This window comes from Papaver somniferum, chromosome 3 (assembly GCF_003573695.1).
Source record: "Papaver somniferum cultivar HN1 chromosome 3, ASM357369v1, whole genome shotgun sequence".
NCBI classification, from domain to species: Eukaryota; Viridiplantae; Streptophyta; class Magnoliopsida; order Ranunculales; family Papaveraceae; genus Papaver; species Papaver somniferum.
In genome coordinates this window covers 21,032,055-21,104,143 of record NC_039360.1, presented here as the reverse complement: position 1 = coordinate 21,104,143, position 72,089 = coordinate 21,032,055, and the positions used below count along the sequence as shown (strand labels likewise).

Sequence of the window (72,089 nt, the reverse complement as noted above, 5' to 3'; positions counted from 1 at the left end):
GAATCTGGAGTTATGAACTTTGGATTCAAAACCCTAATTTTGATCAATTGCTGAATTGATGATTTATTGAACACCGTTCATGATATGAAGGAGGGACCGGCTACATGGGATGATGAATCGACCATGTAGCTCCCAGATGCTCAAGTGAGCAAAATACCAAAGTCTCCTGAAGACCAGTTGGTGAAAAGATGATTAAATGCTGGTTTAATCATTTTTTTAAAATAATGCTCGTGTGAGCGTTAGGTAATAAAACCTAATTACGGAGAGATGAGGGACTGACCAAGAGGGCAGGAGACCGGCCCTTGGTGGTTGTGGGACCAGCTGATGGTCATCTGATAGGATTCTGGGAAACCCTACATCTAATAACCGCAATCGCACGGTGTCCAACTAGTAGACAAGGGAAAGTACGGGTCGTTTCCACAAGGAGCGGTGAAAATATCAATAATCAGTATCCTAATTAACTAACCAGCAAAAATGTTTTTGGATTTTTGAAAGAATAATAACTGAAAAATAAACTTAAGTAACAAAATGAAATCAATGGGAGAGTCGGTAACCAGGATTTCATGGTATCCACTACTATCTCTATTTAATTACTAAAATGAAACATAATTTCGAATATATATTTATTGTTCGTTCTATCGACACCACCTATTATATGTATTAAAGTCGCAAATATCACTAGGACACCCTAAGAATGGCACATCAAAGGATTAAACCAAAGCAAGCACCATCAAATTGCGTTGGCGAGAAAGTTATACGAAACTAAATTCAAACTCACAAATATTATTTGGCTTTCCTAAGTATAACCCATCAAACAAATTAATCAAGCATTAATCATCAAATAGTAAGACAAACATATTTTATGAGCCTAACAATTACACACAAAGGTTATTACTAAACCGGTAGAACAACAACTCATTTTTCGATAAATCAATAAATAATATTCTAAAATTAATCAATTCAACTCATAATGGTCTATTGCTTCATAATTCAATTCGATTAAAAATATCCTAATACGCAAAGTAGTTTCAATCCATAAAAACCCTAGCTACAAAGAAAATCTAGCAAAACATGATTATGAGTTTCTTAAAACCCATCAAAAATGATAACAAAAGAGAAATAATCAAACCAAAGTCGTCTTTGTCGTCTTTTTCTCTTATGCTCCAGAAGTACCTCCACGGCCGCCTCTCCTTTTATGCTTCTGTTCGTTGGATCTGGAGCCTCCAAAACAGGTCTCCCTTTTCTTCTTGTTCGCTTTCTCTTCATATACAATGCTGCGAAGGTATCCTGTTATGACCTAATGAAGTGGTAAGGCCCAGTCCAAGTCCAAGTCCAAGCTCCTCCAAAATCCGACCAACAACAATTCCTATTCTCGGACTAACTGAGTCTCGTCGTTGTACAGGCTCAGGCAAGTACTTCGAAGGATCAGACCCACCGGGTCAAAGTAAAATCTTCCAACACCAAAGCTCTTTCCTTGTCCACCTGAACACCGGCCACAGCTTACGCAACTGACCACATCACAAACTCTGCCAGTTCAACCACCACCATTCCAGCTTAGCACGAGACGGTCACAACACACTTTCTCCACTGTGATGTAGTTTTAAAGTGGTAAGTAAGGTTGTCGTTCACTCGGACTTGTGTAGACTCGATTTTAGACTCAAAAATAGAAAACACTAAAAATAAAGAAAATATATTCACAAAAGTTTATCACAGTATCGAGAGGTACTGAGACTCAGGATTCCACCAAATTCCGTTCATGTGATTCAAATAATAATTCCAATCAATTATAGTTCAAATAATAAAAATATGGACTCTTGTTCTTTGCCAAAAATAGATTTTTGAAAAGCAATGATTGTAAATCAAAAGCATGATGTATCAAAAATACATAGACCAAGCATACACCATCAACCGAAATCACACCCATTCAATAAAAATCATAAATCGATTAAAAATCAATGCAAATAGTCATAAAAGAATTATTAGAATTACCACATGCGTGAAATAGGGATTCCTACGTCATCCCAGTGTTGGGGTTTAGCTCCTCATATCAAAAACAGGCTCAAAAGAATAAATCATGGCTCAAAAGTTGTTTTTATTGAAGAGATGATATGATTCAGTGAATATGCAACGACGTAGTGGCGTTACAGAGTTCACTGTTACATAAAGTGTGGCTAACTGAATATAAATGTGGCTGTTCAGCTGTTACAGTGAGAATATTGTATCACTGTTGCGAATTTGAGACGCTGTCTTATTTGCAACGTTGTTCTTCAGCACCAGCAGCAGCAGCAGCAGCGACAGGCTTCCTGTAATCTCTGATTCTCGCCTCCTGAGATCTCCTTTCGACCCCAAACTCTCGACACCCCTTATTGAGACCCCAGTAAACCTATTTATACACCACAGGGCGATTAAATCTCTCCCAAATCGCTTCGAAATCTCTTCTTTCCTTCCTTGGCAGTCACGGCAATAATTCCTTCCAGAAATTGTTTTACGCGTTTCTGGGATTCCAAACTTATCTCAAACTCTTCCTTATATAGAATATGTAACTTTGGAACGAATTTCTTTCCTTTAATCTCTCTGAATATCCAAAAACAAACCCAACAGGACCGTGTTTCCTTATTCACCTCTGTTTCCCTTTTCCGGCCATTCCAGCCCAATTCAATCGATCCAATTGCTTCTAGTAAACTTGTGTAGCCATGAGAATTCCATACCAATCAATTTCCGGTGTTGAATCTCTTTAAAACTGGTCCAAAATTCACGTCCAAAATCATGCAGACGTATGCATGGCTTTTCCCGCCAATTTTCTAATTTGAAACGTGAAGAAGAAATTCCCCCTATCCTGTGCTGTTCTCCCTTTAGCAGCTGCCTGGAAATGGGTCACCCCTTAGTAATTAGGTTACCCCTTATCCAAAGTGAGAGTCCGTATAGTAATTTTCTCCCACGAGCGCAAAAACCACTTTTTTAGCCAATTTCTCCGCAAAAGCTTATTTCTCCAAAAATACCTACAGGAACATAAAAAGTCATAATGAATATAAAATCGAGCACTAATAATATATACAATTGAGATTATATAAGACACGAAAATGTGCCTATCACACTGTCCATGGCACCCGAGCCTCTATCATTATTCCTCAACTTCTTTTCCGTGTTTTCTCAATGGAACTCCAACCCTAACCGGAGCAGCACCACAGCAGACTGGTGCATCTTATTCTTACGGCTCTTTCCATCATTCACGACCCAGCCAACAACCTTCACATTCATCGGCTGCAATCAATCAACCCTGCCAACGAACAGCTCCTTGTCTCGCTCCCATTACACATTCTCCATTCGATCAAACAGCCATACAACTCAAGCATCACAATAAATCCATTGCAATCACTGCTTTTGAGAAGCTTGAACCCGCTGGAAGAAGTGATCAAATTCCTTGTTTTCTCGGTCACCAGAACTACCACAAATCCACTCCAACCAACACAGACCCTAACTTTGGTTAGCTTCCATCTTCTTCCACTCATTCTCAGCGTCATCAGACTCACGCTCAAAACTCCCATTTCTCCGTTATCATGACAGCAGCCAATACTCGTCTCCTTCTCATGCCTGCAAACCCAAGTGCATCACCAAAATCTTCTCCCCATTTTGCTTCCAATCTGATCTCCAACTCGAAAGAAGAAACTGAACTTCATCTGCTGCTTTGATAAGAACCACCAGTTGCATGGAGAAGAAAACGAGAATTCCATTTGCACGACAGAGAATGAACAATACTGTGATGCCTTCCATTCCACAAAATTGTGGTTGAGAGATGGGCCACATCCAGTTTTTTTTATCTGTTAACTCCAAATGGGCCTGACACATTCCAACTAGAAAAGACAGCTCTTTGCTTTGCTTACTGACTTCTCGGCCATGATGTGTAGCCAAGAAGGTAACTTGAGTGGTGCTGATACATAGCCATCCACATTTAAATAACTGTCTTTGGAGCTGTGAGTAGTAGCCTCGGCAATATTTCGTCGTAAATACCAATTTAGCTTCTAGTTAAGCTATTAATTCTCCGGATGAGTGGATTCACTTGTACTTTCTACAAAAGCACTAAAATAGTGTTATTATCCAAAATATTGAGTCCTATCTAATATAAATATGGGTATAAAATGTAGCACATACGTGCTTATCAACACCTCCACACTTATATTTTGCTAGTCCTCGAGCAAAACAAAGAATATATCCGCTACACAGCTGGAAATGAAGAGTGTTGTCTGCTAAACAGCGAGACGGATCAGCTAAACAGCGAGACGGAGAGATGTCTGCTAAATAGCGAGACAGATCCGCTAAACAGCAAGATCGAGAAATGTCTGCTAAACAGCAAAACGAAACCACTAAACAGTGGTGTAGAGAATTCTGCTAAACAGCGATACAAAAAGACCCACTAAACAGCTGATCATCATTTTTTTTTAATTTAATTTTTCTTTTTGTAAACCCGCTAAACAGCTGGTCATCATTTTTTTTTTTTTTTGAAAACACGTAACGAAAATGCCACTCCCCCACACTTAAACATTACATTGTCCTCAATGTAATTGAGTCATCCAATGTAGAAATTAAGATGGGAAATTCAAGCAAACAAAAAAAAAGATGGGAAAGAAAACAAATCTGATGGGTTGACTCTCATGAAGCGAAATAGTATGGGTTGACTCCCATAAAGCATAATATTTGTACCATTGTTTGCGCATGCAAGTAATCTCAAATAAGATGATGAGACACTAAAGTAAGCAGCAAAGCATATATATAAAGTCTGAAAAGTTGGGATCAATCCAACAAATCAGGTCAGCTGCAAATGTGAACCAACAAACACTATAAACCTCCAAAAAGATGTGTAGATTCATTCCCAATAGAAAACAATTCTTAGTCCCCAAGTCATGGAATGTTGAGATTAGTAAATCACTCACATGAACAACAAACATAGAATGCATATTAGTTTCTATTCGGGAAGCACACTCTATATCGGGTTCTAAATCAGCTGAAATAACTTCCGTTGATACAATATCTTCACTAGAAATCAGAGGAAGCAATGAGTTGACAGTTTCAAAAGGAAAATAATCATCAATATTAGCACGATGACCTAAACATGCATCTAGTGGTTCAAGTTTATCAAAATCAGTAACTCTTAAATCTGGTTCTAAGTCTGCAGAAATAACTTCCATTGTTGAGTTACCTTGATTAACTATTGGAGGTCGCAATGCATTGATAATATCAATAATCATAGGGTCATCGGAATCATAAAAGTGGACTAAACAAATAGATAAAGGCTCAAAATTATCGACACAAGTTATCTGACCAATATCAATATGTTCAACATTCACATCAGCATTCACAAAATCACTAGATGGATTAGAAAAACAAGAGCACAATGGAGCAACAATATCATGAATAATCGCCTCATCACTATCTGCAACTAAGTGACTTATAGGAAACTCATTATTTGAATGATTAGAAAATATCTCATTATGCACGTCTACTGTCTCTAAGTCATCAGACTCAACAATAGTATCTTCTGTATAAATATGTTCTTCTAAATCATCATTATCTGAATAAATAGCGTCTCTAACACAACTCTCGTCCTTTTGAATAGACAAATAATCAGTTAAATGATCATGAGTTGGGTAAGATATAATAGATTCAGATATTATATCGGTACCGTAACTCCTAAAATCACTTCTAGTGTCAAGTTCATTTTCACCCTCATGGTATTGGGGTTGATACTCATCTGAATAACCACCCATAGCGAAATTACGTGGATTCCAAGTTCCATACCTGAGACGATTATAAGAAAGAACTTCCTTATATCGTGACCCATACATGTATTTACCAAGCGTTACATGAGATGAAGTCTCCTGAGAAACAATCGGCATCCTCAAAAAGGTTCCTGAAATAAAGTTCTAACACACAGAAAGAGTCAAAAGAAAAAAATAAATCCTAAAACAAAATCAAAATATTGTACAAAAAGAAAAATAAAAACCTAACTATTTACAAAATCAAAAATACTAATTACAATATTCCACAACTGCTCCCTGCGGCGCTAAAAATTGATAGGATTCTGGGAAACCCTATATCTAATAACCGCAATCGCACAGTGTCCAACTAGTAGACAAGGGCAAGTACGGGTCGTTCCCACAAGGAGTGGTGGAAATATCAATAATCATTGTTCCTAATTAACTAACCAGCAAAAATGTTTTTCAATTTTTGAAAGAATAATAACTGAAAAATAAACTAAAATAACAAAATGAAATAAATGGGAAAGTCGGTAACCAGGGTTTCATGGTATCCACTACTATCTCTATTTAATTACTAAAATGAAACATAATTTCGAATATATATTTATTGTTCGTTCTATCGACACCACCTATTATATATATTAGAGTCGCAAATATCACTAGGACACCTTAAGCATGGTACATCAAAGGATTAAACCAAAGCAAGCACCATCAAATTGCGTTAGCGAGAAAGTTATACGAAACTAAATTCAAACTCACAAATATTATTTGGCTTTCCTAAGTATAACCCATCAAAGAAATTAACCTAGCATGAATCATCAAATAATAAGACAAACATACTTTATGAGCCTAACAATTATGCACAAAGGTTATTACTAAACCGATAGATCAACAACTCATTTTTCGATAAATCAATAAATAATATTCGAAAATTAATCAATTCAATTCATAATGGTTTATTGCTTCATAATTCGATTCGATTAAAAATAGCCTAATACGCAAAGTAGTTTCAATCCATAAAAACCTTAGCTACAAAGAAAATCAAGCAAAACATGATTATGGGCTTCTTAAAACCCATCAAAAATGATAACAAAAAAAGGAAAAATCAAACCAAAGTCGTCTTTGTCGTCTTTTGCTCTTATGCTCCAGAAGTACCTCCACGGCCGCCTCTCCTTTTGTGCTTTTATTCGTCGGATCTGTAGCCTCCAAAACCGCTCTCCCTTTTCTTCCTGTTCGCTTTCTCTTCATATACAATGCTGCGAAGGTATCCTGTTATGACCTAATGAAGTGGTAAGGCCCAGTCCAAGTCCAAGCTCCTCCAAAATCCGACCAGCAACAATTCCTATTCTCGGACTAACTGAGTCTCGTCTGTACAGGCTCAAGCAAGTACTTCAAAGGATCAGATCCACCGGGTCAAAGTAAAATCTTTCAACACCAAAGCTCTTTCCTTGTCCACCTGAACACCGGCCACAACTTACCCAACTGACCACAGCACAAGATCTACCAGTTCAACCACCACCATTCCAGCTTAGCACGAGACGGTCACAGCACACTTTCTCCACTGTCCATGGCACCTGAGCCTCTATCATTCTTCCTCAACTTTTTTTCCGTGTTTTCTCAATGGAACTCCAACCCTAATCGGAGCAACACCACAACAGACCGGTGCCTCTTATTCTTACGGCTCTTTCCATCATTCATGACCCAGCCAACAACCTTCACATTCATCGGCTGCAATCAATCAACCCTTCCAACGAACATCTCCTTGTCTCGCTCCCACTACACATTCTCCATTCTATCAAACAGCCATACAACTCAACCATCACAAGAAATCCATTGCAATCGCTTCTATTGAGAAGCTTGAACCTGCCGGAAGAAGTGATCAAATTCCTTGTTTTCTCGGTCACCAGAACTACCACAAATCCACTCCAACCAACACAGACCCTAACTTTGGTTAGCTTCCATCTTCTTCCACTCATTCTCAGCGTCATCAGACTCACGCTCAAAACTCCCATTTCTCCGTTATCATGACAGCAGCCAATACTCGTCTCCTTCTCATGCCTGCAAACCCAAGTGCATCACCAAAATCTTCTCCCCATTTTGCTTCCAATCTGATCTCCAACTCGAAAGAAGAAACTGAACTTCATATGCTGCTTTGATAAGAACCACCGGCTGCATGGAGAAGAAAACGAGAATTCCATTTGCAAAACATAGAATGAACAATACTGTGATGCCTTCCATTCCGCAAAATTGTGGTTGAGAGATGGGCCACATCCAGTTTTTTTATCTGTTAACTCCATATGGGCCTGACACATTCCAACTAGAAAAGACAACTCTTTGCTTTGCTCACTGACTTCTCGGCCGTGATGTGTAGCTAACAAGGTAACTTGAGTGGTGCTGATACATAGCCAGCCACATTTAAATAACTGTCTTTGGAGCTGTGAGTAGTAGCCTCGGCAATATTTCGTCGTAAATACCAATTTAGCTTCTAGTTAAGTTATTAATTCTCCGGATGAGTGGATTCACTTGTACTTTCTGCAAAAGCACTAAAATAGTGTTATTATCCAAAATATTGAGTCCTAGCTAATATAAATATGGGTATAAAATGTAGCACATACGTGCTTATCTTCATCTGAGCAAACTCCCAGTTGTTTGAGAAGAGTTTGGACCCAATATGAGCAATTGAGCAAATTATGTCAAAATTGTTAAAACACGTGGGACCGGCTCTTTGCAAGCCCCAGGGCCAGCCTTGGTCGGTCAAGGATACATGCCCGTGTCACCATAATGTTCGTGTCTCAGTCCTGAGAGTTTCGATATTTTCTGATGCGCGTTTGAGCAATATTTTGAGAAAATATGAAGGATTCAGGGTTTTGCTGAAACTGGGGAATCTTCATGAGATGAAAAATAATTAATAAAATGAGGAATTGCAAGGTGTGGGACCGGACATGGTTAGGGAATGACCGTCCAGCCAGCAAGCCCGTCCCAAGGCACTTTCCCAATTTTATTGTATTTGTCATGATTTTAGGGAAATATCATAAAATCAAGAGGTTTGTTGAAACCAAGGAACTTGTTGAAATCAGGGAGTTTCCATGAGATGAGGGAAACATAAAAAATAATAATTATAAAATAAGGGGCGTGTGGGACATGCTAGGGCATGACCGGCCGGCTAGGGCCCAGTCCCACGAGTTTCCCTAATTTTTACATTATTTTCATGACTTGAGGGAAATTTCATGAATTCAAGGAATTTTCATGGGATGGGGGAAATAATAATAAAATAATAAGGAGCCATGAGGTGCGGGACCGGCCACGGCTAGGGCATGGTCGGACGGCTAGTGAGTCTGGTCCCACGATATCTTTCCTAATTTATTATTATTTCTTTGATACGAGGAAACACCATGAGACTGGGGAGTTTCCTTGAGACGAAGGAGATTTGCTCAAATGAAGGGATTTTCATGAGATTAGGGAAAATAATAAAAATATGATAAAATATAAAATTGGGCGTCGGACTAGCCATGGCACGACCGGCCGGCCGGTCGGCCCAGTCTCCCAGCGCCTCGATTAATATTTTATTATTTATTATTTTCTTCCTATTTTGCATAGGTTCATCGTTCCTTCGTTTTTTGGAATGCTCGTTTGTGCATTCATGTGCTCGTTTGTGCATTATTGCTGAATACACTTGCACCATTTTGGTCGGGGCTTACTCGAGAACTGCTCAGATGCCCGTACGTCAAATATTTATCACTAACCCATGGAATTCTGTGGGGAAGAACCACAAATTAAAGTGACAAAATATTACGAAGGATCGTAGAATATTGTTGAATATTCAGTTAACGATTAGAGATAATTAATTGATGGCTCTATACTAGCAGGCATGCTGTCTAGGAGCATTAATTATCTGAGAATTGAGAGACATGAGCTTGTTGAAACGGTATATTTCCTTTATATAGTCAGGGAAAACATTGTTGCATCCTGAAGACGTTGTTGATGTATACTAGCAGGCAAGCTGTCTAAGAGTCGTCCAATCTTTCGATTTTATATAGAAGTAATTACCGAAATTGCTCAGTATTCATGAGATGTGTTGTTGCCCCAGCTGAGAGACTACACATCTACATATACTCTGAGAGACAACATTCTCAGTCAGAGATTTTGTGGCATGAGATTTCATGCTTTCGACGAAAGACATGAGTCTCAACACTCATCTGATTGTTGGATCAGGAGTACTACAATTATGATTTTACGATTTTAGCCTTTGTCGAAAATCCACCATCTACACTTTCCTACTGCTAGTATCTTTCCCGCTACTAATACTAATATTGACTCCATTATCAACCCTACTTGTTACCCAATCTGTTAAGCAAACACTATTAATCAAATTCAAAAACATGGAATCCGTGTTATTCCAAATTTGCTTAAAAATAGTGCAACCTTAAAAAAAATGGTAGATTTAGGAGCATCCTGATATATAACACACTTAGGATCAACTTGAAAAACATATCTAAAGAGTCTATCTTTAAGAGGTAAAAAAAATTTGCATACGACTTCCAGAGAAAGTGTGAGATTTTAGGTGTTTCATTTTGTTACCAAATTATTCCAAGGGAAGACTGTAGGACCATTATTTACTTCCTAAATATTAATTGCAAGATATTTATATGCACTTTTAACAGTAAAGATACCACTACTAGATGGTTTCCCAATAAATTTATCTTTTCCTCTGATAGGTAATGGTTTTGCATATTTCCGTGATAATATCACTATTTAACAAAGTATTTAATGATTAACTATTCCAAGGTTCTCAATTATTTGAAAAAGGGGTATTTTTAACTTGCATCCCAGTATACATATTAAGGGATGTTAATAACTAACTTTTATCCCACTATCTTGATAAGGTGGAGTTTGTGTCGTCTTCTGATGCAATAAACTCACGAGGTCCTGAGTACTGGGATCTAGTTTTGGACACAATTTGTACCTTTAATCTGTATAGGATAAAAAAGTAAGTACAAGTAGTTTTTGTATGTCTTATTACTGATTAACTTGTTCACCTTCTGAACAACTGTTTATATACTTGTTACACTGTGAAGGTGTAGTACGATAACGGGACGGAAGGAATCGAAAAATGTGCCTTTTGAGCAGCTAATATACCCCTGCATGCTGTGTTGATATCTTTCTCCAGGAGGTATTTATTTTTACATTCCGGATCGAATCATATATTGATACAATCTTAAATTTGCTGATTGTGCATATTGGTTGTTCGTACGTTCGATCAGTTTTATTTCTGCTTGAGCTTATCTTTTTTTTATTGGTTTTATACAGGCTGGCATCTGCCAGTTGGGAATGGATCGACTTAAAGTGAGTATGCTTGCTAGAGATTACTTGACTGAAATCGAAAAAAAAGGACGACAAGCCTATAATGTTGTCACGGGCAAGTCTGTCATCTTGTCACGTCGTACGCAAACCCTAACTTACTTGTACCCCTTTTTTGTGTTTATCAAAAAGAAATTGTGATTGCTGATTTACCTATATTGCCTCGATTGCAGACATGCTACCTGGTTTGAAAGAAGGGCAGGAGAAGATGTCTAAAAGTCATACTTCATCCGCCATCTTTATGGAAGATGATGAGGTATATAATCGCTATTGCTTTAATTATTATTCTCTCGTTTACCTTCCTTGTTGACTTTCTTATTGTATCGAACATGGTTTTGTTGATCTAACGGATGCAATAAAATGTTAACAGTACGAAGTGAAGGAGAAAATAAAGAAGGCATACTGTCTAGAAGGAATTGTGGAAGGAAATCCTTGTTTTGAGTACATAAAGCACATTACATTCCCATGGTTTCAGGAGTTCGAAGTAGAACGTAATGAACAACATGGAGGGAAAAAGTAAGTCATCCTAATATATCACTTAATCCTGCTTCTCCTGCATGTTTCATTTGTTCCAGCCTGCAGTCATTGGGGTTGATGTCCTTCTTCTCTTGCCAGAAAGTTAAACCATTGCCCGAATTGATGTTGATATGTATTTTTTCTCTACTTGGGACTTTCTAAAACTTAGAAGATTTAATTAGTGACTACCAAATAAAGAAACTGTTGTTAGTTAATTGAAGACTAATTAATTATTTCCTAAAGTTAGTCGTTATATTTTAGGAAAGGGGTTTCCTAAACTGATTATAATTCTTGATGGTCAAGTTTGTAACGTATATAAATAGGTAATTAGGCCTTGTAGAATTGTGTAGAAAACGATTAAGAGATCGGTGAGAGATTTCTTGTATAGATTTTAGGGCTAAAGCTAGGGTTTCGTTGTGAGAGCATATTGGTGAGGAACAAGAGACAAGGTTATCGTCTCGGGTAATTGTTGCGGTGTAACTAAGGGTTTGCTGGGATTCACACGACGTTGTAATCCTTTTTCTTCGTAGTGGATTTGAGTTGGTGCGGCTTACAGTGGAAGTAGACAATATATACACGTTGTATGTATTGGTCGAACCACTATAAATCTTGTGTCTTGTGAGTTGATTTATCTTTCTCGTATTTTCATAGTTGCTTGTGCTTGGTTTACTTATTATTCATCATAATATCTCAAGATCTGTTATTCCGCGGTTGTCAGTGATTCCCTAAGAAAATCCTGACAACTGGTATCAGAGCTCGGTTAGAGCTTTAGGGTTTGTCGTAGTACGATTGGAGTGGGAGTTATGGGTGATAATAATGAAAGTACGGTAGCTAGGGTTGAAGTTTTTAATGGGAAGAACTTTGCATTTTGGAAGTCTCAGATGGAAGACTACCTATATGAGAAAGACATTGCTGATCCATTGGATGGATTTGCGAAAAAGGGAGCACGCAAAGACGATGAATGGACAACTCTTGATCGCAAGTGTGTAGCCGTGATCTGTAGATGCCTAACGGAAGAAGTCTACAATAACGTACAAGAGGAAACTAGTACGAAGGATCTTATGGATAAACTTGAAAAGTTGTATCAAAAGTCATCAGCATCGGGGAAGATTATGTTGTGTGAACAATTATTTAATCTGAAGATGCAAGAAGGCGAAGCGATTTCATCACATCTTGGGAAGTTTAAATCGATTATTTCTCAACTTTCAAAAGTTAGTATTACTTTTGATGATGAAGTTCAAGCTTTACGGTTGTTGTCGTCATTACCAAAGAGTTGGGAGACTGCAAGTACAACCATTAGCAATTCCGCAGGGAGCGAGAAGTTGAAGCTTGATGATGTGCAACAAAGGTTAATTACTGAAGAGGAGAGAAGAATAGAACAAGGTTACGGTTCTAGTACTTCAAGCTCGGCATTAAGTATGCAAGAAGAAGATAGAGGCAGGAGTTCAAATAGAAACAACAACAAATCCAGATAGAAGTCTAGAGGGAAGTCTAAGGGGAGATCTAAATCCCGGCCTAGAAGTGTTGTTGAGTGTTGGGCGTGTAAGAAAGTAGGACACTACAAGCGCGATTTTCCGGAAAACAAAGGTGCTAATAATGGTGGAAATAAAAGTAATCAAGAAGAGGTCAACGTAGTTGCAGCTGCAGAACCGGTGAAGGTCCTTCTGGATAACAATAAGGTGATTACGGAAGGTTTTCTACAACTCTCTGAGGACAAGCAAGATGAGTCTTGGATTATAGACTCGGGAGCTTCTTTCCATGCGACGGGTGATAAGAGTATTATGATCTTTTACAAGGAAGGATATTATGGCCAAGTATTCTTAGGTGACGGTGAAGCATGTGACATCATTGGTTTGGGTGATGTGATCTTTAAAGTCAACGGTTCGACATGGAAATTGAAGGATGTACGACACGTTCCAAATTTGAAGAAGAACTTGGTGTCTGTGGGCCAAGTTTGTGATAATGACCGTGAAGTTGTGCTTACGAAACACAATTGGAAAGTGAAGAAATGAGCTATGGTATTAGCTCGTGGAGTTAGAGTCGGTACTCTATACCGGACTTCAGATGGAACTACTTTAGCAATGGCTAGTAGTGATGAAGACACTAACTTATGTCATAGAAGATTAGGGCACATGAGTGAGAAGAACATGAATATTCTATGTTAGGGAGGATATCTACCTAAGGTGAAGTCTGTTGATATGAGTTTTTGTGAATACTGTGTTCTTGGAAAGCAAAAACGGGTTAGTTTCAACATACGCGGCAGAGCCTTGAAAAGTGAGAAACTTGATTTGGTTCATATTGATGTATGGGGACCAATTGATGTTGCATCTCACAGCGGATTCCAATATTATGTTACCTTTATTGATGATCACTCAAGGAAGGTGTGGCTTTACTTCATGAAGAATAAGTTCGAGGTGTATGAAGTGTTTAAGAAGTGGAAAGCTTTGGTTGAAACAGAAACTGGTCTGAAGTTGAAGTGTCTAAGGTCAGACAACGGTGGTGAGTATGAAAAAACAGAATTCTTACAGTTATGTGCTACAAATGGAATTCGTTAGGAGAGGACAGTTCCGAGGACGCCACAGGAGAATGGAGTAGCAGAACGTATGAATTGGACGTTGAATGCACGTGCTAGGTGCATGAGGTTGCAGTCTGGTTAGCCCGAGACCTTCTGGGAACATGCAACATGGACGGCTGCTTATCTAATGAATAGTGCACCTGGTAGTCCATCAGATATGAAGATACTGATAGACACATTTTTGTGACCAAATTGTCCTCAATTTTCAGTATTGTTGGTACTCGATTTTCTACTTATTATGGTGTTTTATGTGTTTGTATGTATTTTTGGAAAATAAACATTTTTTGAAAATTCGGCTCGAAAAGTTGGTATAGGCACCCGGAGGACACATGTTATTCGGACTCTCAGTTTTGGATAAGGGGCACCTAACTGATAAGGGGCGCCTCAGAGAGCCAACTGTTAATCGCACCCCATTTCTAGTTAAGGGGGCTCCATCTTCTTCCTTGATTTGAAAAGAAAAATTGGCGGGAAATTTGGTTTCAACAGTAAAGGATTTATTATCTTTAAAATAAGAATATCTTCTTGCCTTACAAAGATGAAGTTTTGAAGAAAAAGGAAGTTATCTTGTATTAAACAAGAAAGATATCCTTAGAATATTTTATCTTGGATTTTATTCTGCAAATTAAAGAAGATATGGGTTTAGTAAAGACATATATAGAATAAAGAGAAGGAAAAATTCTTGAAGATATTTTAATTAAAAGGAAGAAGATTTTGGAGTTATGGAAGAATATATTTGAGTGATGTGTATTTGTGTGTATAAATAGAGAGCTAGAGAGCACATTTGGGGGGAGTTTTGGAGAGAAAAGAAAATCACTGCTTTAATAATTTTCTCACATTTTCATCATTTGTAAACCACTTTTTGAGCCATGAATAAATATCTTAAGTGTGTTTTCGACGTGATGAGCTAATCCCCGACACTGGGACGATGGAGGGAGACGAATTTCATACATGGGTAAAATTATTTAATTCTTTTAAGACTTTTGCATTAATTTTAATTGAAATATGATTTGGATTAATTGGGTGTCATTTAATTTGATGAGGTATGCTTAGCTTAAATGTTTTGATACATCATGCTTAGGATTTACAACTAATCTTTTGAGAATCTACCTTGGCAAAATCAGAGTCCATGTTAATTTTATTTATTGAGCTTTAATTGTTGAGAATAAATAAATCGAACCCTATGTTATGAATTAGACGAAATCCTAGTCCCAGTAACTCTCTTCATCTTTGGACAATATTTTGTATATATTTTTCTTTTATTTTAGTTTATTAATTCTTAAAATCAATCTCATCAAGTCCGAGTGAATGACAACTCTATTTACCACTATATAAAATTCGATCAATTTTTGGTGCCGCCGACGCGGACTTGTGTATAGATTTGTTTTTAGGTTTTATTTTTATTATTTTTGTTCTTTTTACGCCTTTTGGTATTTCTTGTTTGTTTTCAGATTTGGAGCTGAGCTAAAGAAAAAGGGAGAAAGTGCTGAAAACAAAAGCAAAGCCAAAGAAGGAAAGAAAAGAGGAATCCAAAAGGACTGAAGAAGAAGATTTTTGTATATAGATATTTTATTTTATTTTTAGAAACTGTAATTAGGATTTTATTGTTGTATTTTTTTTTCTTCTTTTTTTTTGGACATTTTTTGGACATTTTTTGGACATTGGACATTATTATTTTTTAAAACTCTAAGGAAGGGTTCATTTAAATAAAACTGTTGCGGGGAAGGACGTCGGTTACGATACCGTCTCGGCCCCTTGGGTTCGTACACTGACATTGGAGTCGGTGGCCTGAGTCGGCTTCAACGGTTCATCGCCCGTCTGGTACGGGAGGTAAGGCTTTATCCACTCACGAATCCCGTGTCAGTGGGTTTATTTTGTGTTGAGAATGTCGAACTGGTATTACAATAACCAATACAACGAATATCCGACTGATTTTCAAAATGGACATTACTTTGACCATAGTGTGAATAGTGGTTGAGAACCTTTTGAAGATTATGGCTCACACCATGGTGAGCCCAATTACTATTCACATGAATACCGGTCATACGAGAAAAATTCCTATAATTCCTCTTCTCTAGATGAGGCACGTAAGATACTTGAGTCAACGCGTAAGCTACATGAGTCGACACATAAGTCAGCGGACACAGATGACTTAATTATAGACGAAAAAACTGTAACAATGAGTGAACCTTCTTTAGAAGATAACCTCAGGAAGTTAGCTGAGTCAACATGTAAGTTAATTGAGTCAACACGTGAGTTTGCTGAGTCAACACGTAGGCTTGAGTTAGAGACGGAAGAAAGAATTGCTCGAATTACACTGAATTGCCAATACATTGCTTCAAAAATCAACCTTGAAAGTGAGGAAAATTTTTATTTACATAATCAAGATGACAAGGATAGAATTGGAAGCAATACTTTAGATGAGGTTCAACCATTTTCATGTTATTATGATTATGATGAGGATAGTGCTGATGAAGAATCTGAAATATTTAGACATAGTCATGAGGATTTTGTTACTCCAGCTGAGCTTTATAATGATAATATTATTTATAGTTCAAATCCAAATAATTTTAATAATTATTCACCTATTCAAAAGGATGAGGATTTGACTAAAGATAATACTTCCTTAGATGATTTAGTATTTCCTTTTGATTACGAAGGCGATGATAGTTTAGAGGAGCGGGTTTATCCTGAGAATATTGTTTTCGAGTCTAGAGATTTAGAAACATTAGTCTTAGAAAAACAAAATGAAATCGTAGATATGAGTGAGGATGTACCTGACTTAGAAGAATCAATTGACCATTTTCAGGAATCTGATGACCTTGAAACTAGGGAAGTTGTGACTAGTCTTTATAGAGACACTGAAAACTCTAAGTTTGGGGGTGATTTTTATTCTCCATGTTCTTTAAATCTTACAAAGGTCCCTCACTTGGAACTTAACATATATACCTCAATCATTTTACAAGATTATCTTCATACACGTTTTCCTGAACCTAATGATGTCCAGAAAGAAGTTCAGTTGTTAGAAACCCATCCTCTGATTGATGTGGTTAACCCAGGATACGATACCTCGATTGACTTTGTTTTCCCACCAAAAACCTTTTCTCCAATTGTAGCTCTATTTCGTTTTGGTGATCCGCAGTTATTCCGGCTATTACTTTATGATTCTATAAGGTGACTAATCCTTTCTTAGTCTGGCTGAAGACTTTAAACTTAGCACTTCTTGGGAGGTAACTCAATCTCATGCAATACGGTAATATCTTTCCTTAACTCTTTTGCTTCAAATGGTAACAGTTTCTCCTTGTTCATATGGTTTTAATTTTATCTTTAGAACATTGATGACAATGTTAGATTTAAGTTTGGGGGTATGGGAGAAACTTTTTAGTTGCAATAAATAAACTCCAGAGCCTAGAAATTTATGTTTATTAAGGATGGCACTAACCAATCTAAGTGGATGGAAGCATCTTGGTTATAGAAGTTGAGGAACCAATCTGATTAGATGGAAACATCTAAAGAGTCTATTCATAAAAGCACAGAGCTCAGGTGTTAGAATTTTAAAAAAAAAAAAAAACATGGTAGTTTCGCCATATCTCGTTGAATCCTTTTCACCTTCTGTTTTTTTTTCTTATAAGTGATGGGGTGAAATAGAGTGATTGAGATACAAAAAAAAATGAGACCAGACCATCAGACCAACCGAAATAAATTCAATAAAGTCGACCACTGGAGCCCTTGTATATGCCAGTTGTGTTGACCTAAAGTTAGGATTATCACCCGCTGGTTCCCTTGTATATGCCAGCTGTGTTGATATTAGTCAGACCGGTATCTCAGTCCATTAGGATAGGTTCACCTTAGTCAACATCAAAACCATCTATGTTTTTCTCTACATCCATCTTCTTAATCTTTCCATGTGATTGGTTGACTCCGGTTATGAAGTACAGAAACTATCTGAGTAGAGCTCTGTCACTTATATGAATTTTAGTATGCTTGAGTGCAAACTCGTTTACAACAATTGGAATTTCGCATCAGGGTACTTCATCCTGTAGTCAATGAGAGTATGCCAACCAAGGAGATTCTTTAGTGCCTTCCAAGGTTTTGCGTAGATAGCTAGGGTCCGGAGTAAAGGTTTTGTGGGTACACCTCTAGTAAACCCTTCGGAGACAACACTCCGCCACTAGGGCCACCTACCGGTTTAATGGCTTGTTGCACGTGCTAAGTGTAGTCATTTTTATTTTGCTAGATTAGATTTGCTCGACGACTAGCAAATAATAAGTTTGGGGGTATTTGATAGACACATTTTTGTGACCGAATTGTCCTCAATTTTCAGTATTGTTGGTACTTGATTTTCTACTTATTATGGTGTTTTATGTGTTTGTAGGTATTTTTAGAAAATAAACATTTTTGGAAAATTCGGCTCGAAAAGTTGGTATAGGCACCCGGAGGACACATGTTATTCGGACTCTCAGTTTTGGATAAGGGGCACCTAACTGATAAGGGGCGCCTCAGAGAGCCAACTGTTAATCGCACCCCATTACTAGTTAAGGGGGCTCCATCTTCTTCCTTGATTTGAAAAGAAAAATTGGCGGGAAATTTGGTTTCAACGGTAAAGGATTTATTATCTTTAAGATAAGAATATCTTCTTGCCTTACAAACATGAAGTTTTGAAGAAAAAGGAAGTTATGTTGTATTAAACAAGAAAGATATCCTTGGAAGATTTTATCTTGGATTTTATTCTGCGAATTAAAGAATATATGGGTTTAGTAAAGAGATATATAGAATAAAGAGAAGGAAAAATTCTTGAAGATATTTTTAATTAAAAAGAAGAAGATTTTGGAGTTATGGAAGAATATATTTGAGTGATCTGTATTTGTGTGTATAAATAGAGAGCTAGAGAGCACATTTGGGGGGAGTTTTGGAGAGAAAAGAAAATCAGCTTTAATAATTTTCTCACATTTTCATCATTTGTAAACCACTTTTTGAGCCATGAATAAATATTTTAAGTGTGTTTTCGACGTGATGAGCTAATCCCCGACCCTGGGATGACGGAGGAAGACGAATTTCGTACATGAGTAAAATTATTTAATTCTTTTAAGACTTTTGCATTAATTTTAACTGAAATATGATTTGGATTAATTGGGTGTCATTTAATTTGATGAGGTATGCTTAGCTTAAATGTTTTGATACATCATGCTTAGGATTTACAACTAATCTTTTGAGAATCTACCTTGGCAAAATCAGAGTCCATGTTAATTTTATTTATTGAGCTTTAATTGTTGAGAATAAATAAATCGAACCCTATGTTATGAATTCGACGAAACCCTAAGTCCCCAGCAACTCTCTTCATCTTGTGACAATATTTTGTATATATTTTTCTTTTCTTTTAGTTTATTAATTCTTAAAATCAATCTCATCAAGTCCGAGTGAACGACAACTCTATTTACCACTATATAAAATTCGATCAGATACCAGCGGAGGTTTGGACCGGAAAAAAGGTAAATCTTTCATATTTGAAAATTTTTGGTTGTGTTGGTTATGTTCATCTTAGTCCTGGTGAGAGGTCTAAGATAGGTGCTCAAGCAAAGAAGTGTATATTTCTTGGTTACGGAAATGACGCTTTTGGGTATAAACTTTGGGACTACGAGGGTCACAAAGTTATTGGAAGTAGAGACATCACTTTTAATGAGAATGAGTTGTACAAGGACAGGAATAAAACACAAGTTGAAGATGTCGGATCAAGCAACATCGATAAGGAGTCGTATATCGATATTGATGATGTTTCTGGAAAAAATGTGGTATAAGAAGAGCACGATATTGCTGATGGCGGAGAAGTACAAGAAGGGACTTCTACTGCAGTGGGAGTTACTCCTACAGTTCCACAAGAAGTACGAAGATCGTCAAGAACTCTGAAACCGAACCCAAGGTATGCTTTGAATTAACTATTACTTACGGATGGAGGTGAACCTGAAGATATTAAAGAAGCACTAGCGGCTGATGATTCAGGAAAGTGGCAATTTGCTATGGAAGATGAGATGAATTCACTTGAGGAGAATGGCACTTGGGTGTTAGTAAAATTACCAAGAAGTAATAAGGCGTTGCATAACAAGTGGGTTTATTGGATGAAGTCTGAAGAAAATGGAGAAATTCTCTACAAGGCGAGGTTGGTTGTGAAAGGTTTCCAGCAACAGTTATGAAGATGACTACTATTCGAGTAGTGTTAAGTCTAGTGGATTCTGAAGATCTCTACCTTGAACAGTTGGATGTAAAGACAGCTTTTCTTCACGGTGACCTAGATGAAGAAATTTATATGAAGCATCCAGAAGGATTCATAGTAAAAGGCAAGGAAGAGATGGTGTGCAAGCTAAATAAGAGTTTGTATGGTTTAAAACAAGCCCCGAGACAGTGGTACAAGAAGTTTGATAACTTCATGCATATAGGTGGTTACTCAAGGTGTAATGCAGATCATTGTTGTTACTTCAAAAGGTGTGGTTCCGACAACATCATATTATTACTGTATGTGGATGATATGTTGGTTGCCGGAACATCTCTACAAGAAGTTGAGAATTTGAAGAAACAATTAGCAGGTGAGTTTGCTATGAAAGATCTTGGTGAAGCAAAGAAGATTCTTGGTATGAGGATCATAAGAGACAAAGCTAAGGGTGTACTTATGCTTAGTCAGGCTGAATATATTGAACGAGTGTTGAAAAGGTTCAATATGGAGAATGATAAACCATTTAGTTCTCCACTTGGAAGTCAAATTCGCCTTTCAAGTATGCAGTGTGCGAAGACAAATGAAGAAAAGGAGTACATGTCTAATGTACCATATTCTTTGGCGATTGGGAGTCTAATTTATGCTATGGTGTGCACGAGACCGAATATTGCACATGCAGTGGGAGTAGTGAGTAGATATGCAAGCAACCCAAGAAAACAACATTGGGAAGCTGTGAAGTGGATTCTCAGGTATTTGAGAGGTAACACAAACGGCCATTGTGTTATGGAAAAGGTGGTTCTATCTTGAGGGATTATGTGGATGCAGACTTCGCAGGTGATGTAGATAAAAGGAGAAGTACGAACGGTTATGTTTATACTATAGGGTCAGCTGCAGTGAGTTGGAACTCACGGTTACAGAAGTTGGTAACATTGTCTATTACGGAAGCGGAGTACGTAGCAGTAACAGAAGTGAGCAAGGAGATGATATGGTTACGAGTTTTGTTAAATGAGTTGGGAAAGGAACAACGAGATAGTGTTCTGTTTAGCGACAGTCAAAGCGCTATACATTTAGCCAAGAACTCAGCCTATCATGCTAGGACGAAGCATATAGATATTCGTTATCATTTCATTCGGGATCTCTTAGAAGAAGGATAATTGAAGCTCGAGAAGATTCTTGGTGTGAAGAATCCAGCGGATATGTTTACCAAGGGAGTTACATCAGACAAGCTAAAGCTCTGCAAGGATTTAGTTGGTCTCTCAGAATGAGGATCTGGGAGGGGAGCCACACTGACATGAAGATGTTTTAGCATCGTCAAATCCAAAGTTGAAGAAAAAAAGAATTGAATACAATCAATGAGTCTTCAAAGTGGGATATTGTTAGTTAATTGAAGACTAATTAATTATTTCCTAAGGTTAGCCGTGATATTTTAGGAAAGGGGTTTCCTAAACTGGTTATAATTCTTGGTGGCCGAGTTTGTAACCTATATAAATAGGTAATTAGGCCTTGTAGAATTGTGTAGAAAACGATTAAGAGATCGGTGAGAGATTTCTTGTATAGCTTTTAGGGATAAAGCTAGGGTTTCGTTGTGAGAGCATATTGGTGAGGAACAAGAGACAAGGTTATCGTCTCGGGTAATTGTTGCGGTGTAACCAAGGGTTTGCTGGGATTCACACGACGTTGTAATCGTTTTTCTTCATAGTGGATTTGAGTTGGTGCGGCTCAAAGTGGAAGTAGACAATATATACACGTTGTATGTATTGGTCGAACCACTATAAATCTTGTGTCTTGTGGGTTGATTTATCTTTCTCGTATTTTCATAGTTGTTTGTACTTGGTTTACTTATTATTCATCATAATATCTCAAGATCCGTTATTCCGCGGTTGTCAGTGATTCCCTAAGAAAATCCTGACAACTGCATCCTGCCGACCTGAAAGCGGCACTCGCTAAGGCGCTGAATAGGATATTGAAGGTAACACATTTATACTTGACCCTTCTTATTTGTGCAGTCTGAATGTCAAAGCAATGACTGGAAGTTGTGAACCTTACGCTTTTTTTTCTTCTTATTTTTGCAGCATGTGCGAGACCACTTCAATAATGACCCCGAAGCAAAAGCTCTATTTGAAAAAGTGAAGGTACAAATTCTTTTATTGATTTCATATAAATATTTTACTTGGCAATTTGTTGATCCTTTATGCCTACTTAGTGATTTTATTTTTCCTTTTGGTTACAGAAAACTGATCAAATATATTTTGGTTTTCTGTAGAAATACGATGTAGCGAAGTGATGTTGAAGAGGATCCATGATCACATTTTCCTAGTTAGAAACTTAGAATGCTCAAGCGCCATCAATATGGTTGTTTATTTATAAATTAAAATAAAGTGAGCAGAAATAGGTGTACATCCTATTTGTTAATAGATACTACCTTCCTTTTTGGAAAAATATACTTTCACTTTTTCATTTTAGCTTATCAAAAACACAAGGAGTAGTACTCATTTGAATGTATTAATAATGCCTTTACAGGGTCAATCATTCTTTCTATGTCCATTAATTTTGACGAAGTAATAAGTCAAGCTCGAACAACAAGATCTGTTTAGAGCTCTCAACTTACTTTCCTTGGGAAGTTTTAATAAGGGAAACCCAAGCAGCTGAGTGACAAATTCCCTATTATTTTAGGCCTTGTTGGTTTGTTATCAATTATTCTTAAGAAATCCATAGATACCCTGATGTTTAGACCATAACATGAGGTGGGATTAATAGCTCTTCAGTCCATTTATCGTAAATAAAATATTTAATTGGGGGTTAAAGTATAAGCCAATGGAAAAAAGAAGAACAAGTATCTATTCAAACCTAGAGGTTGCATATCCCTAGAAAAGGGGGAATCGGCTACTTAGAAGACCAGATAGAGATTCCAAATCTGGATGTTACAGATCCCTAGAAAAGGGGGAATCATTTACTTAGAAGACCAGGTAAAAAGAAAAGGTTAAGACCAAGATGAACCTGGAGAGCATTTGATCCAGATACATGGTCAAAATGTATTTAGACAAATAATATACTGGATACAATTTTCGTACAACCTATAAATAAAGGTGGAATTTCATCTGGAAAGTTGGAATTCCATTTACTTTTTGTTAGAGCACTGCTCGGTCGAATTCGCAAGCGTTGCTATCTCAAGCTTGTTTGTCAAGTTTAGTTGCCAAAAGTATAAGTCTCGATTTCTAGTCTACTTATATCTAAGTCTCAAACTAGGATAGAAAGTGTAGTTGAGCTCTAGACTCCATGGCGTTCATCATACAAAGACGAAGAAATACTCAAGGAACTGGTGGATCTTCATCGACTAAAAGGTATGTGGAGACTTGAACTTATCTATCACTAAAAAGTCTATCTACTCTATCTCTTATCTTAATACAAAAGTCGTATTGCTATATAGACTTCGATTATGCACATTTGCTATTTCGAGCCGAGTTCATCTCGCTTATCTATTTCTCGAAATATGTGTTGGTAAGCTTTTGCTTTGGCCAAGTTCATCTTTACAAGTGACGAAAGTCATGTTGGTTATTTCAATATCTTGAAAACTACTTTGATGAACAATAGTGTGTGAATAACCGCTATTTAACATCCTCTAAGAATGTTTCAATGATTGAAATGAGAGTTTAAAATATATAACCTTGAATGGATAGAAACTAGGTATGTGAACTCATACGTATGTAAGTCCAAAATCCTTGAACCCAAGTATGCGTACTTTGCTACTCAGGATAACCGGAACTAAAGTCCGCGTACTGTCGGAAGTTCACATCCCGTGAATTTCTCCTGGAGTTTGTGAACTGAAAACAAACTTAAACCGGGTACTTAAGTATGCGTATCGGCATGCATACTTGACTAGGTTATTTTATAAAAACGGTTTACTCGTGAACTTAAACTCATATAAACTAAGGAATTCATATTTGCAAATCGTGGATACAAAGTTCATGAATTGATTCGAGTCAATCAAAATCTATTTTGTTTCAATTGTGTCCTATATACTTCTGAAAAAGCGGGGGTATAACAACCACACCCAATATTTCGCTTAGCAATCTGTATAGACTAACTCCAATATACTTTCAAGAGAATCAACTAGACTCAATCTTAACAAAGTATATCAAAGAGTTTTAATATCTCTATTTCACAATGTAATCAGCGAATCGAACAGATAGAAATCCGTGAGCCTGATTATTATGTGAAATAACTTGAACGGTACCAAAGACCAATGTTCAAGTGTCAATCAATGTAAATCAACAACCAAAGGTTGGATATTCTAATTGATTGATCTTAACGCACAACCTGTGATATTCAATTATATAACAAAATATAATGCGGAAAGTAAATAACACAGACATCAGAATTTTGTTACCGAGGAAACCACAAATGCATAAAAACCCCGGGACCTAGTCCATATTCAAAACACATTGTATTAAGCCGCTACAGACACTAGCCTACTACAAACTAACATCGGCTTGGACTGTAGTTGAACCCCAATCAATCTCACATTGATCCGAGGTACATTTGTGCTCCTTACGTCTTTGATCCCTGGAGGATACTACGCACTTGATTCCCTTAGCTGATTTCACCCACAACTAAGAGTTGCTACGACCCAAAGTCGGAGACTTTAATAAGCAAATCTGTATCACACAGAAAAGTCTAAAGTAATAGATAAATATGTCTCCCATAGAAATACCTACGAGTTTTGTTCCGTCTTTTCATAAATCAAGGTGAATAGGAACCAATTGATAAACCGGACTTATATTCCCAAAAAAACAACCTAGTATTATCAATCACCTCACAATAATCTTAATCGACGCGGCGAAAGAAGATATTATGGAATCACAAACGATGAGACGAAGATTTTTGTGACTACTTTAATATCTTGCCAATCGGAAATATTAATCTCAAGCCAATCGTTACGATTGTACTTAACATGATAAAATCAGCAAGATTAGATCAAACAACTACAAGAAAGTAGTATCGGTCTGGCTTCACAATCCCAATGAAGTCTTCAATTCGTTAACCTACAGGGTCTCGATAAGAAACCTAAGTTTAAAGGAGAATCGACTCTATCTAATACAACTAGTATCACACAGAAGGTATGGGGATTAGGTTTCCCAGTTTCTAGAGTTCTCCCTTATATAATCTTTCAAATCAGGGTTTACAATCAATGTTAGCTTAGTAACAAAGTATTCAATATTCACCGTTAGATGAAAACCTGATTAGATTCAAGCTAATATCTTTCAACCGTTGGATCGAAAACTTAGCTTGTTACACACAAATATCTATGTGACCTCTAGAACCAATATTGTCCACAAATTATCCACCTAGATTTCGCCTTGATGTAGGGGTATCAACAACTTAACATGCCTTACCGATATGTAAAGATTATTCTTATGCTCTAATCGCCAAATCACAGGCAATATAAGACCCAAAAACTAGAGTAGATGAAGATAAAGATCACAGTCTCGTATCAAAGCCAATAATCTAACTTATAGATATCCCCATTACAAAAATCAATTCAAATCCACCATTTCCAGTAATTCAAGACTATAAAAACTCAATGAATGAGATTCAAAATCTGCGGATTCAAGAAGATCTCAACTTCAATTATGTTGTACTTCAACTACAATTCTCATAAATGATAATGTAAACGAACCCAACTATCTAGAAACAGATTAAATTTATTCTCAAAAATCATACACTGAAATCTCAATTGAACAACTCGAAAGAAAAAAGAATTATACCTGATTAATGATGGGATTATCACAATGATCTCTTTTGACCATATTACGAAGCATTGCAAACATAGTGAAGGTAAGAATACCACCCAAAATCTTCCTGGATTTATAGCCATGGCCATTTTCTCTTCTCCTTCTGTTGAAAGATAGAAGTTGCATCATATAAGGAGAAGCACCTTGAAAAAATATCTATTTACTTCTCTCTTTTGCTTATTTTAGCCCTCTACTTCTATCTTGCAGAATTCCACATAAAACACAAATATGGATGTCATCCCCTGAGAAAATCACAAAAAAAAAAACCTAAATCAAGTCTCACAGATCATATCAGCACCTCAAATAAAACTAAAATAAATCAAGAACAACAAACCTAGATAATTAGCACAGACCTTGAGATTGTCTCATCATCAAACAAAATTTCTCAGTCTGTTTATTAAGTTTAAGAGGCTTCATAGTCCCATCTTTATCAGATCGATACACTCTTTTAAAAAAAAAAAAAAAAATCAGATCGATACACTACATAAAATTAACAAAAAGAAAAATCAAATTGAATGGGAAAATAAAACACTGAGATTAAGTGAAATACCACTCAAAATCGAAAAATAAAACAAAAACTCACAGAAACCAAAACGACCTAAAATTGAACCCAAAGCATAAAACTACAGTCACACCATAGGAGTTGCCATGGACATGGATAGTTGACTAAAAATAATTCTCTCTATCATCTCACTTCCCTCACACAAACAAAAATTAAAACAATTTGACGAATACAGAACCAAACAGTGAGGACCATTACAAGATTTTTCATGTAAAATACTTTGTTGGCAAACACCGTAAGCATGATCTGTGAGAAAAGTCGGCTGGCATCTCAAGGGGGATCTCTCATATATCATATATGTGAACGAATCTACTTCCAATGCATCCGGTTTTTAGAATTGGAAAGGTTAGACTCAGTTGATCCGAACCTTGTTGGATTAAACAACCTCTTCCTTGTCCACCAATAGGTGGGTCTCGAGGTGAGTCTCCTTCCTTAGTGTCCAATGCACCAACTGAAGCAATCTGCAAACAACCTTGAAGTACATCCACCATTTTCTTCTTGGTTAAATACCCATTCTTCAGGTTCTGAATAATATATTTCTCTATCAATGTATAGTACTTATTGGTAATGTACCCAGAAAAAGTATACGCAACTGTAGATGTTTTGACTTTAGAACTTATATCTCCAGTTTTAGCTCGGCATGTTCCTTCTTTCAGTTGAACGAATATAGGATCTTGACCACTACGAACATAGAGTTTCTTCAATACAGTTGTGCCTCCCTGATATGTTATTATTATAAAAGTAGACTGCAATGTTTTTTTCCTTCTTAGAAATGTCTTCCCACCGATCCAACACATCTTTCATAGAATCTTTAAAAATGTTGTTGATGTTAATTACAAAATTATTTTACTTTTCTGCTTCCATTCTTTGAGTAGCTTCCTTTTTGACGAGCTTAATGAATAACGAATTCCCACCATGTGCAACCACGCAATCATTGATAATATCAATTTTTCCCTAATTGCCTCTCTTCTCAGTTTTGTTATGGGATCTACCTCCGTTACTATCTGACCCTCATATGTGACATGGGTGTCACTGATAAGACCGAATGTCCCCTAAAACTCAAAACCCATGGTAAAAGTACTCGTTTCTTCATCTTCATTTACAAGGGGTGTTGCAATTGTGGTGAGCGGAGAAATGGAAGATTGCAATTTGGATTCACTCTTGACAATGGATAATTCTGAATTATCCCCATTCGTCTCCTCCATATTTATTTTGAGGTTGTAAAGCTCAGACTTAGTTGATCTGACTGCATCTTCTATTTCTCTTCTTCTTCCACGCTTAATATTGATCCATACAACGAACATAAAATCCTCAAAACATCTCGATCTTTATCATTTTATTCTCGAAAGATGAAGTTATAAATCAACTATTCTGATTTGTAAACTAGGTTTTTCAATATGTTTGAATCATGGTTTCAATTTTATTATCTTCTCACGGCGTTTAAGTTGAAGATTTCACTTTCTTTCTTTTTTAGGAGATTAACATGTATTTTTAGTATGTTATAAATACTTTTGAACTAAACAACAACAAAAATTCACATAAAGAACCTTTAGCTAATTTAACTTTAAAGAAATGTTTGAAAATGATTTTGCAACACCATGAACTAGAACTTTGTGATATAGGAAAGAATATAAATATAATAACAGTTGTTAAAATGCCAAAATAAATAAGTATCGCTATTTATTATTTAACGTCGTGTAACAGAAAACGATGATTAAACTATACAAGATTTTAAAAAACTCCGACAATGCCTTTCATTGGCATTCATAAAAGCTTAGTTTCAAATTTTGAAATATGGGTTTTATTCGCATCTAAGGTGTTACTTTGGATACTCACAAATTGTAATCCGAAAATCTCATGATTACTTGAGTTTTGATTGGGAACATTCGATTAAAAAATTATTAAATAAAGATAAAAACAATTCTTATTCTAATCTGATATATTCCCAACAACATGATTCAAATACCCCTGAGTCAGATATATGAGCTCAACCCGAATTCGAGTCAGACACCGAAAAATAAAAACACAAAAGCTATGCCATCTTTGATTCATATTCAGAAGGACATATTGCATAATAGATTGAGGTTAATTCATTGTTCAATAAATCGTATTTGCAAAAGAAGGTTTTAGGAGACATCAAGTGATTTTCATGTTCCGGAACCAATTTGTTTAGTACACGAACTAATGAATATTCTTGATGAATAAGTCAATAATATTACACATATCAGCACCAAAATCCTTTTATTCTTCTTCATTTTCTATGATTTCGCTGTCAAATATATCTTGAGTTCCACTCGTATTTCGAGAGAAATTTTTTGTGAAAAACTTGAACGAAGAAGTCATTACAAGTGTGTGGTATTTATCATAAGAGAAGTTCTCGAAAATTAAGAAATAGGGAAGGTAGATAAAAAATAAGGAAAAATACTTATGCTCGGCTATGCTTACATGCAATTGACCATTCGATTTATTTTACACACAACAAAAATGAATTCTTACACAATTTTTTTCACAAAGCCAGTAAAAAAGTAAGTATAAATAGTTATGTCTGTTACTGATTAACTTGTTCACTTTCTGAACAACAGTTTTTATACTTGTTCAACCGTGAAGGTGATATACGATAATGGGCCGGAAGGAATAAAAAAGATATGCGTCTTGGGAAGATAATACACCCCTGCATGCAATGCGTTGATATCTTTCTCCTGGAGGTATTTTATTTTTACATTCTGGATCGAATATATATATTGATACAATGTTAAATTGTTTATTGTGCATATTGGCTGTCGGTACGTTTGATCAGTTTTATTTCTGCTTGAGCTTATCTTTTTTTTATTGGTTTTATACAGGCTGACATATGCTAGTTGGGAATGGATCAGCATAAAGTGAATATGCTTGCTAGAGATTACTTGACTAAAATCGAAAAAAAGGACGACAAACCTATAATGTTGTCAAGTTTAGTTTCCAAAACTATAAGTCTTGATTTCTAGTCTACTTATATCTAAGTCTCGGATTAGGATAGAAAGTGTAGTTGAGCATTAGACTTCATGACATTCATCGATTAAAGACGAAGAACTACTAAGGGGAGCTTGTGGAACTTCATCAACAAAAGGTATGTGGAGACTTGGACTCATCTATCACTTAAAAGTATATCTACTTTATCTCCTATTTGAGACAAAAGTCGTATAGATATGTAGACTTCGATTATACACATTTGATATTTTGAGTTGAGTTTAACTCGCTTACATATTTCTCGAAATATGTGTTGGTAAGCTTTCGCTTTAACCAAGTTCATCTTATATTCTTGATAAAAGTGAAAAGATGATCATGTGAAATCGCCTTGTAACATCTTACATGATTTGTGTGAGACAATCATTTGATTTAGACTCGGAATGTTTCGTATTTAGCATTGGATCAATTGAAAATTGCTTCGAAGCTAATAGTTTGTGTAAGACATCTATTGTCGTCTTCTAAGAATGTTCCAATGATTTAAATGGGAGTTTAGAACACTTAACCATAATTGAATTATGAGCACAGTACGCATACTTGCATATGTGTTGATCCAAGACCGGAATGTAGCATGCATACCCGTATGCGTACTAGCGAGGTCAGGTAAAGTCTGGGAGCTAGAGTATGTATACATGTACGCGTACTGGCGAAGTCAGTTGAAGTCCGAGTACTATACTATGCGTCCCTGTACTTATAATGGATTCAACTTAGCTTGGAAGTGTACGACAGAATGCGTACCCGTTTGCATACTGGCGAACACAGTCCAAGTCCGGCTACTTAGGTATGCGTACCCGTTTGCATACTTGAGTAGGTTATATTCTAAAATCGGTTTGTTCATGAACTAATACATTTATATAATAAGGAATGAAATCTTTTGCAAATTGTGGCTATAATGTTCATGAATTCATTCGAGTGAATCAAAATCGATTTTGCTTCAATTGTGCCTTGTATACTTCTATGAAAATATAAACAATTGAACAACTCTATAACTAGTTTCATTTGAGTCATTTGAACTAGTTATGGTTAAGATGAATATGGTTTATATGAAATTGTTCATATGGCTAACTTCGGTTAACTATTGTTGAGCCAACAAAGATGTACACGTTTAGGTACGGTTACTCATATCTGGATGAAGTCACTTTTCATTTTTGTGTAACAAGCTAAGTTCAATCTAACCGTTGAAAGATATTAGCTTGAGTCTTATCAGGTTTTCATCTAATGGTGAATATTGAATGTTTTGTTACCAAGGTAACACTGATTGCAAACCTTGATTTGAAGACTATATAAAGGAGAACTATAACAACTGGGAAACCTAATCCCCACACCACTTGTGTGATACTAATTGCGACTAGAGTCGATTCTCCTTTAACTTTAGGTTTTACTAAAACCCAGTAGTTAACGACTTGAAGACTTCATTGGGATTGTGAAGCCAGGCCCAACTATTTTCTCTATAGTTGCGTATTTTGATCTTGCTTTTTTTCTATCTTGATTGAGTACTATCTTCACTAAGATTTGCTTGAGATTTAATCTCCGATAGGCAAGATAAAAAGTAGTCACAAACATCTTTGTCTCATCGTTTGTGATTCCACAATATCTTGTTTCGCTACCATACGATTAAGATTATTGTGAGGTGATTGATATTTCTAGGTTGTTTTTCGGGAATATAAGTCCGGTATATAAATTGGTTCATGTTCACCTTGATTTATCAAAAGACGGAACAAAACTCATAGGTATATCTGTAGGAGACAGATTTATCTATTCAATAAACTTTTCTGTATGAGACAGATTGATTTATCAATTCTTTGGGTCGTAGCAACTCTTAGTTGTGGATGAGATCAGCTAAGGGAATCAAGTTCTCAGAACCCGACGTGGTTCTAGAGGCGTAAGGAACGCGATTGTACCTTGATCATTGTGACATTGGTTAGGGCACAACTACATTCCAGTCTGAGGTTAACTTGGATTAGGGTAGTGTTTGTAGCGGCTTAATACAATGTGGTGTTCAAACTTGGACTACGTCCCGGGGTTTTTCTGCATTTGAGGTTTCTTCGTTAACAAAATTTCTAGTGTTTATGTTATTTCTTTTCCGCATTATATTTGTTTATTTAATTGAAGTATCACAGGTTGTGCGTAAATTCAATCAATTGTGAATCCACCTTTGGTTGTTTATTAAATTGATTGACACTTGGATACTGGTTTTTGATATCGTCCAAGTTATTTCTTATATTCAATCGGGCTCGCAAATTGTTATTTATTTGATTGCAGATTGAATTTATATATAGAGATATAACTCTTGGATATACTTTTCTTAAGATTGAGTCTGATTGTCTAGTTGATTCTATTGAAAGTATATTAGAGTTAGTCCGTACAGATTGCTAAGAGAAATATTGGGTGTGGTTGTTAGACCCCCGCTTTTTCAATTGGTATCAGAGAAGGAAAACACATTTAAGACCTCATAAATCTGTGTTTGTAGCGATCCGTCTCTATGGACAATAGTGTTATCTCTAACAACGCAACACCAGTTCAGAAACAATCTGATTTGGTTTAAAGCCTTGAATCTCCTAAGAAATCTCTCACATCTTCTCCATGGACTGAAACTGTGTTCAACTGGGAAAAACGCCTAAATGAACAGTTGGATGATCTTTCAGATGAAAGTGATTCAGAAGAGGGACAAGATGTTGATGAGGAAGTCTCACAATATATCAAGCTTTTCGACCATCTCATAAAGAAAAAAAAGTCAACAGCTTGCTTGGATGAGCATCTGAAACCTCTCTGTCTAGAAAACAGGAAATTGAGAAAACTCTTTAATGGATATGATTGTGGTTACAAACTCTTACAATCTATTCTTAAATGTCGTGAAGAAGATGTGCGTTCAAAAAAGTCTGAATGTGATAATGTTCGTCGAAATCTCTTTGTATTGAAAGAAAGACTTGCAGAAACTGAAGCAAGATATGATTCTCAACAAAAACATTTTAACGACGGAGAAATCATCTTTCTCACCAGAGAAGAACAATTGGAGGCTGATCTAGTTGCTGCTCTTGATAAGGTCAAATCACTGGAAGAGAATCTGAAAAGATTAAATAATGCTAGTTCTACAAAATTATCCACTATGCTGGGAGCATGTAAAGAACATCGCGATACACGTGGTATGGGCTATAAAGGAATAAACGCTCCAAGTACTGGTAAGATCAATTTTGTCTTTGCTAATGGAAAAATCCCATGTGAAAATTTCACTGATATCAAAAGTGAAAGACTACCTTCAGCATCTGATGTTCCTAAGGACAAAGATTGTCAACCTTCAAAAAAAGCTCATACGAGAACAGTCAAAAACATTCCCTTTAACTGTTATTATTGTGGCCAAACGGATCATCTTGAAAGGAGATGTCATTTTTGACTGCGGAATGAAAAACTTCATAACATTCTTGTATGGATGTCTAACGAAGTAATCAAACCTGCTTCTCATTATGCTGGTGTTAAAGGTCTAGTCTGCGATCAAGAAAAGTGTTGTTATGGGACAATTCTTGGTTGTAAATATGACACAAAATACGTTTACAATTGTAAAAGGAAGAATGTTATATAGACGACTGACTCTTTAAATTGCTCTGTGAAGAGAAAAAGTCATCGAAGGAAGAAGAAAAGTTCAAGCTCCTAGCATGTCACTGAAGAAATTATTGATACTAAAGTGTCTGTTTCCGAATATATTCACATCAATAATCGTGTCTCGGAGCTCAAGAAGGAGAAGAAAGCTGTTGCATCAGTTAATACTTGTTCTTCTCCTATTAATTCTCTTGAAAAGTCTGATGAGGTTTCTGATGATAGTGAAGAAAAAAAAAAGGCAAATGTCAATGCCCTTGACGAGCTATTTGCTTGTAAAACTACAACTTGACTGCTAATTGTAAACTAGAAATCAAGACATAGTTTTGATCAACTAAATTTGACAACAAGCTTGATATAACAACACTTGTGAGTTCGATCGAGAAATTCTTTAACAGTATAAATAGGCAAATGACATTGAAAATCTTGATTCAACAAGTACATCAAGTTATAAATAGAAGAAAAAAAATGAATGATAAATATCCCCAAAAATCTAGTATTACAAACAACTTTTAGGGTTAACATCAAATTAAGAAGAAAAAAAACTTGTAAAGAATCGCCTTGTGAACATTCAATATAAACTAAAAAATTCTTTAAAAACAACTTTTTCTTCCAAAAACTTATCTGCATAACAATTTTTTCTCCTCGAAAAACTCTTCTTCAAACCAAATCTTCAACCTCTAATTTTCTTATTATCGTTATCTAAATTTAAAAATTATCTGAATTATTGAGATTTGTAGGTAGAGTTGGATACAATAAGTAAATATTTATAAAGTATACATTTAAATAAAATAATCACAATTATAAGCGATTTGCAAGTTTCTATAGGATTTTCTTTATCAATTTTACTTAATTCTTTAATGGCTTTTTTACGCCCATCAAAATTTTATTAAATGTTAACTAATGATCCAATGATTTATAGATTGTTTTACTATTTTTTATGAAATTTTTTTCGTGCAGTCAGTGGTAACCTAAAAACAACCGAGTGCGAAAAACATTATTATTGGCTCCGTAGGTAATGGTGAATTGTGTGACAGCATGAGCAGGTGTTTTAAGAGTCCATCCTTAGAGAAGTATAAATCAGCCTTATATGTTTGGGAGTGTGCATAATGTGCACATCGAGTTATTCAAGTAGTGAATAACAAGTATGGTTATAGGCAATTAGAATTTTCATCCTTAGTTGTAAGCAAACAAGCACAAATTATTCGTTCTTAAAATATTAAGAAATTGGGAAGATGAATGATGATATTATATTGGATCTGACGTCATTTTGCTGTAGTTGAAGCTAGCAAAATGATGTCTTCTATGTCATAGAATGTTGTTGTTAAACTCGCATTTAAATAGACTTTTGCAAGTGTTGCCAGTAGTTATTATTCTTGTGGTATTTGAGAGATAATTGTTAGACCAGTAGGCAATCTATCAACATCCAGAATCCAACATTAGTTGTTGCAAGGATGTCTTCTCAGTTCTCAACAACCTACCGTGTTCTCCTCGTGTTGGTTAAGTTAGAGATTTCATTTTCTTTTTTTTTTCGGATATTAACATGTGTTTTTAGGTTATTAGAAATACTTTTAAAAAGAAAATAATAAACAATTCACCTCGTGGTCATTCTTAAAACTTTGTTTTACCCTTAAATTTAATTTATAATTTTTAAAACGTGAGCTAATCCCATTCAAGGTGTTATATTATTGGATACAAGATGCAGTCAGAAAACTCATAATTACTTGAGTTCTGATTGGCTCGTCCGGACGTTATGACATCTGATTCAGTAATTATTGAATAAAATTACAAACTTTGATTTAATTTATAATTTTAAAATATGAGTTAATTCCACTCAAGATGTTACGTTGGATACTCACAAGATGCAGTCCAGAAGAGCTCATAACTACTCAAGTTTTGACTGGCTTGTCCAAACGCTACGACGTCTGATTCAATAATAATTCAATGAAGTTAAAAATTTTAATCTAATTTTATACTATGAATTAATCCCACTCAAGGTGTTACACTGGAAGACGCAATTCTAAAAGGCTCGTAATTACTCGAGTCCCGACTAGCTCGTCCAAACGATATGTCGTCTGATTCAAAAATTATTGAATAAAGTTATAAAAACTTCCTAAATCCCATCAGATATATCCCCAACAACCTGACTCAAACAAATAATTCTAAGTTAGATATATGAGCCCAGTTATAACTCGAATCAGAAATCGGAAAAAATAAAAAGAAAAAAATAACGAATACATCTGAATTTAATGCATGTCGAGTCAGACACTGGGTCTCACTCTAAATATGATCCGAGTAAGATCCAACCAAACAAGGTGTACTATCTGTCTGATTTCCCTGAACCAGTGTGTCTCAACAAACTTTGCTGGTCCATATACTCCAGGACTACCCTTTATAAGTGTGACTTCACTAAACAAATTTAGCATAATGAATCTCACTCAAGTTGTAATTAAGATGGTAAACAATGCCATAATAATAAATAAAGAAGAAATTATAAAAAGAAAACCCTCTTGAATGAAACTTGTGATTCCTTACCCCATACTATTCAACCCCACAATACAAAAAGTAACTCAAAACCAGCACACACCAAAACCCCTTTTCTCCTCTTCTTCATCTTCTTCAATGGTGCTTGAAATGGATTCTTCAACAAAACCAGCACCACAACCACAAATCTCAGAAATGTTCAGTAAATTCGCTCTTGCTCTCAAAACAAGAACAGTTGAATTCTTCGCAGAAGACGAAGAATACGAAGAAGAATCAGATTATGAAGGAGTTATTCCATTATTAGACTCACCAGAAGAAGTAATAACTGGTCAAAGAGTTGTGGTAATCAAACCAGACGTTATTCCGATTCCAAAACATATTCAACAGAATTGTTTATCATCATTGTTTGCTACAATCTCATCATTTGAAGCATCTTATCTTCAATTACAAACAGCTCATTCACCATTTGATTCAGGTAATATCAAGACTGCTGATAAATCTTTAGTTTCTCATTTACAGAAATGTTCTGAAATTAAACATAATTATAGAGATTATGTTAAGAGTTCTAGGTTAACTCCTCCTAAGCTTCCTTTTGGATCTCAATATGAAGCTCAAGTTAATGAGAATCAAAGTATTTTGAGGACTTTAGGTTTGCTTGTTGATAGATTACAATGTGAAATAGATCTTAAGGATGGTCAAGTTAGCAATATGAAACAAAAGTTGGATCAGATTGAGAAAGAAAATTCATTAATGAAAGTGAAATCCTTGTCTGGTGGTGGTGGTGATGAGGTTTCGTTATCGATTAGTCTGTTTGATTCGGTTTTACGTGATGCTTGTAAATCAACTCATAGGTTTTGTAAACATTTGATTGATTTGATGGAGAAAGTAGGATGGGATTTGAAATTGGCTGCCAATTCTGTTTATCCTAATGTTGAGTATGTCAAAAATGGTCATACTCGATATGCATTTCTTTCGTATGTTTTCTTAGAGATGTTTAGAGGTTTTGATTCGGAAGGGTTTGGTATTCAAGGAGGGAGTCATGATTCCAATGGTGGTGGTGGAGGTAACAAATTCTACTTGAGGCAATATGTCGAGCATGGAAAGGTTGATGCAATGGAGATGTTAAGGAAGAATCCGAATTGTAGTTTTGCAAAATTTTGTGAAAACAAGTATCAACAGCTTATACATCCTACTATGGAATCATCTCTTTTTAAAAATATGGATCAGAATGAATTCATATTGAATTCGTGGAAATCGTCTGCTTCTTTTTATGAGTCATTCGTTGATATGGCTAACTTGATATGGATGCTTCATAAATTGGCATTTTCATTCGATCCAGTTGTTGAGATTTTTCAGGTGGAGCAAGGGGTTGATTTCTCCATGGTTTACATGGAAAATATTGTGAAGAAAAGCGTCTCGACTAGTAAAACAAGAGGGAAGGTTGGGTTCACTGTAATTCCTGGATTTAAGATTGGGTGTACGGTGATTCAATGTCAGGTGTATCTAACCTGAAATGATAATTGAAAATAGAATTTCATTTAATTGTGTAAAGCAGTAATAATTTAAAAGAGATAATTATTGATTCTGCATCAACTGGTTGGTTCCTGGTGTTTGCTCATGGGTTTTGTGGGTTCATGCGCAGAATGTATTTTTGTGTTCTGTAATGCGTTATAATCAGAATCTGATGGAGCTCAGAGCAGGTTTTCATGTTCCAAGGATGGCAACATTGTTTTGATGCTAATATATAAACAACATCTGTAAGATATACACACCTTTAATTTCTCAAGCTCTTCCGTCAGACTGTATCACAAAACTGGTGCTCTTTACAGGTGACACTATTCATTTCCACATTGTCATCTTTTTTGTGGTTTGTGTTTCTGCATGCATCCCATACAGAAACAATGTGAATAAAATGGTGTTTCTATTGTTTTTTCCTAATGCAATATACTAGTGCACTTAATCTTTATCTATTACTTCTGTAGTTACTAATCTAATTGTGAATTTAACTGCTAACTTCTGTTCTGGTTCCATCAGTTCTTTATATTGACGCAGATGTTACTATTTTCAGTATGTTTCCCTAGATGACATATTTGCGTGCTATTATAGTTTAAGTACCATGTGCACTTTAAAAGGATGGTAGTCAACTTGTTCGTTTGCCTACTTTATACCAATGTAAAACTAGTTTGTCTGACCCTCAATACAATTGCAAGTTCATATACTGTTACCAAAATACATAAAAGAAAGCAACTCAATTGGAGCTTCTACTTACTCTTTTCATCGTTGAGCTGGTTTTCGCATGTGATGGACCAAATTTTGCTAGTTTTAGTCTGTTACGCACTAGACCAGCATGAACAATATTGAATATCCTGATAAAGTTTTACTTAGGCACCTATTGGTATCCGGACTGGCATGATGCAGATGAGAATGAATTCCATAATATGCTACAGCAATAGGTGCTTTGGCTCGGCTCTGAGTAGACAAGAATCAGAAATTAAAGTTTGATTGCATTTACCTCAGTGTACTTGTAGCTTTCCTCTTTCTTTCCCTCCTTTGTCCTTTTTAGGAAATTTTGACCAGGTCAAATACCTTGCCAATCTTCCACTGAGTTTTGGCTTGCAAAACATTGTTCAGAGGTATTTCTATCATTGAACTTGCTCTTCTTGTGCTACTTAACTGACATATGATTGCTTGTTTGGTAGTTTGTTTTCCATCCTTGGTTATTTGTTCTCGTGGGAATTAGTTAAATCACCTTAGCTTTAGTAGTATTTATAATGGTGAATGTTGGCCTGCCACCTAAATATGCTTCCCTTGATATCTGACGTCGACTATGTGTGGAGATTGTCGTCTCCTTTCCACTAAACTCAATATGAGTTTCTAATCAAAATATATGTCATTCTTTGAAACCTTTACAAAAAAAGCAACTGGGGAACTTTAGCTTTTGACTCGTGCTTCAGGCTCTTCCCTGGGTGTCATCTTCATTCTCTGCTTTCATTTTCTTTTTTGAAACAAGTTTTCCATGATTGCAGCCTGCAATATATTCAGGGGGTTTTGAGTTAGTATTTAACTTAACATTCAAAAGCATTCGTTTATATTATCTGCTTCTTAACTAAGTCCTGCTTCCTTGAGGAAGTTCTCCGTTTTTCTCTGTCCTTGAACGTGCCTGTTCCTTCATGAGACTTCTTAAAAAATTGCATAAGCAAATCATAACTCATCAGATGTTCGGTTTGTCTATTTCAAATGCTAGCCAGTGCTTCCTTCTTTTAATCTTCCTCGTAGTTTGACAACATTCAGCTTTTATACCTGAAACTCTAACCTACAGGCCGCATCAACACATTGTGCCATTGTTTTTTTCAAAAACAATGTTATGCTTTTATGGACCTTTAGAAATTTATCGAAAATATAGTCTCTCGGTTCTATTTTGCTCTAAACAACAAAATTTACCAGCCATTGAGAAGTTAGAGCCATCAAAATATAAACTGATGATGAGAATAGCTTATGTGTGTTCCCATTCCTGTCATATTCATTTCTGATTAAAGCATTTTCTCAAGTTTGTTGCTTTGATATTTATGGAAGGACTAGTCCGGCATTCAAGTTTTTGTATCCATAGTCTGAAACTCTGTGTGAGCCCTGTAGTGTTTTACATATGCATGACTCCTGGTCTGACTGATTCTAAAATCTGGCAAGACTTCACTTGCACCAGCTTTGTAACCTTTGTCTGAAACTCTGTGTGATGCCTGCAAAGCTTTACATAGATATGATCCTGGTCTGCCTGACTCTAAAATCTGGTGAATTTTCACTTGCACCAATTTTGCGTCCATTGTCTGAAACTGTGTGATGCCTGTAGAGTTTTGCATAGACAAAATCTCTCTGCCTGAAATCTTGTGAACCTTCACTTGCACCCAACTTTCTGAACTCTTCAGGATGCCTATAGAGCCGTACATAGACACTATCCCTGGCAGAAAAGATAAACAAATAAACAGAACCATTGCGATTGACATTTTTAGTTGGTTGCTCATGGAAGTTGCTTTAGATTTTTCAATTGTGTTGAGAATCTAGATGGATGAATTTTATTGTTGTCTGTAAAGTTCGTGTTCTTCAACAAAATTTGGTGGACTTTTTTGCAAGTCCCTAATGTGCTGGAGAAACAATATTCCAGAGTTCTGTACAGACTGTACTGCTAATGAAGAGCTAAAAGTATCAAAAGTGCTAAGTGAACATTTTGGCAGAAAAGTTATGCTATTGAAGGTTGGAGTAATCGGCTTCAATACTTTTATCAGCGGAACCTTGACATTTCATCACTCTATGAAAAGTCTGAAAATCCCGTTGTGGAAGGGGTCCAGTTTTGATATACTGCATCATTGAGCATGTATATTGCAGAAAAGCTGTCGAAATAAAGTGCCAGCAATGTCTTGGATGTACAATGATGCTGAATGCTTTTGGTATTTGGAAAAATAGTGAAGGCTTTCTGATGACTAGTTGTTAGTTTTTAGTATATATCACAACTTATGCAATATGTACTAGGAAATTCACTGCATTTCTCCGGTGGGAACTTTAAGTTGCTGCCTGTCTAGATTGCGAGTGTTATTGACCTCAACCTCAAGCATTCAAATCAACTGTCGCATTATTACAGGATTTTTCCCTGTTTAATAGACTTATTATGTAATTGCATCGTGCAACAGCCCCTGGGTCTCACACAAACCTGGTCAAAAGGTTTCAGTTGATTTTCATAACAAAGCTCAAGTTGAGAATGGCTTTATCATCCCTACATCTTGATTAGACATAAAGAACGAATAATAATAATACAATTAAAGCCAAAAACAAACTATTTAAAACTACCTAATCCAATTTACTCTTTAACTTTTAGTGTCAAAACAGATACTTGAGACCAAAAAACCAACTTGCAACTAAGAAGAGACTGGATTCACTCGGTGTAACTGCTTTTTTCCATTGAGGAGACAGGGACAGTAAACTCTACTTGGTCTACACTCCAAGACAAACTTGCCGGTAAAAAAATAAGAAAAAGCTGTTGAAAAAAGACAGACCACGCTTCTCATGCTATATGATGAATATCTATGTAGGTATGGATGGACCTGAATGAATGAAAACAGCTCATAAACATCACATGGAAAGCAACCCTAGCCAGCAAGCAAAATATTATACAACATTACAACCTGTTCATCTCATGGGAAATCATGGGTTTACAGATAAGACAATTCAAAAGCAACAATCATAGCAGAGAATCCGAGATATGTTATAAGGCTCTTCTTAAAAGAAGATATGGCATTCAAAAACACAAAATATCGACTTTAACATGCAGTTCCTGCATTGTCATTGTTGAATAGACATTATCTTGCAATTTACACAGGGTAACTTTTTTATAAAAATGAAAAGAAAATTAATCAAAATTACAGAAAAAAGTGGAAGAGCAAAGATAATGTTGAGTATGAATAGTCAAATGTATTGAAAAATCCTGATTCCCACAATTACATCAAATTATAAGTAGAAAAAATGAATGATAGATATTCCCAAAAATTTAGAATTACAGGCAACTTTTTGGGGTTTAGATAAAAAAAAAAGAACTTATAACGAATTAACCTGGAACACTCTGATATAAACAAAACTACATTTCAACAAACTAAACAATAATAGCAAAGATGAGCGTCAGGAAAGACAATAATAACTTTGATCGGTATGATGTTGCAGCTGACTTCGGTCCTACGTGATAAGGCCTGCAAATTCAAAAACAGTACAAGTTCAGTTTAGCAAGTCATTAGGTTATCTGACTCATAATCCAGTGAACAAGAAAACTGGAAAACCCAGGACAATTACTTATCCCACATTTCCCATTGTCAGGTAATTGCAAGTTAATTTTCTGAAGACTCAACAAGATGAGAAAACAATTAACTGGGAACTAAAGCTTGTGTACTTACTGCTGCTTATGTTTCAGGGCACCACAGAAAATGGAATTTTCTGGACGGGCTAATTCGGTTTCATTGGTAGCCTCTGGATTGACGATCCTTATATAAGTTTCCTGACCAAGATACCAGCTATCAAGGTTTGCTGTTCTCAAGTTCCAAAATCCAACATTGTCTAGAGAAATCAAGATCGACGTCCATGCCCCTGGGAACACCTAGACAGAGCAAAAGGATGAGTTGATTAACCCCTTGAGCTAAAAGATACAAAAAGTATCTACCAAGATAACCAGGAATATGCATATGGGTGATAGCAACAAAATCATATCTGATTTTAAGACAAAAATCATAAGAAGACGATCAGAGTTGGACAAAAATCATAAAAAGGATCATCGAGAGTAATCAAAAAACAGGTACCTGTATTGTACTTCGAGCAACCCCATCCCACTTATTGTAAGTGCCCCTGCTGTTCTCAGTCCAATCTCCATAATCCATGCTGCAAAGAATTAACATGACGAATATGTTACAGCAAACTTATATCTCAGCAATGTTTACAATGAGCATAATTAGAAATGTGAGAAGTATGAGGTAACGCATTCAATTGTTAGCGTACTTAAAGTGAAAGAAATACATACCCTACAACAAAGAATGCATATCCATCCAAGTGATAGCTCTGAACTTTGGTATCATTGTTCTGTAGTACAACTTCCATGAATCCTCTGTATGTGCCATTGATTACAGAGGATGCCATCCTGGATGCACCGGTTAGTGGCTTGTCCGGGAAATCAAGTGTATACACTCCCTTAACTTTGTACTCATCAGCAAGCCTTAATGGGGTATCAGGATTAACGTAGGAGATTCCGTTAAGTGTAGTTCTTTGTTTGCCCTTAATTGTGACTGGTGGTTTATTTTTCAACACATAGACCTGGGTCACATTAATTCCTCCATACTTAAAAGATCCTTGTGGGTTAGGTCGAGCACCACTGGCAGAGACATTCCACCTAATCAAACCATAATACAGGATTTTCAAAAGGTCAAACAAGCACAGATAAATAAAAAACAGCAGTAATAGAAAACAGATGGATCAATTACAAACCTAATAGATCTCGCTTGGTTCATCGAATAAGTCTTGTCATTTTCATCTTGGGGTCCTAGGGGGAGAGGACCAGATGCTTTGCCCTTGGAATTGGAATAGTGCAAGATACCAACTCCAGTGACTCTCTGCCAAACTGTTTCATTTACAAACCTCGGACTTGCTACAATATAGTAATCTGAACTTGCATTCTGATCCATGGTCACCAAGAATGAATAAGATTGACCGACATGAATATCTAGGTTAGTATAATTCTGTTGTACTGTGTATCCTCCCTCTGTTTCAGACAAAAGCAGGTTGTGGTTCTGTATGCGGAAGTTCAAACTAGTAGAGATTCCGACATTGTGCACACGTAACCGATAAGTTTTGCCTGCACCACCATGATGCTATGTTAATTAATTAACAAATAATAGATAAAATTATACAAATATCAATCAAAGATATAAACATTTCCAGACTTGGTATTTAGTTCATAAGTAAACGTATAATCCAATGTTTAAAGGTGGAGAAGACTCAAAGCTGCAGCACACTTGTGAGTAGAGCTTCTCTCAAAACGTATTTTCCCATCGAATGAAACACTCCAAAAGCCAGAAAGGCCAGCTTTTCTAGTGGACGTTATAGCTATAGTACTCAGAGTAATTGACTGTGTTACTTGTGCAAAAAATATACTGAAAGTGCAACCAGCTATTTTAGATTGATTCCATCACATGAACCATCCCTGACTAATGTTATTCAGTTAAGAGTATGTGTCGATGCCCCAGGAGCCTAAGAGAATTACCTGGTTCGACTTTGAAACTAGCATGATCAATGCCATCAGGAACAAACGTGCTGTTATACTGGTATGGTCCCTTTCCATTAATCAGAACACCATCGGGCATCCCAAGGTGTTTTCCATCATTAAGGCTCCTCCTTAGAGACTGCAATCCAAAGAAAACACAAACATTAGGCTCTACATGTTAAACAACAGGTAATACACCAATGGTTCATTACCTTATATAGAGAAAAATGTGAACACATAGTTCAAATACGCATACCGTATGGTTCCTGATATACCAATCACCAATAAGCATAGTGATATCACCATAAGGCTCATCAAAGGGAAGACTGATAACAGCTCTATTATTTACAATAATTCCTCCATAACCACCGGAGGCACTCTGGAAATTAGTAGATGGGAAGTAATAAAAGCTTCCAATCTGATCTTTCACTTGAAAATTATAAGTATAGTTCCAATTCGGAGGAATTGGACAATTAGTACCAAGAACACCATCTTGCCATGAATTACGCCTCATTTGGATTCCATTCCTGTGGTCAATAAAACCCCAAATAACATCAATAATCTGACTTACCAACTATTAAAAAATAAAAATAAAAACACAGACGAAAATGAAGGAATCATTACCAAGTGATGAGAAGAGGCTCATCCAAGCCGTTAACAATGTTGGCTACGACATTGTTGTTTGTGGTGACATTAACAATAGGACCTGGAAATTCTTTGTTTATAGCAATAACCTGCAGTATAACAAATCCTCCTCATCAATTTACACTCAAACATCAAACAGTGAAGCAAAAATTCAGTGAAAGAGTCAATATCAGTGTGAACCAAAAATTACAAAAAAAAAAAATGGTCAACTACTACAGTCAATACACACAAAACAATGACTAAAACCAAGAGAAAAACCATCAAAATCTCCAAATCTCAGTTCTGACAGTAGTACATTTCAAATTTTCAATCTAAGTAACAGACTGATATTTACATCCCAAAATATTCAGTAAAAATTATCCAAGAAATTCAAAGAATGAGTACATTATCAGATCAAGAACCAAGCAATCAAGCTTCGGAAATTAGAGTAACGAAGAAGAAAATGGGAGAGATCTGAGTACCTGTTGTTTAACACCTAACGGAGCAACGGTAATGTACTTGACTTCCCAGTTCAAGTAAACAGTCGGATCTCCGGCATAACACAGAGTCGTCAAGAATAATGAAATGGTAATGCTGAACAGAAAATCTCTAAAAAACGCCATGAAATCGTAACTGAAAACTAAGAGTACGCCGATTTTAATGGAGGGAGAATATATAGCCGGTATTTAATGGGAAAAATATTACATTATCAGTCTGAAAAAACCAAAGAATTTCAAAGTAGAGAAATGGAGGACTGGAGGAGACAGACAATGGCTCAGAGATTCAAGGATGAAGAAGATGAAGAAATATGAAGAAAGGGGTAACGAAAGTTTTTGAGTCCAATACACGCACAAAAACTAGGGTTGATGTTGTTGTATTAAAAGTCTTACTGTCCTCCTCAAGACTGATATCCTCCTTTCATCAAATTCCAAAATTCTATGTAGATCTGACGGTGCGGAAGCATTTAATATTCTACTCTTTAAGGTGGATGTTAAAATGGTATGAACTCCATTAGTCGCGTAATTATCTCAATTAGGACTGCTAATTATTTCTTTGTTAATTAATGTGTGTATTTTCGAAATTTGACCTGTCTTTTTCATTTAATAATCATAAGTTTGTCGGTTCATTGGAAAACGAACAAAAATTCGCCAGCGAAAAAATCCAGATTTTTTCTCCAACGTTATAATTTTCCTTCCTTTTTTTCTCATTTTTCTTCAACTCTACGGCATATATATTTTCTTTCATATGTTACCCGATTTTCACAAAACCGCGTGAGACGATTCACAATGATTCATCACTGTCATCCGACTCATCCATTTGCGGTAATTCTGACCGTCCGGTGGTTTTTATTTTTACTAAAATGAAGCCGTTGGATGATGCGCTGATAAGAATAGTGATCCTGTCATTCTGATTGGATGACAGAGTTTTAACAATATTATTATTACTATTATTAATTAAACTACCAAAAGTGGCTCACAGCGAGGAAGGTGGGGTGCAGTGGGTCCCACAATTCTACAACTTATCCGTTGGGCTGCTTTATGTGATGGTCTACTGTGCGGAGCTGTAAAGTGGTCACTCTTCTGTCATCAAATTTTTATTACTATAATATTGGGTCGTAGACACGCCATGCTGAAATAGAGGCCGATTATGGCATTCAATCACGCTCACAAGTCGCAAGTAGTAGTTGCATAATTCAACATTATGGACAAACGACTTTGAAATTTATTACTTAAAAAATGTGTATATTCAATCAAATTGAATTGTAGCATCCAAAGCCAAAGGATGTCTGTGACTGTGTCACTTGTTATTCTTCGTGTCTCACAAAACATATCGAGAAACAGTGAGGTACGAATGAGACAACCTTAATGGAAATGGAAGGGGGTAGAAGAAGCTTTTATTGGAAGGATGGAAGATCATCTTTCACTTTCAACCATGCAGAGAATTCATCCCTTTTAAGGGCAAAGTTATTTCTACCAAGTAAGCTAAGGTTGTTACATACAAGCCAATAATAGGAGGTTACTATTTATATTAAGGATTACTATTTATATTTGGAGAATAGTAAGGGTTACTATTCGAGGATTGGTTTGTTATACCTGGATTTAGAAATAGGTAGAATTCTGTAACCCTGCGAATTTATGACACCTCAGTATTTAGAATAGATTATGGAATTTACGTCTAATGGTGTACTGAGTACTAGGAATAAATCATGGAAGTTACATTTTAATAGTGTGCTGAGCACTTGAATAAATCATGAAAGGTAAAATGGATTCCAAAAATGCCAATTCAAATTGTATTGAACCCTATCCCTATCCCAAATAGCATTCGATCTTGGCTCACAAAATCAACTGTCAAAAACACAAAATTGCATCTTAAAAAAAACACTAACCACAAGATCGAGTCCAATTCGGAATTGTGCTCAACGTAATTCCCATTGATGTTTTAGTTTGGATTCCAAGCTATCTTCAACGAAACATTGGAACATATCTTAGGAAAGGTGTGGCTGGCCCCAACCTGGAAGCCATTAGATTAACATCCACACTTTTTCCAAGCTTGGAATATATTGGGTATAGTATTAGACTAATGTGCTTTAGGGTCAGTTTGTCAGCTTAAACCGGAGGCAATTTGAGGGTTAGTGCGGTGAAAGAAAGTAGTTAAGTGCTGCATTCAAACGTTGGGTGTTTGGGACGAACCCAATTACTCGACATAGCAATCACATGTGAGGTTGCATAGGAACCGACCTGTACCAAAGAATCGGCTTGGAGCCAGGATCTCGGACCGGAACCGTTTAAGTGAGAACCGGTAGAGGAGTGGCTACAGGGAACGGTTCTAAACAAAGTTCTCTGACTGGTAAACAAAGTAACAAACTACATCCTATTCCAAACATTTATTTCTCAAGGAAGAAGAGTAACTCTGCTTCTAAAACAAGTTATTCACTTTATTAGACATTTGGAGGAGGCCAGATTTTACCAAACAACTCCTCAACACGTTTGGTTTGATTAACGTATCCGTCCAGGCCTGATGCAAGCAGCTCCTCAGCAGCAGGTCCCATCGCTGAAGCGAACTTCAATTGGTCCGACTTCACAAGCTATAAACAAAAAATAGGAAGAAAAAAAATCACATACTAGGTTGGGAAGGAACTATTCCAACAATTCGAAAGCAGTGATCCGATATGCATAAGAATCTATAACTCACAAAAATGAAGAATCTTGAATAAGAGGAATATAATATAAGCTGAGTATTTTTGTAGTTGTGAAACCCTCAATATGGCTGACAGTTCATGCAATACAGTACTTGATCCAACTATGCAAAAAAGGTAGACTTTATTCCTAGGGAACTTCCGCATATCAACATCAGTGTCAGCAGTCCAACCACTTGAAAGGAGGTGGCAACAGAATGCATCCCAAGCTGAATTTCACATCTGTGCAAGTGACTAAAGAAAACCTTATACATTTTCCAGTCAATCTAGTGAGTTTGGTGATTCCTCTCAGTCGTGCTTTCACAAGGACCACTGAAACGTAACCAACATTACTAGCCTAAATTACTAGTTCTGTTAAACTAAATTAGGTGTCGGTGATCTAATAGCAAGCGAGAAATAAATCTGTTCACTACTTAACATTAAACACCTTAAACAAGATTATTCTAGTATACTATCTTCCAAACAAGAGAGTCAAGGACTTAGATGTTCCATGTAGTTTATTTAAGCAAGTACATTCCTTCTGCAAAAGTACAAAGATCAAGTACATAACTATACCTCTTCTTCTTCGAAATTGTATTCCCTGGCCAAATCTGGGGATAGCCTCCTCACGAATCCATATTTTTCATCAGGATAAGCAGAGGATTCTTTGAGTGAACGCAATATCTTCAGTGGGGCAATAATGTAATCAACCCTGTCATTGACACATAGCCAGACATGTGAAAACTATTATCATATCAAAGTTATACTGCATAAAGGAAGTGTTTTTCTCTTTTAAAGATAAGATTTACCCCAGAAGGCTGAACAAATCCTGTTTGTTTCTAACAGCTGCTGCCATCAACTTTGACTTATGTCCATATTTGTGGATATAATTGTATGCTTTGGTTACCTGCAATCACAGAGGATTAATGATGTTTACCATCTTGTCCTAGTTTATTTTGACAAAAATAAAAATGGCCCTTAGACATAATAAAATGACAAGGCAGAAATACGCTAAAGGATGAACGAATAAGACAGGAGCTAACCAAAGCCAACCCAGGATCTTCTCCTCTTTTGATAGCAGCTTCAATCTCAGGGTCGCCAGAATTATTACGAGCCCAATCCTGAAAAGCATTGTTATAAGATGATAATAGTCAACATTATTTGATAAAGTTTGTGCATATGATGTGCATGTATAATCAACAAAACATACCCGAAGCCGACCAACAAAAATCTGGATAACAGATGCACCAGCTTGAGCTGCAGCTGCTGCTTGAGAAAAGCTGAGGACATACAATCAGCTGGTTAATAAATCACAAATGTGTTAAAAGTAATCCCATTTTAGAATCGCTTGACATCAGGTAAAAGAGAAGATACAAGAAAAGCTACCTATAAAACACAACAAATGTTGATAAACGCAAGTATCTCATGATGCATGATTTCTTTATCAGTGAAATAGGCCCAAGTTTAACTGTCAGAAAGTTAAGGTCTTCCAGGGTTCTAAAGCCAAGTTGCTCACTCCCCAAGAGTTTTACTATGTCAACTGATTAACCTACGTATCATGAGATATATTAAACTAACATTAACTGAAATGTCTGGAGTGACCGAGTCACAGTAATCTTAGTAACTTCTCAACTGAATTTCAGTACCGACGCAAGATGTTATCTAAATTTCAACCATTCAGCTTACCTTATGTCTACTAACATAAATTTTAACCATTCAGCTCACCTTATGTCGACTAACTTTTAAACCCTTCAACATACAGCAAAGATTTGTTTTACTAGTCCTGCAGTCAATTCAACGCCATATGCACAAGATGTTTCAAATTTTAATCAACTCTTTTCAAGTCCGGCATTGTTCCATCTACAGGTAAAAATCTAGGTACCCTGTTCTATGAATACTTATACCCAAGACTGCCCGAAAAATTTCACTTATTTGGCCAGTATAAGTTTCCTTAAAAAGTTTCCTCTTTTTTTTTAGCATTACTTGGTGGTCACATAATTTTCCTGATGTCATCCTCCAGGCATGTGACTAGCACCAACTCTAAGAGCCATGCGCATCTTAACATATTTTTCCATACAACTCAACACAAAGAGCAGAATTGATCATTTGGGGATACTTTTTCTCCATTACTCAGCATCCACTACCTGGAGTCTCTGAAGTCTTAAGTTAAGTAACAGCAAAGGTGACTCTAAGTCTCTAACTCATTTTAACAATATCAGACCTAGAGAACTGTATCTTGTACACGGTTAATACTAGCAAAACTGGTGTAGAAACCTTGTTGTCAATTCTCATCATACTCACATATCCCCTGCCAGCATGCATTATCTTAATAACTACAGATCCCTTGTTAGTCCATAATTAGAATTTGGTCTCAGTACATTCTGTCAATTATATGAGAATATAATGCGCATCACACAGGCAAGTGTTTAAGTATGCTAATTTCGGTTTGAGCATGTAAGATGTCACAAAAAGGAGAAAGAGCAAGGTTCACAAAATAATTGCCACTATTAAATACCTGTAAATGAAAGTCAAATGTGTCTGTATGCCTTCAGATTCAAGCAATCTAGAGGCCTCAATTCCCTGAAATCACCACCAAAATTTCAGAGACTAAACACACCAGCCTTCAATAAGCAAGCATAAATACTTTTGCGGCTTGGATTCTTACTTGCCAAGTTGCAGGAATTTTGAAGAGAAGACGCTCAACTGGGATCTCCACTTCATTGTACAACTTCAGCAGTTCATGCACCTACAAGTTAATTGGTAGATGTATATATAGCGCGTGAAATCAGAAAGCTTTTTAAATTGTAAAATCCTATTTCACACACATTGGACTAACTAATATAGTAAACTCCCATGCTCACTGGATTTAAGCAGAAAGTAAAATGACTCAGAATGCCATTAGGAAAGCTTTGATCAATTCAATAGAAAAATTTGCACACGCTAAGTCAAATGAAGAGCCAAACTGCATGATCATTAAAACGAATGGTGTTTGAGAAATGGTAACACAAACATATTCAATACCTTCCTGACAATGCCATGGGTGTCATAAGCCAAACGAGCATCAACTTCAGTCGAAACTTTACCAGGGACTAACTTAGCCAAATCAGACCCAACATTCACTAAAGCCTTGACATACAAATCAATAACAATCCTCAATTTCCATTTAAAGGTGAATTTAGCTCAATCAACAACAATTTAATAATTCAAATATTAAAAACCTTGTTAAGGAAACAAGCAGGGCGAGTTTCCGAATTTTCTACAGCATAACACTCTGAATCTGCAAGAGCAGCCTCAATAGCATTCTACACCAAAAAAAAAAAAATGCCAGCATACCATAAATATTAAGTAATGTCTGAAATCAATTTGTTTTAACCAAAATTAATTAAGCAGATGCTTACCCTGAAAATGGTATCTGGGAGACTAGAAATACCTAGTAGCAATGAAGAACTAACAGTGGCAGCAGTTGGTGGAAACCTATAAACAAACTCAGATCATTGATTACAACTAATTAGATCATTAACTACAAGTAATTTGATTAATTCAATCATTAATTATGAGTAATTGGATTATTAATTAGAGAAATGACATGAATATACCTTTGGAAATCATCAAAAATGACAGTATCTGGAACGATCTCACTGAAGCTCGATACTGCATCCAGTTCAGTACTGTTTGAACCTGCAATTATACGCATCATCCAGAATTTCACCATTAGATCATCGATCTCTATGTATAAAGACAGAAAGAACAAGAGACAGATGGAGATAAACCTGTTTGAATAGAGGATGAGGAATTCCCAGTGGAAGCAGCAGCACAGATTTGAGGGAATGATGTTCTTCTCTTATTCTGAAATTTGATGTGATTTGGTTGGATTGAAACGAGTCTGCTACATTCTCTTGATTTGAGAAGAGATAGTGATGGAGAAGATGATGATCGTAGATTTACAGACATTTTTGATTCAGAGAAAATGTGGAGGTGGAAACGGGATGAAGACTGACTGGGGGGATTAGTTATTTTTATTATTGTTTGTATCGAATGGCTATGGGATGGGAATCTAAATCGAAGTTATTCCACGTGATGCTTCATCAAATATTTCAAATGTACTCCACCTGGTTTTGGATAGACTTAACCTTTTTTTAATGTCAGCAAACCCAGTTTTCGATGCTTTCGAGGTGTAGTAAATGAGTGACAAGGGAGGTTAACATTTGGGTTGTAATACTGCTCGGTGACCGAACTCTGGTATGTGATGCAGTAAGTAGAGACCAGGAGCGTCTCGTGGCCTGTGGTGGGGATGTCCGGCTTCACCTTTTGACGTGGATTTTCAATATTTTTTTTTTTGTGTTTATGGCCTTCGAATAGGTTTTTGGAACAGGGTTGAATTGGAGGCCATGGAAACTAATCCGGGGCCATGACACATTTTATACCAACACCCAAAAGTATATGGGGTTTCCAAAAATGAGGGTGGAATACCTATTTTATCCTTCTCTAATAACTAAACCTAAAATCCTAATACTAATCGAGTGAGGTCTCCATTCACAACTCAAGACAAAACTCTTCTTCTTTTCCTCTGTTTCCCTCTCTCTGCACCTCCATCTTCTCCATTAACAACTCGGAGGAGATTTTTTTTTCTCAACCGATTCTTCGTGTAATCGTCGATTAATTTTAATCGACGATTAACGATTAACTTCTTCTACAAACATGGCTCGTACAAAGCAGACAGTTAGAAAGACAAATCAAATACCTAATCTGGTAGATGCAGTTAATGCAGCGAAGGAGCATCAGAGACTGAGCAAAAAATCAAATCAGCCGGTGAAGGAAATGGCTCCGATCAGAAGGTATGTTCAGTAAAACCCCCAACTGTAACTTGGGTTTGTGTTTAATTTGATGTTCTACTGAAAAATTAGGGTTTGAATCGGGAAAATAGGATTCTCAGAAATTGAGTCGTTAATCACTAGGTTTTATTTCTTAACGATTTTGCGGATGCATGTAAATTTCATCAAAAATCGTTAACCATTAGGGTGGCGGAGAAAACGATCCTTGCTGTAAATTTTTTTAGAGGTTAGAATCGTTAACAAATATTTTTTTTGTGAACAATTTTTGATCTGCATGTTAAGTTAATAAAAAATCGTTAACCATTAATAATATGTGAAAACGACTCTAGTTAGGTTGTGTGCTAGTTTCTATAGACGACCCTTTTTATTCATCAACGACTTTATGATATGCCTAAACACATCTCTGTCCCAAAAAATGAAAGGGTCGTTTATTTTTTAAAAAAAATCTGACGACCCTATGATATGCCTAAACACATCTCTGTCCCAAATAATGAAAGGGTCGTTTATTTTTAAAAAAAATTCTGACGACCCTTTGGTATGACTAAACAGATCTCTGTCCCAAATAATGAAAGGGTCGTTTATTTTAAAAAAAAAATCTGACGACCCTTTGATATTTCTTGTTTTGTTGTCTTTGACCTATAGCAAGAAAAAAAAAGATAAGCTTGCACTGGTAACTCCTCCATCCAGACCTCCCTGCAACACAAAGTACCTAAATGTCGGTCTATTACGAGGAAAAACACCGAGTGGAGTAGCCTTACTTATCCGCGAACCCAGAGACCCATGTGATGATTCGTCTGAATTGTCCTCTTCATCCTCTCTTGTTATATCTGCAACTGGAAGCATAGAAGAAGAAGTCGCAGAACATGACGAAATTGCTTTAGGAGGTGAATATGTTGCTTATGATGATGATGATGGTAATGATGGTAATGGTGGGGATGGTGGTAATCATGGAAATGAGGAGGAGGAGATTCAGGAGGAGGAGGATGAAGGTAATGATGATGATGAGGATGGAAATTATGATGCTAGCGATGATGAAGAGGGGATGAGGATGATGGTAATGATGAAAATGGTAAGGAAAGAGGGGGATGCTTTAGGAGGTGAACCCTGTTTGACACCTTCAGATACTAGAAACAGAAGCATTTTACTTCTTCAAAATTAGAAGTCAGAGAAAATAAAATGTTTCACAAAAGGTTAATTATTCTGCTTCTAGAAATCGTCCCGGATTAGTGTGTCTAAATTAATCTTTGACTTTTTTATTTCCAAAAATAAAAATGTAATTTCCTCCGTGGTAATTCTGTTTTCAGGAACATCATTTTCGTAAATCAGAAGCAAACTATTTTTGCTTTACAAATTTATTTATTTATTTTGCTTTTTATAATTAAGTGTAAAATTTGACTGTTGACTTTTCGGGTGAAGACATTTGCCGGTTGAGAAATAAAAATGTTTGTGCTTTTCACAAAAAAACAGAAAGGCAGGAAGGAACATTATATCTCAGATGTCGGAAACAAAAAAAAAAAAAAAAAAATATTTTTTGGAAAAAAAATTAACATTTTTATTTTTAGAATCATTCTAAAATTATGTTGTCACACTAACTTTTACTCCCTTTGTTCTTGGAAAAGAGATACTTTTACTTTTTCAATTTAGCCTATTATTTTTAGGTTAAAATAAAAAAGTGAAAATATCTCTTTCCCAGAAACGCAGGTAGTAATTTTTAGTCCAAAAGTAAAATCTCACGAGCAAGCAAAAACTCCGGTATTACTTTTGACTTTTGACATTTTTCTTTTTGGAATGATGATGACCTATGACAGTTACTGGCCAATTCCAAACCAAGGGCACGAGCATTTCCATGTGTCCATTTATTTCCAATGCATATGAGACTTAACATTAGAAAATCGTTAAAAATAAAGATTTGATTAAAAAGCTCTAAGAATACACTCTGGTACAAAGGAGTGCGATTGTGCCGTTCTCGCCATCCTAATAAGTAAAACCATGAAAAATTACTAAAGCCGTTGCCAACTTGCCAACAAGCATGGCCATGAAAGAAACGGTACAAACTCTGTTGCTATTAGATGGAGCTGGTGCAGAAGGTGCTGCTTTGCTAGGTTGCCTTGAAGAATCCGGATATACCCGGATGTCAACCTTCTGCCCTTCTCCACAATGCCCTGGAATGCCACAGATAAAATAGTAATGACCTCTTTGCTTGATGGTGATGGGATCATTTCCACTACTATAAGTTACCACCGGGCGAGATTGATTACACGTCCGATAGTCCGTGTGGTTAACTTCGATCACGTTGTGGTCTCCCGCAGTGTACTCAAAGTCTTGGAGCATCAACAAAAACAAACGTATATAAAATGAGGCGACGACGATTGAATCAAAAAAAAAAAGTAAGCAATTAGCAGGGATTTAGAAAATTTTACTCACGGATGATATATCTCCAACATATGAAGATTATTACAAGACCTTTCTCGATAAACCCCATGGCGAATCAGTCTATAGAGAAATGGACTCGTAGATTGTTACAAATAATCGTAGAATTTGGCGAATTCACGCATACATCGCGTCGTCATTCTACTTCTTTATTAGCTTTTGCCAGCTCGATTAATCACAAGTTCGGATTTTTCTAAGTTTTTTTTTTTTATTTGTACGAAACGACAATGATTTTTTATTTATTAAAATCTTCCTTTTTAATAGGCTGGTTTTGTTTTTAGAGAAATTTAAGGAAATTAAGAGAACTAATCACTGAAAGTGGTCCTCATGACACTTGTCAGTAAAAGAAGTGAAGTGAAATGGTCCCCATGACACTTGTCAGCAAAAGAAGTAAAGTGAAATGGTCCACATGACACTTGTCATTAAAAAAAATTAAGAGAAAAGTTGTCCCAGAAAATTAAAGTAACATTTGAAATTCCATGAAATTGAGTTTAAAACATACTTCAGACCACGCTTTTTTTACAATTCTATGGAAACATATTTTTGACCAAACAACGAAAAACACGTTATTTCCATTGAATTAATTCCTTCAAACACATCCTAAAATAATGACAAGTACAAGATATCTGCACCAACGGTAAAAAATTACAAGATTTTGTAAAAAGTAAAGAACAAGTACAAGATGAATCACAGAACAAGCGCAACAGGAAAAAACAAAGGCCTCCGGAAGAAAGAAAAACCAAGGGAAAACCAAGCATGACTGAATAGGGCAAGCAAAGCGCAGGAATGACAAAATAGGGCAAGCAAAGAGCAAGAACATGCTAAAAGTCATATTTCTTCTTTGAGGAATGCCATATTGGTTTTTTTACTATTTGTATTCCAGAAGATTCCGAAGATTCAGCTTTGAAGATATTGCTTTTTTACTGATTTTCTCCTTGGCGAATCAAGGAATAAATCTTAGTAGGTCATGGAAAAAGATCTACACAAAGATCTGACTATATATTACAGAAAAACGTTCGTGAAAACCTTGCAGCAATTCTACTACATGATTTTGATATAGCTAATTCACCACAGTTCCAGTTACCGGAAATATATAGTTCAATAGATTACATCAAGATCATGTAATGGAATTTCTGCAAGGCCTCCATGACCGTTTTTCTACAACCGCCTGTCAAATCCTTTTGAGTGACCTTTCAAACCCGATAGCAAGATTATTTCCTTGTTCGCCAAGAAAAAATTCAGCAAGAAAAGTCAATATTTTACCTATAAAAAATATGTATTTTTAGGTTACTGCCATCACATGAGTATATATAGTTGAATGAAAGTAACCCTAAAAGTATATACACATTCCAAATAAGAAAAATATTTCTCACGTATCGAATATTCTCAAAAAAAATTTATTTTTTGTAAGTTAAGTGCATCCAAAGAACTAACTTGGGAAGTTAGTAACCCTTACATCACAGTAAATAGAGCCATCCAGTGTAGGATTGGAAGAGCCCATCCTAACATTAGATTTATCTATTTCAAGAGCATTTGTAATACAAGAAGGAGAAGTTCTACTCCAATTCAAATTTAGCCTAAAGTTTTTTGCATCTTTGGCCAAGATATCTGCTCCACTATTTGCAGCTCTAGGACTAGGAACATAAGGAAAACCCAAAAGCTGGACCTGGCCCCACCTGAACCCAGTCAGAGTCGTCATTTGTTTAGACGGTCTGCCAAGAAGAATTAATGTAGCTGCTGCAGTGGATGTGCCGCTGTGCCACTTGACCAGGAGCTAACTCGCTGCAACCGCACTTGCAGACGTTACGATATATACTCCGTTCCAAAGAAGAAAAAATCTGATTATTATTATATCCTCTGTTTCTCTTCTTTCTCTGTAGCAACAGAGCAAAACAAAAACCAAACCAAGAAAAAAGAAAATCATCCATCTCCTCCTTTCAAGAAGATCAATATGAGTAAGTTATCATGGATTGGTGTCAAGAAAAGCTCTCGACTTTTCAAAGATTTCCATGAAGAATGGATTCCAACCTTAAAGAATACTCTTCTCCCATTACTCTCCCGTTCAATAATGGTTTCTCCACCAGAATTACTCTCAACTCATGTCCAGATGTTCCACCACCATTTCCAAACCTATTACCAAACCCTAGATCTTGCTGCTTCCGAAGATGTTTCTCAACTTCTTTTCCCAACTTGGCATAACTCAATACAAAAACCCTTTCTCTGGTTTGGTGATTTTCATCCTAGTATCTTCACAAATCTCTTGAGATCATTACTCAACAACGACGATGATGATGAAGATGAAGATGGGGGTACAGAAAAATCTGCAGATTACCCACTTGTTTGGAAATACCCATCAAAGAATTTGATAAGTAAAGTTGAAGAAATGGAATGTGGGTTAAGATTGATTCTTCCTGGGATTATGAATCGGTATAGGGTATTACAATCTGGGTTTATTGATAAAGTTGGGTATGATTGGATTCATTCTACAGGGAAGAATGAAATCTTGAAAGCAATTAGTGGTGATGTATGTGTTCAGATGGATGAATTAATAACTGTGTTTTTAGATGCTAATAGATTAAGAAGAAGTATTTTAATGGAGATTATTAGCGCTACAGATGTTTATCAATCTGCTCTTTATCTTCAAGGACTTGCTCAGTTCTTTTTAGGGTTCAGTGATGTTGAATTGGTTAAGGAATTTGAACAATGCAAGATCCCATTAACACTAATTATTCATTGATCTATCACATCAGTTCTGCATAGGGTTGTTGATGTTCTTGCAGCAGCAGTAAGGAGGAATGTTATGCAACTCAGATTTTGCTGAAGTCTTTTATGATCTTGTAAATTTCAGTTTGTGTCTTAAGCTATTAGTTTTTTTGGTTCTTGTTTGAATCTCATTTGCTGCTACTGTTGTCATAGTTGTTGAATTAAAAAAATTTGTTGTCAGTACATTATTTTCTTGATGTTTGAATGAAAATTGATAATGGCTCAATTTTGTAACAAGTTTGCACCACCGGCTGATCGGTACCGGAAGAATCTAACGTCAGGTACCAGAAGATCATTTTGTAGCTACATTGTATTTTATTGAACAACAGGGTTTTAACTAGTTGTAATTCATAATTCAAAATGTACCCTTTTTTATTGCATCAAACTCATCTCTGCAGTCTACACTTTGTTTTGGAAACAACATTTAGTTTCTCAAAATGCATTATAAAAGTGAATTCTTTCGCAGAAAACCCAGACTTGAGACAATCACAGCACAATTTGGAAACCAAATCAAGAAAATGGGAAAAACCTCCGACCATATGAAGGTGGACTAGACTAGACTAGACTGTACACTACTTCTAGACCAAATTTGTGATCATTATTTTCAGGCAAAACATGTCGCTATATATACAAAATCTTAAGATGTTTAGAGGTTATGTATGTATAGTGACTACAAATCACATTTGAAGTAGATTATTTACAGTGACAGCAACAGAGTTTGTACGCTGTAAGTCCTGCACAGAAAATGTATAAGTCAATGAGATATCACAAATTAAAAAGGAGTATTTGCTTTATATTCTTATAAATAAATACTAGTCGACTAATCTTACCTGAAAAATTATTTCATTGGGAATATGGGGAAGCACTTCCCTGACAGTCTCCGCCATGGCAAGTATAGCTGACATGTTATCATTCACAGAATGAGTGGGATTCCTGAAGCGTAAACCACCAATATGTCCATTATAGCCTAAAGCAGCAGCAGCTTGGGGAGGAAGAACAGAAGAGCCAGACGCAGCCTGGGGATGTGGCGTAGGCCAAAGACCCCATGCAGCATCTTCAATGGCAGTCTGCGCATAGGTTTCACCCACAGATGCTAAATGTCTCATCATCATCTGGACTCTGCCTAACCCAACTGATCTCACTGCAGTACTTGATGGACCAGCACCATCGGAACCCTGGTCTGGCCAAGGTTGTCCCCAATTTGGTTCCAACCCCACTCTACAGAAATTTTAAAAATTAAGAAGAAAAAAAATATAATAAATGAACACAGACAGCAAAAGAGGTTAACAGAAGTAGCTGAGCCACAGAAGAAAATGAGGACAACAGAAGCATGGAGACGAACCTCCACGGGATACCATCAGGAGGAGCCTGTGGTTGGTTAGGAAATGTTCCTGCAGGCGGGACACGATCTGGTGCATTTTGTGTGTCCAATCCATAACCTATTTGACGGGCAAGATGTTCATTATTCAAAGCTTCCTCAGTACGGGAGTGAGTACTGTTTTCACGTGCACCTGGAAATAGTGATCTTCGACATGTAGGACATGAATAAACCTCGTTCGTACCCTGATCTAACCTGTGTTTTAATACACCTTTCAAAATGAGATAATGCGATGAGCGATAATAATATTTTACAGCATGCGCTAAGTGCAAAAGGACCAAGAACTACAGGATCCAAAGGTGAACTGTCAACTTTCCATTTACATCATCAACCGACAACCATACATGAGATGCAATGGCGGATCTAGGATGTTGGTCTGGAGGGGGCAAAAAACAATTGTTGAGTTCATGGGAGCAAATTAACTTGGGATAAAATAAAAAAGAATAGTTTGTTAAGACCTATTAGGCTTGGGAGAGAGGTTAAAACATATGGGGCTCAGCTGCCATTAAGGGGCAACTGACTCCCACAGCCCTAGGTGGCTCTGCCCTTGATATCGTGGCCAGAATTTTGTTGGCACTTTATGTGATAGTTCAAGTCGTAACCATACATCCAAATAAGATATTGGCAAAACATATTTATACAGATTGTATTGATCAAAAAAAAAAAAGAACAGAGGTATGCAGATTTTAGCCTTTCACATCAAAAGTCATTCAGAGTCTTGAAAAGAGCAAACATCAAAGCCTAAAAGATAAAAATCAATGATTGTAAAGCGTACCATGATCTCAGGCATGCAAGATGGAAAAGATGATTACAGGATAGTTTTTTCGCCTTCGCCATTGGTTCCTATGATTTCACATATCCATCACTTCTGGAGGACCTTTGTAAGAGTAAAATCAACAAAAAGGGTACCGGAAACTAAGCTTACCCTGCAAATGGCACATTCATCATCATATGCTTGCAACTCTTCAGATGTCGCATCAGGAAGTGCCCCATGAAGAGAACTAAGAGCTAATCTCAGCTTAACAAATCCTTTGATCCTCTTTATAACTGCACTTAGTAGAGCCTGTTTATATGTAAATTAAATAGCTAAGTAGGAGGAATTCGCACAGGGAGTAACACAGAAAATTTCAGATCAGATACATTATAACAATGGATGAAAGCATTTACGCGTATGTTTAGGAAAATGACTGCATCAATTAGATGGAACGCCATGCCATGAAGCCACCAGATATGCAAGTAATGACCGAGAGCCATCAACCAGGTCATTATGTCCAGAAAAAACCCACAGTTCCGAACAAGAAGGCCCTTCCATTCCAATAAAGAACCTACAAAGACACTTCATTAGAAAGGAAACGAGATCACCACCAAAATATTTAGGAACCCTATAAATCTGAATGTTAATTGTGTAGGTACAACATCTCAACAAACTAAAAATTTTGCTAGACAGCAGTGCAACTGTATCAAGTGTTACTAAATTAACCTACACCATTGCAAGAAAAGAGAAATGATATTTCAAGATTTCATCTGAATCTGAATATCCAGGCCCCAAATGTAAGGTCTAAAGTTCCAGAACACTCTGGTTTTGTGGTCCCTGGTTCCCTGGTTCTGTTTTGCATGCATATCTCAGTCTGTACGAACAAGTAGAAATACCATTGCCTACACTATTCTGGTTACTAGTATGGTTGAACATTTTAACCCCCAGGTTCTGATAAATCATTGTTGGGCTAGTAAAAAGCTATCACATTCACTTTCCTTCAAATGTAGCATGCATGCACATTTTATAAACAATAGTCTTCTGATTTGACAACAGTGGCAAGCCATACCTAAACCAGTTGAACCAGACATAAAAGCACCCTATAGATTTTAATTTAGAACTTACATAAGAAAAAAGAGGTTACAGACTTCAGAGATAAGATCCTTGGGTCAAAAAAAAAAGGACCAAGCCTTAACAACCACTCCTTGTGCAAGATACATGTGCACCACATGTCAGAACACTGAAATTACACAAATACCTGCCACCGATCTGCTAAAGAGCTGGGAGCTTTGGCAATCTGTGTTGCTTTCTACTGAACGTCGTTGCCACATATCAAGGAGCTGAAACCCGTGCACCATCACCGCCTACAGAAATTTGCATAGAAAGAATATCTTTTTTTAATAGGAAAGGATACATTAAGAACTTAAACTCTAAACTAGATTTTACATGAGGGGAGTATTTCATGAGATCTCCAAACTCTTGAGCGGAGACTCGATCCGCTGACCTCCTACTTGAGAGTCAGGCTCCTGACCAACTGGGCTAACCCCTGATGGTTCATAGAAAGAATATCACCAGTCTAAGTTTAAAACCCTGAACATGAACAGTTTTAATGGTTAAGCTAAGCTTCTGCATCAGGAATGTAACAAGAAACTGAAATTTGCTTAAAGAAGTACCTGTACAGTCTCAAAAGCAATACTGAGAGGTTCAAAGAATAACAGCAAAAACATAGTTGAACCCAGTGATCTATATATTATGATACAGAGTCTTAACCTGTAGGCATAAAATACAAGTAAGAGACAGCTCAAAGTTCATAGTAACTTTAGATACATATATCCAGACACAGGACTGAACAATTTCAGAAGTTTTTAGCAGCATGCACAGTTGAACTACCCTATTATTTCTTGATTACACTGACCATTAACTGTCATACAAATAAATATTGCACTACCCTATTATTTCTTGTTTACACTGATCATTAACTGTCATGCGAATAAATAATATTAACAGTTCTTCGTGGTACTACAGTAGATCAATGCCATCGCTAATACAATCCTCATAACATCATAAACAGCATTAGAAAATCATGCATGCTCATAGTTCCGAAAGACCATCTTACGTATTCCTCTTTAACAAAACTTCCGAAAATAGTCTGATAAATCATTGCTGTTTATTTTATTGCTGTTTTTCGTTTTTATGCTTCTTTAGAGTAAATTGATGTATGTACTCAAGGATAAAAATAAATATACCCCTATATTATTTAAAAATGCTAAAGAACTTGTCTAACGCTTCATAGAGCATGGAAAGTCTAGGCCTTTACCGAGTTGTTCTAGGAGCATTGATTGTGTGAACAGAAACAATAAAAGCAAATAAACTCCTGAACAGAACTATAAATAAATGGAAATTCTGTCAACAAGGCATTAGGGAATATACCAGAAGACATCAGCGGATAGAACTAGCAGCAGAACAGAAAAGACGCGGAAGTATGTCCATGGCGTTGCAGAAGGAGATGCATTCAGCCGTTCCAGCCGGTCTCTACCCAATGCCTGAAACATCTGTGGAAAAGTACCAGCAATTTAGGGGTGAATTAGAAGATAGATATACATATTACAGAGAACACTTGCATATTACCAATTGTATACGTGTTCGTTACCTTCAAGGTACAGAGAACTGTCAACCAAGTTGACCATAATGCTGCTTGGGAAACAGTGGGTGGTACAATCAAAGGAAGAAATGCCCCCTATCACATAAACATCATCAACAACTATTGGTTAATAGACTTTACCGAACCTGTTTTAATCAATAAAACAAATTATCCGCCAGATAAGATACCACAAAATAGGATAACCTACTCATATACTTTCAATCTAAAATTATTAAACAGCAGCACAGGACACGGATGGGGATATGAATTTCCATGAAGTATTGTTGATACATTTTTATATTCACCTTTTTGAAGCTTCGTAGCCATGTAGGGATTTTTTTTTTCCTTCTAGATAGAAAAGAGACTTGGGGGAAGAAAAATAAACGAGGACTTAATAGCATAATCGTTAATATCCATAGAGTGTGCAACACAAGTATTAGAACGGTATTAGTAAATGCAATAAATAGCACAGAAATTTTCCAAGATCTTCAGAGATAGCATCGATTCCAACAGTTGCCATCATTATTCCATTAACAGGACATCACGAGGTTTTTAGCCACCATGAAGATGAGATAAAGTGACAGACCAAAATAACAGAGAATGATGATGACAAATCCTTAAACTAGTAACAAATCCCAGACAAAATATAATGAGCAACAGCAGAAAATATGCCTGCACTAGCCCTCCTTCCCTTGAAAAGGGTGGCACACTTATTAAGTATCTAAATTACTCCTGCGACAAGGTACTGAACTTGGCCTGCTCAGAAGCTCTGCCCAAGTCCAAATTGATTTGACATGGACTGCACCTTTACAGACAGCATGTGACTCCTAGATCCTAACCTTTGCCAAAACCATAAATTGTTATATAGCAAGCCATCAGTACCAAAATCATTTTATCCAAATTCTATTGAACATTGTAGATTGAGCAACAACACAGTTGAGAATATTCTAAGTTACTAAGAACCATCAATAACAATGCCCCGTAACAAGATCAAGAAAAACAAAGACAATATAAATCCTAATGCGCTGGCTTGCCTGTTGCCTGAGAACCCAAACTAATCAAGTTAACAAGATTACCTTGTATATAATGTAATTTACACATCGTTCCACTACTTTTCGCGTCTCAGTTGGATGCAGCTGGACAAAAAAAATAGCCTGCACATCACAAAATACGAAATATTAACTATTAAATTTGGTTCATCAATGGATGTTGTTCATTTTTCTTCAAAAGCAATACCAATAGTTATAAGCATGATTACTCTGCGCGTATGAAGTTTAAACCAACAAAAATGAGTAGCAATAACAGAAATGATTTTACCTTGAGACACAAAATGAGTAGAACGTATAGATTGATCACAAAATTCACCAACAGTGCAACTATAAGATTGGATCCCAATAGTAAGTCAAGTGCATGATTAGCATTCTCAGAATGTATATAATTATCAGCAATTAAACCATCTAATTTGAACTTGTCTAGTAAAGATAGTGTCCACCACTGTAGCCCTAAGAAACTCCCAACTGTACACACCACTGAAACAGATATGTAACTAATACCCATTCCGAATAGTAATAATTTACACCTCCACCTCCTCTAGGACAACAATCGCACCCCCTCTTCGGCAGTCTCATCACAGCCGATAATCAATCATTATTATCAAAATCCACCCAACGATATCAGAAAATTTGTGAAATTGATCAGCCAAATCTATCCGACGCCACCTTCAATTCGGAAAAACTTTATAGAAATGAAGAAAAATTGAGAATCAAAGTAGATCGATGATGAGAAATGAACCTCTAATTTGAGATGAGATGGAGAAAGATTAGACGTCGGTGAAAGTTGATGACGTCTTCTCCTTTCATGGATTCATGTAGCAGCAGCAGAGAGATAGAGGCAGAAAGAAGACGAAGAAGATTAGGTCAAATTTCAGGGGGGACGAAGAAGAAGAATAAAGGATCGGGCTATTATTCGTATTTTCTTTTGACCTTTTTAGTCGCATGTATCGTATAGTGAATTATGGCTTGTATGATTGTATTTTTCAAAAATGACCACGTCCGAAGACAGTCCTGCACGTGAGCTCTGCATAAAGTGCGAAGGCCATGCATCACACATCACAAGGTCTCACATCTTTTCTTTCTTTCTTTTTCCAAATAAAAAGGATTTCATTAGATGAAATTAGGGCTCCTGAGCCTGAGTTACAAAAGTTATAGAGCTATGTAATATAGAGGTTGGTGGTTCTTTCGTGTTTGATTTATCTAGTAGCTATATATGCTGGTGGATGATGGAAAATAAAGTTTTGCAAAGTTGGCTAAGGAATCAGCTACTTGGTTTCTTGTTATAGGGATAAAATAAAATCCTAAAAAATCTATGTAAGATTTTGCCATGTTTTCTGCTTCTTCTAAAATGTTCGCGCTTTTTCAAGAGATTTCTGAAGTTGTACTTTTGAGACGATTAAAGAGGCTCTCACAGTTATCCTTTATGCTGAAGTTTGTGATCCATTTTTCTTTAGCCCAGTAAGCTACCTGAAGAATGCCTACCGTCTTTGCTTCTTGTGGGTCTGAGCTTGTCGAGGTTCTTGCTCTTCCTCCTTCAACTTCACATTTATCATTTCTTTAGATTAAAGCATAAGTGGAATAATAGAATTCTGAAATCCATGTTGCATCTACATTGATTTTGAGACAGTCTGTAGCTGGAGTTATCCATGGTATCTTTGGTTTCTTTTGCTGCTTGTTACTAACTGTTTGTTGAGACTTTTTCCTGGACCAGTATAAGTTATGTTTATGTATATCTATGGATAATTGAGAAGTTGTTTTGGATTTTTCTTCAAAGACTTTTGCTTGTACCCAAAATTACTTCTATGCACTAAACACGATGATTTCATGATGATTATTGAAAATTTGGGTTAGAAAACGATAAATAAAGGGGACAAAGAATTTAACGTGGTTCGCCAAGTTGTGCCTACATCCACGGAGGAATCCCATAGGGAGTGATTTTGTCGATGATCATGATACAATTGTATATCTTCGGGTTAGCTAACCTAGGATTCCATATCATCCTAGGGTCTAGGATACATGTATTTATATAGTTTTTATGTAACCCTAATTCTGATACAAACTTGATATGCAAGCAACTTGGGCAATAATATTTCTGAAAACTTCTGGAATCTTCCTTCGCGGACTTGATTTGTGGGCCTCCCGTCTATAAAATAGACGTTACAAACAACTTTGTTGCATTTATCCTTCCAAATGAACCACATTTTTGTGAGAAGAAGTTTTATCGAAATTAATTGGTTTGTATTGTGAAATCATTGTTTACACGGGTCAAGAATGCTAATTGTTGAGTTGAATTGAATTTTGATAGGATTAGGTTCTTGTTCTCATACCAATTTTGCATATCTAGGGTGGAATAAGAGATGTTTTGTTAATTGGGTTATATGCAGAAGTAGGCCTGGTCTGGACCCTCACTTTCATTTCTAGGCCACTTTTTTTATTTCTTGCAAAACTAGGCAAGTTAAACGGATTCCATCCACTTTAACCATCTCGGTCAATTTATCGCGTTGACTTGTCAATATCTCGCCAAAATATCATATAGGGAAATCTCATACATGTGGTAAGATTACTGAAATGTCCTTCACACGTGTGTGTCAGTCACACTAGATAAGATGTCCACGTATTGCTATCTGAGAGCCTAATCTAACTAAGACGACATCTCGAGGATTAATTGAACGGCCATGATAAACCACTCGAGCCTAATTATCTGAGAACCAGACGACACACGTGTTGCTATCGAGGATTAATTCATTCTTCTTCTTCTTATCTTCTTCTTCTTTGTTTTCTTCTCCTTCCGTTTTCTTTCTTCTGCTCATTAGTGAAGAAAAAGGGTTTGATAGAAATTGAGAAGCAAAGTAGATTAAGGTTCAGTTTGTGAAGAAAGTATTAATGGTGTTTGGCAGTGACGGTTTCGATAATCGAAGACTAGGGTTGATTCGAACTGAAATTGGGTTCTTGGTGCTGGTTTTGAATGATTCTGTTGATATCATCCTCCGTTTGTTTTCTGCTGACTCTCTGCGAGTCGTGTGTTATGTCTATCTAAGTACATCAGATGTTGAGGTGGTATGATTGTTGAATAAGATGGTGTGGTTGAGGTTTATGAAGAAAATCAATTAGAGATTTTACGGTTTCGGGATTAATCTGATAAAATCAGAGTTAGGGTTTGGCGTGAAATTGAGAAATGAATTGAGATCTTAATGGATGAGGAAAAGAGGGGTTGTTGATGAATTGATGATATGAAGCAGTTCTGGGAGAATAATTGGGAATTGAGTTATGGTTTCTGAGAAATGGAATCATAGTTTAATTTGAGGATGAATAAGAAGAAGTTAGAAGATGGGTTTGTTCTAATTGATGTTTGATTGAAGCTGTCCTGAAGATGAATCAAAGAATTAGGGTTTGCTGGTGATTTCAGTTATATGAGAAGAGTATGTAGAAGCTGTTGATGCTGAATTAATGGAAACAATGAAGAGTAATTAAAGATTAAAGAAGATTGGTGGTGGTGCTGGAGTTGATTGAAGTCAGGAAACCGAGAGAAGGGTTCGATAGAATTTTTTATGAAGATTGAGAACTGTTGGTGATGATGGGAGTATTTTGGTATTGGATGAATGGTGACTGATTAGTGAATGTATGTGTATTTGAGAAGGTACACGAGAATGGGTTTATCTCCAATTCGATTGCAGGTTAACGGGGAGCTCGTACAACAACAAAATTGCCATCTCTGAGTTCCCAGTTTCACACACACAAAGGTGTTCGACAGAAAGCCTGAACGACAGTTCAGGTCTTGAAGTAGTCAGTTAGGGTTTATGTTCTTCCTTAAAACAGGAATTAGGTTCTGGGTGGAAATGATTTGGTGATTTAACAATTCAGAGAACGTGAATTGTTGGGTAAGTCTCTAATTATTTCTAATTCTGGTATTTTTAATTGAGCTGATTAAAGTATTCAATTTATTTGATTGAGAATAGAATCAGAATTGAGATCAATGTAGAATGGAGTTGTAATTGTGGTTTACTGTTGTGGTTGTGGTGATTCTGAAGTTGCACATATGAATAATTGAGGAAGGAGGTGGTGGTGAGGAGGATATTGTTGTTGTGGTTTTGTGAAGTGCAGGGAAGAACTCATAGTGGTTCTGGGATTGACTGTGTTGAGCTAAGGTACAGAATTACATGAGTTTAAGGTATTTGTGTGTTTGAGTTGAGAGAATGAGCAAAAGTGGAGATGTGTATTGCTGTACAGAATTACATGAGTTTAAGTTTATAGATGCTAATGAGAACGGAATCAAATGGTCTAATTCTGATGTTCAATCTTTCATCTCTATTGATCCTATCCATGGACCTGTGGTATGTTACCCCTCTCTCTTTTCCAAGCAAACCAGTTTCTTTTCTTTAATCTAGATTCATCAAAAATTCTCATAATTTCGGTATTTTTCATTTCGTTGATTTTAGGTTTTGTAAGTGTAAAAGGAATAAAGATATCCGTGTTCCTTAGATTTTTATCTGATCTTGACATTTCGGTGCTTCATATTTGAGGTCTAGATATGTGGAGAATTAAAATTTCATTCTGAAGTTTATGTGAGAATTAGAATTTTACATTGGCTGGTTAAATATTGTTGTTCATCCATGTAGTGACTAAATGGCTTAAAGTAGATTTGTCAATGCCCTAATATTGAAACTTTGAATAACCAGTATCTTCAGTTGAGTCCCTTAGAGGACTCTAAATGTAGCGGATTTTCTTAACACTGGAAGCGACTATGTTGACTTTATTATCACATTCAAAACCATTCAACTTGTGTGCATTGCCAGGATAGTAAAAAGAAAGAATTTGAATGTATCTAGTAAGGGATGGGATTTACCTGTATTAACATATTTTCACTTTTTACTAACAGGTGTCGTCTTAGCTGTGGGTCTTGGAGCTGTGGTTGGTTACACAGTTGGAAAAGAAGCTGCATCCCATTATTATCAACTCTATCGGGATGATGCTATGGCTTCTCAGGTCAAGTTTTTGGAGTGGATTGTACCTGTTGTGGATGTAATTGTGATCTCTAGATGGTTTGTGGATTGTACCTGCAGTTCAGATTGCAAGTGGTGGTGCAGGTTGTGCTGAGAAGGAGTTTCAGGTGTTTTCAGTGTGATAAGTACAGGGTCATGGAGTGGTTAAGGGAGCTGCACTGCGAAGTTATGGGGTAAATGTGAATTACAGGGTATGGGATTGGTATCAATACTGTGAAAGTGTAGTTGAGAATAGGGAAGATATCATTGTGGCGAATGAGATGAGCTGATGTTGATGTCTTGGGAGTTTTTAGTTCTGACATTGTAGCTGAGCTGTAGAGTTTGATTTGTAGCAGTGATGTTTGATAGAAGTAATAGTGTTGAATAGAGTTCAACTGAAGTAGTCTACGAAGTGACTGCAACTGATGAATTGGGTGTAGGAAGAGTATGGCTTAGCACTACATCTTAGCCGTTCTCTTTATTATGCAATCTATGTCGTTGATGAAGATTTGAAGGACTAAAACGTCTTTTTAGCTAAGAAGATATGGACAGCTGGAAGATAACTGTAGCTAACTTTCCATCCATCACTTTTGGTCAAACTTGCCTAGTCTAGCAATAAATAAAAAAAGTGGCCTAGAAATGAAAAGCACCAAAAAAACGGGCCTATTTTTGTAAAAAGCCCTTAATAGCTTTTAACGTTTTTTTGCTATCGTCGTTTACCAAGTGATGAAAAGATGAAGTATGGGGAGTTTATGGGTCGACTAGTAATGATGGTATCATGTACAACTCCATATTATTTTTGATTTTTTTAATGGATAAAATACATGTAATAAAAGAAAATGCGAAAGTAACTCAGACTCATTTCTACATTTAAGTGGTATATTCAGAAACTTATCGGGAATTAAGGAGGAAAAAGAACAAGAGATTATCAGTCTTGAATGAGATCAAGGGGATAAATCATTCGCAAAAAAGAAGGGAAGAGAAGGCTTTGAAAGAAAAAGATTACGAGACATCGGTAACATGGAGATACCTTATGATGCATTGCGGCATTCTCAGCGACTTTCTCAACCTGAAGTTCAAGAATTCATCAAGCCTCAAATGAAAAACAAATTATCGACAAAATCAACCAACAGATATATAAAATAGTTGCGTAACTTAACCATGATAAGTGTCGCCCTCACGTTTCTCGTGTTTGTATCCTTATTAATCATGAAACACCCTCCTAAATGTACTCGAGATTGTTTAACTTAGCATCAACTTCTTATCTTTTTACTAATCCAATATAATCATTTTGTATGTATGAGTAACTTCTTAGTAAAAAAAAGTTAAACGCAATATAATAATTGCAGTAACTTTAAGAGCAATTTTGCTTCCTTTTAAATGTTGTTTTTATTATTGTTTTCATATGAAAGTTATGTTAATTTTCACCCCTTTTTTTTAGTTTTGAAATTAAATATTGAATCTTGATGAATCAGACTATTGAATCTTGATGAATCAGACAATTGAATCAATCAATTTCAGTAGTCCTGAGTTCAATATTAAGGAAAATTGTTGTTGTTATTATTTTCTAAGCTAGGTGTCCACCCAAATCTTTTGAGTCCCTCGCCTCGATGATAAGTCACCATCAATTTGAATCTCTTGCTTCACTTTCATTCATCTAAGCTAGGAATCCACAAACCACTGAACCACGTAATACAACTTGTTATACTTATCCATTATAATGATATCATAAATACTTATTCATACCCAATTGGCTAACATCTGATTAAATTTGATTGTGGATGGTTTCATATACAATCTGATACTTCAAATATAAAACTGAAATACTTTATGATTCACGATTTTAACGCTTTATATGACATAATTCATTTGGGTCAGAAAAACACAATTGTTCAACTTGGACTAAATATAAAATTCTCAACAAAAATGTCGTATATAATTGCGAGTACAAAACATGATTTAATCATACTTAAGAAAGGAAAATTCAAAGGTTATTATGTTATAGGCAGGTGTCGTTTATCTTCAAATCAACAATCAGATTTGTGAATTGTGGTGTTCTTCCACACTGGAACCAATAAGTGAGATTTCGAGTAAGTGTTTACATAATTTTTCTGTATAGAAAATGATTCTCGAGATTATGAGTCACCCATATATGATTTTTCTCTCTAGATCAAGACTAAAGATAAAGAATTATAATAGTGTTGACACGTGATGATGTTTAGAAACACTTTACGAAGTAATAATGAACATGACTTATAAAAGCAAAACAGTTTCCAGAAGTAAATTATCTTTTCTATGACTTTTGAGAATGACTTGTTGCTTCTGGAAAAGCGGAAACACTTTTTCTTGTGATATCGAAACACCTTTCTAGTGAAAACACCACCGGATGGATGTCAAAATGTAATTGGGACGGAAGAATGTTAAATGACCATATTCGTGGGAATTAAATTTAAAGATGTTCCCAAGCACTCCACTTATACCTAAACCTGTGAAAACGCGGTAGGTACAACAACCACACCCAACTAATTCGTTCGGCAATCTGTATGGGATAAACTCCAATATAATTTCGAGAGCACCAACTTAAAAGTGAGACTCAATCAAGAAAGATATCAAAGGGATTTATCTCTTTCTCAATGCAAGCAGTAAACCAACTAGATAGAAATCCGTGAGACTGATTGTTATGATAATAACTCGGACGGTACCAAAGACCAATGTCTGGGTTCCAATCAAGTCTTATCCAACAAACAAGGTCGGATTTATCAACTATAATTGAACTATGCACAATCTGTGATATTTGAATCATATAAACAAATATAATGCGAAAAAGAAATAACACAGACACCATAAATTTTGTTAACGAGGAAACCACAAACGCGGAAAAATCCCGAGACCTATTCCAGACTTGAACACCACACTTTATTAAGCCGCTACATACTCTAGCCTACTACAAGTTAACTTCAGAGTGGAATGCAGTTGAGCCCTAACCAAGTCTCACATTGATTAAGGTACAATCACGTTCCTTATGCCTCTTGAATCCCAGCAGGACTCTGCGCACTTGATTCCCTTAGATGATCTCACTCACAACTAAAAGTTGCTACGACCCAAAGTCGAAAACTTACAAACAAATCTGTCTCCCACAAATAAGTCTATTCTGGTTGTTGTTTCCGTCTTAGGATAAAGATCAAGGTGTACAAGACACTTAATTAATAACTCGGTCTTATACTCCCAAAGAGCATCCTAGAAATACTAGTCACCTCACAATAACCTAACTGATTAACATAAGAAGTCATTGCGGAACCACAAGAGTCTGAGACGAAGAACTGTTGTGATTAATTTGTATATCTTACTTATCGGAGATAAATCTCGAGAAAACCTTAGAGAAGATTAAAATCAATACGATATAAAAAACAAGATTAGAATACGGAATTACAAAAAAAATAGTTGGATATGGCTTCACGAATCCCAAATGAAGTCTTCAAGTCGTTAGCCTAATAATGGTTTTGGAAAACCTAGGTTAGTGGAGAATCGACTCTAGTTTACAACTAGTATCGCACAGGAGGTGTGGGGATTAGGTTTCCTAGATGCTAGAGTTCTCTCTTATATAGCCTTTAAAATCAAGGTTTCTTACAATCAAAGCTAAGATAGCTTAGTAACAAAGCAATTGATATTCATCGTTAGATGAGCTCCTGATTTAAGATTCAAGCTAAGTATGCTTAGAAAATAAGAAATCAATCTCCACCATTAGATGGTATTAGCTTGATACACACAAATGAAATATACTTATGTTTAGATATGGATTAATCACACCTAAACGTGTATAACCAGTTGGCTCAACAATAATT

General features: G+C 36.2%; 5 protein-coding genes across 5 annotated transcripts; 2 read left to right on the top strand and 3 right to left on the bottom strand.

Moving 5' to 3' along the window:
- The first annotated feature begins 35,896 nt into the window (after positions 1-35,896).
- LOC113355494 (protein GRAVITROPIC IN THE LIGHT 1-like) lies at positions 35,897-37,802 on the top strand. Its single transcript, XM_026598363.1, has one exon. It carries the CDS (start codon positions 35,975-35,977, stop codon positions 37,346-37,348), a length of 1,374 nt encoding a protein of 457 aa, XP_026454148.1. The 5' UTR covers positions 35,897-35,974; the 3' UTR covers positions 37,349-37,802.
- Positions 37,803-41,254: 3,452 nt separating this feature from the next.
- LOC113355493 (monocopper oxidase-like protein SKU5) lies at positions 41,255-45,095 on the bottom strand. The gene is made up of 9 exons (XM_026598362.1): positions 44,726-45,095; positions 44,244-44,353; positions 43,876-44,146; positions 43,620-43,758; positions 42,845-43,211; positions 42,384-42,749; positions 42,166-42,244; positions 41,767-41,966; positions 41,255-41,565 (listed from the first exon to the last, which is right to left on the bottom strand). The coding sequence occupies exons 1-9, from the start codon at positions 44,864-44,866 to the stop codon at positions 41,472-41,474; spliced, it is 1,767 nt and encodes a 588-aa protein (XP_026454147.1). The 5' UTR covers positions 44,867-45,095; the 3' UTR covers positions 41,255-41,471.
- Positions 45,096-46,876: 1,781 nt separating this feature from the next.
- Positions 46,877-51,597, bottom strand: LOC113355491 (transaldolase-like). The gene is made up of 12 exons (XM_026598361.1): positions 51,189-51,597; positions 51,015-51,096; positions 50,817-50,892; positions 50,637-50,720; positions 50,440-50,544; positions 50,084-50,164; positions 49,934-49,998; positions 48,629-48,698; positions 48,462-48,539; positions 48,228-48,325; positions 47,995-48,130; positions 46,877-47,328 (listed from the first exon to the last, which is right to left on the bottom strand). The coding sequence occupies exons 1-12, from the start codon at positions 51,367-51,369 to the stop codon at positions 47,182-47,184; spliced, it is 1,203 nt and encodes a 400-aa protein (XP_026454146.1). The 5' UTR covers positions 51,370-51,597; the 3' UTR covers positions 46,877-47,181.
- Positions 51,598-56,631: 5,034 nt separating this feature from the next.
- On the top strand, positions 56,632-57,417 carry LOC113359130 (protein INAPERTURATE POLLEN1-like). The gene has a single exon (XM_026602809.1). It carries the CDS (start codon positions 56,632-56,634, stop codon positions 57,415-57,417), a length of 786 nt encoding a protein of 261 aa, XP_026458594.1.
- A 380-nt stretch (positions 57,418-57,797) lies between these two features.
- On the bottom strand, positions 57,798-64,175 carry LOC113355490 (E3 ubiquitin protein ligase RIN2-like). The gene is made up of 12 exons (XM_026598360.1): positions 63,534-64,175; positions 63,293-63,370; positions 62,226-62,312; positions 62,006-62,127; positions 61,249-61,345; positions 60,834-60,939; positions 59,989-60,146; positions 59,747-59,884; positions 59,597-59,664; positions 58,786-59,016; positions 58,274-58,661; positions 57,798-58,177 (listed from the first exon to the last, which is right to left on the bottom strand). Exons 1-12 carry the CDS (start codon positions 63,771-63,773, stop codon positions 58,121-58,123), a joined length of 1,770 nt encoding a protein of 589 aa, XP_026454145.1. The 5' UTR covers positions 63,774-64,175; the 3' UTR covers positions 57,798-58,120.
- Between the last annotated feature and the right edge of the window lie 7,914 nt (positions 64,176-72,089).

Coding starts and splice junctions, on each gene's coding strand:
- LOC113355494 (XM_026598363.1), top strand. CDS start 35,975: ATGGTGCTTGAAATGGATTCTTCAACAAAACCAGCACCACAACCACAA.
- LOC113355493 (XM_026598362.1), bottom strand. CDS start 44,866: ATGGCGTTTTTTAGAGATTTTCTGTTCAGCATTACCATTTCATTATTC. Junction 44,354..44,725: donor CGTTAGGTGTTAAACAACAG/GTACTCAGATCT, acceptor GTTATACTGCAG/GTTATTGCTATAAACAAAGA. Junction 42,245..42,383: donor TATGCATTCTTTGTTGTAGG/GTATGTATTTCT, acceptor AATTCTTTGCAG/CATGGATTATGGAGATTGGA.
- LOC113355491 (XM_026598361.1), bottom strand. CDS start 51,369: ATGTCTGTAAATCTACGATCATCATCTTCTCCATCACTATCTCTTCTC. Junction 48,131..48,227: donor GATTTGTTCAGCCTTCTGGG/GTAAATCTTATC, acceptor TGTCAATGACAG/GGTTGATTACATTATTGCCC. Junction 47,329..47,994: donor ACAATTTCGAAGAAGAAGAG/GTATAGTTATGT, acceptor TTTTGTTTATAG/CTTGTGAAGTCGGACCAATT.
- LOC113359130 (XM_026602809.1), top strand. CDS start 56,632: ATGAGTAAGTTATCATGGATTGGTGTCAAGAAAAGCTCTCGACTTTTC.
- LOC113355490 (XM_026598360.1), bottom strand. CDS start 63,773: ATGGGTATTAGTTACATATCTGTTTCAGTGGTGTGTACAGTTGGGAGT. Junction 60,147..60,833: donor CTTTAGCAGATCGGTGGCAG/GTATTTGTGTAA, acceptor GTGTCTTTGTAG/GTTCTTTATTGGAATGGAAG. Junction 59,665..59,746: donor ATGAATGTGCCATTTGCAGG/GTAAGCTTAGTT, acceptor GTGAAATCATAG/GAACCAATGGCGAAGGCGAA.